Source organism: Arvicanthis niloticus, chromosome 7, assembly GCF_011762505.2.
Source record: "Arvicanthis niloticus isolate mArvNil1 chromosome 7, mArvNil1.pat.X, whole genome shotgun sequence".
Classification (NCBI taxonomy): domain Eukaryota; kingdom Metazoa; phylum Chordata; class Mammalia; order Rodentia; family Muridae; genus Arvicanthis; species Arvicanthis niloticus.
Genome location: NC_047664.1, coordinates 47,079,657 through 47,151,745, shown reverse-complemented (window position 1 = coordinate 47,151,745; position 72,089 = coordinate 47,079,657). Strand labels below are relative to the sequence as shown.

General features: G+C 38.2%; 1 protein-coding gene across 6 annotated transcripts; it reads right to left on the bottom strand.

Moving 5' to 3' along the window:
• Positions 1-17,855: 17,855 nt before the first annotated feature.
• On the bottom strand, positions 17,856-71,131 carry Cpeb2 (cytoplasmic polyadenylation element binding protein 2). Of its 6 annotated transcripts, none has more exons than XM_034508546.2 (12): positions 69,160-71,131; positions 66,725-67,015; positions 65,910-65,999; positions 60,034-60,124; positions 45,592-45,642; positions 38,452-38,475; positions 29,744-29,914; positions 28,677-28,766; positions 26,329-26,447; positions 26,072-26,186; positions 23,479-23,660; positions 17,856-21,871 (listed from the first exon to the last, which is right to left on the bottom strand). In XM_034508546.2, the coding sequence occupies exons 1-12, from the start codon at positions 70,783-70,785 to the stop codon at positions 21,644-21,646; spliced, it is 3,078 nt and encodes a 1,025-aa protein (XP_034364437.1). In that variant the 5' UTR covers positions 70,786-71,131; the 3' UTR covers positions 17,856-21,643. The 6 variants fall into 6 exon arrangements, with proteins under 6 accessions (XP_034364437.1, XP_034364438.1, XP_034364439.1 ...); XM_034508547.2 differs by having other exon boundaries at positions 66,734-67,015; XM_034508548.2 differs by lacking the exon at positions 38,452-38,475.
• Positions 71,132-72,089: the final 958 nt, after the last annotated feature.

Sequence of the window (72,089 nt, the reverse complement as noted above, 5' to 3'; positions counted from 1 at the left end):
ACGTTTGTATCTCTAGAACTCCAGAAGACTTGGGGTTTTCCTTGTTAGAGTCAACTGATGATCAAAGAGTGTCTTGTATATCTTGAACCTATGGAACAGAGGAAAATTTTCCCTTTTCCTTTTGTATTTCCCAGAGAATTGATTAGTAAAAGAAATTGGTAGGAAAGTTTTTTTTTTTTTAATTCTTCTCTCATTCATCTGATTGTAGTTTCCCCTCCCTCCATTCTTCACATCCCCCTCTCATCTTCCCTCTCCCCCAGATCCACTCATCCTCCATTTTCCTTCAGAAAAGAGCAGGACTCCCAGTGATATTAAGTGAACATAGCATAAGTAGTTACAATTAGTCTAAACACAAACCCACATACCACAGATGGGGAAGGGGAACACATAGGAAAAAAGGAAACCAAGAGCAGGCTAAAGAATCAGAGACACACCTACCTCCCACTGCTAGGAGTCACTAATCTAACAATAGCATATTGCAAAGGACCTAATGCAGGCCTGCACAGACTCTATGATTGCTATTTCAGTCTATGTAAGGAGCCGCAATATAATCTGCCACCCCAAGTTGGCGCTAGCCTTGTGTTTTCCCAGAAGCTAACAATTATCTGCACAGCTGCTAGGCAGAAAGGCGTGCCAAAGTCACTGAATGTTGGGTGGTGAGCGAACAGCCAATCAGAAGTGAATACGTCACTCTAGACTGTACTTAAGCCAGACCCCTTCCACAGCTCTCCCCTTCCGCGTCCTTCCGCATTTTTCCACGTGTGTGAGACAGATTAAAAAGCCTCGTTTTGCAGTAACTACCCGATCTCTGCGTCTCGTGCTTTCTCTCCCACGGATGCTAGGCTCGAGGGTGCGCGTTAGAAGTCTAACCTGTTTGCAAAATATGCTGGGGCAATGAGTTGTAGAACCATAGAAATAGCCAACCATTGATTGGTCTAATTTGAGCCCCACACCACAAAAGGGAGCCTATGCCCAGCACTGCCTGGAAAATCAGGAACCGGATAGTCCAGAGACTATGGATAGAAAAAAAAATAATGAAATGATTTTTAAAGATATTCTTCTATACTCATAGATCTGTGCCTAGTCCAATCATCATCAGAGAGGAAATGTATTTAAAGGGGCCAACAAGAAATATATAATGTGGACCAATTACTGTACATTGCCATATATATAGCACAAGAACTGCTAGTATCCCATAAATGAATGTGCATGCTTCGTTCTAGTAAAACTGAACTCACAAAAATAGGTGGCAAATGTGAGGATTTGGGTCCCCCAGGCCTCAGATTCCCAGTCTTTGATCAATTAACATCTTTTCTTACAAGCAGTTTAGATGCTGGGCATTGTATTGTATCTGTGGATTGTTTACAAACTTGGAGCAGCACACTCCATTTGTTTCATTCTTCCTACTCCAAGCATCATAGTCTTGGTTTGAATAGTGAGATAATCCCATAAGACAAGAGGTCACATAAGGAGCTGGAAGATGCTTTTAAGTGAGATTTGGTAAGGATGGTGGAATTGTCAGTTACAGATAAGAACTCTAGGTTGAAGCTTAGCAGTAGAACCCTAGTGTATCTGGAGTATAGGGAGCCCTGGGTTCCATTCCCTGCACCACAAATACAGAAACAAAGAAATGAATGAGAGCCTACTATTCGCTTCTCAAAAATAAACAGATGCAAAGAACTAATGGTGTTAAATCGAGAACAAATAAAATCAAACTTTATTAATAACTGAAATGCTAACGTGCACAAAGTCTTGAAGTCTTTGTGGTTAGCATGACACGGTACATTCCAAAATAGCTAACATTATCTCATAAATAGAACACCAGAAGTTATTGCATTGAATTTGAGGACAGTGCCAAGCTCCTTACATTAATTATTTAAGTGTACACATGTGCCAAAGTTCAATGCTGGACTTCCTGTGTCTCTATTCACTATGTTTGTTTTTTGTTTTGTTTGTTTTGTTTGAGATAGGCCTCTCTTGGAGCCTAGAGCTCAATGATTCTGCTAGTCTGACTGTTCAGTGAGCTCCTGGAATCTGTCTTCACATGCCCAGAACTGAGGTTATGGGATTATACCACTGGGTTTGGCCTTTCCTGTGGGTGATCAGAAACTGAGCCATGTATCTGTTTGTGGGTCCTAAATGATGTTAGCCCAAGCAATATTGCTGGATACCAGAGAATCAGCCTGGTTTTGTTTGTATTCCAAGGCACAAACACCATGTGATTTTCTGCATGTTCCTTAAACCACATAGCAATGCGCTAACTGAAGGCCAGCTTCTTGACAGCTTCAGAATGGGGCCTGATCATCAAAGAGACCAGCCACATGTTTAGCAGAGGGAGATTTTAACCTCAGTCTGAGCCTCGGGAGTGGCTGGAGAGTAAGGTAAGTTTTTAAATGATTTATTCAATCATACGTACTCAATGAAGCCCTGATGAAAATGCTAGGCATTGAAGCTTGAGGCTTGTTGCAAGGCTCAGGAAGAAGTTGCATCCTGACTCCATGGGGTAAAGGTTACCCAACAACTCTCCTAGAATCACATTGTGAGCTTCTTTGGCTCTTCCTGAGATGGATCATAACAAACAACAACAACAACAACAACAACAACAACCCCTGTAATAAATATAGGATTTTTCTGAATTCTAGAATTCATCCTAGAAATGATTGGACCAGAAAGGTTCCAGAAGACTTTTAGTTTTAATCAATTTATCTGAAGTGCTAGTGGCTGAGATAACTCACTTTTAGCTGGTGTCTAAACTGAGAAAAATGATGTGAAGTGAGACTGTACCCTTTAACTTGAAGGTCTGCATTAACACTGTTGATAAATACCAGAACTGATTAGTTGGTGTCAGACTACATATAAAATAACTTCCTCTGCATAAATAAGGTTTATTTGTCTTTTAAATAGGTTTACACTACAACATTAGTCTTTAGTTAATTGTTCACACTCTCTTACATTTTTTAATTAGAATTTTTACCAAACTGGACACTAAAACACATAACAACATTAATAGTATCTCATAGTTGGTTTCTAATAGTTTTTACAGTAATATATATTAAAAATAATACTAAGATCAATAACAACCAGGCAGCCCGACTTCAATTCAACTTAAAGTTTGCATATAAAAGCAGGGTGTTTGTCTGTTGGAAGGCTCTAGAATGCAGCCTAAACTTACTTTCTTTTTGTTGTTGTTATTATTATTACTGTTATTGTTGCTACTGTTGTTTGGGGTGCCAGTCCACCTCACCCCCAGGAGAAGAAACAACAGTAATTGAGACAAAACAAAACGTGGAATGTATGGAGCCAGACCTAATCTTTGGAGACACCTGTGCATTTCATTATATAAAATTAGCAACAGGTTATTTGTCATCCATCAGTGCCACCTCAATAAATAATAATAATAATAATAATAATAATAATAATAATAATAATAATAATAATAGTGGTACCATGCCATCATCAAAGAAATTCAGTGGGGGGGGGTGTTCCTGGGATCTTAAAATCAAACAGCATTTGTAGGAGTGAATAGCAGAAAATTATAAAAATGGGATAGAGTTTATGGAGAGCCTTGCAGGTGGCAGAAATAAGTATAGACAGTGAGGGATGCATAGGCACACACCCGGGGAAGCAGGCTCGGTGACATGGTGTTATGTAGGAGCCAGAAGCTGAGTCTCCACAGGCACAGGGAAGTGAGAGGAATGAAAGGGTTCCATTTGTGCTACTGCCTTGTCACTTAACTTGGTGGGAACTTGGTAAGTATGCAGCAGAATGTGACTGGCAGTATCAACATGAGCACTGCTGGGCACAAATCACCCGCTGGCAAAATATGAGCCAGAGAAGTTTCTGCATTTCTCAGAGTCTCTGTTATAGAATCCCCCAAATGGAAAGAAAGAGCCTCAAAGCATGAGAGACTAAGGCAGGTTGATGATTCCAGACAGTGGAATTTCTGTACACACACATAGGGCAGGAGGCAGGGGGCAATGCATGCTGTGTATTTGTATGTGCATGTGTTAAGAAGGGGGAATGTTAAAAAAAAAAAAAAGAAAATAATGGATTACGTATAACATGATGGCAAAGGGGGGATATTGGGTCACGAGAATCAGAAAGAGGCCTAGAGGGATGGAAAGGGGGCTGAAGGAAGAAGACACGTAAGAATTTTCATGAAGGATAGGGGTAAAGGAGGGAATATGAAGAGAGACAGGTAACATAAAGGTTCTTAACCTATGAGTTGCAGCACCCTTGGGGTCATATATCACATATTTTGCATATCAGATATTTAATCATGACTCATAACAGTAGCAAAATTAGTTTGGAAGTAGCAATGAAATAATTCTATGGTTGGGATCACCACAACATCCATCTGTATTAAAAGGTTGCAGTTTTAGGGAGGTTGAGATCCACTGCATTAAAAGCTATTTGGAAAGCTGTATGGAAACCCAAAATTGTAGAAGCTTCTATTATGGGAAAGAAATTTAAATAGAGTCATCATGTAATGGGGAAGACAATACTGAAACTAACTACATATCTCATGCCACCAAATAAAACTCAAGTGCCAAGAATTGGTCACATCTTATTGAATCATTGTTAAAACGATCCATGGACACTACCAAAACTTCATAGACTATTGTGAAGACTATTTTGTTACCTTCCATAGTCTGACAGTATGGTCCTATTAGACAAGATACCACTTACTTACGTAACCAAACATGATGAAATTGAGCTTGTGCCAAACTAGAAGCTTTACCCTTACAGGATAGCATCCATGATGATAGAAAGAACAATGTATACTGGCCAAAGAGAAAAGTAATCATCCATACCACCCAGCTAAAATTCCTGTGATTGACAACAGTGACTTGCCTGCAATATATACTGATATTATAACCAAAGGGTATAAGAATAACCAACAGCTTTAAAAGATAGATTTAGGGTCTATTCGGTAACATCAAACCTATACTTCACATGCTAAAATTACTGAAAATATAAGAGTAGGTCAGGGGCCTAAGGAATAACTTACTATGATTATTTTTCTAAAGAAGTATAAGCAATAAAATGACTCCTAAAGGCATATTGCTATACCTAGAGACCAACAAATTGCTCACCAGAAAAGCTTACCAGAAAAGCTCTTTTTGAAGTATCTGGTAATTATCATAGATACCCACAATTGAACAATGTATAGAGAGTGAGAAACTTTGGAGCATTCAACTCCAATGGACTGCCTTTATCAAACTCTAGCATTCAAGGCTTAGAGAGTTTCGCAGAAGACGGGTTAGACAGTTTCTAAGAGTCAGAGATGGTGGATGACCTTCAGACACAACAGAGATGACACACATGTAAACTAAAAGGCACAAAATTAGCACAAGCTCTAACCAGACAAAATCTCACAAAAAAAAATTAGACAAAGGAAGCCATTTTCAGTTGATACCTGCTGGAAAAGGGAAATTCTGTTTTTTTGCCCCACCCCCCCAACGCTATGACACTGGGTACATCAACTCCATTTCTAGATAGGCACCTTGCCAAGGAGGAATTGGCTAACATGAACTGGCTCCATGTTTTATTTGTGTACTTTTTTTGTGAGTTTTGTTTTATTGATGTTTTTTGCTTTGTTTTGATTTTCATTTTGGGATTTTGATTTTGACAGAGACAGAAAAAACATGTTGAGTGACTATAGGGGTAGGAAGTTTTGGGAGATACATTGTATGAAAAAAATAAAAAAAATTGAAAACATTAGGTTCTTCAAATAACACAAGGTCCAATGCCTTTAAAACACAGACATTTAAGTACTGATAAACTGTATAACCTAAGTTTATTAAATGATAATTTGAGACTATCTTAGAGTAGCAACTATTTTTACTCAACTGCCAATTTCCTCTGTATGGCTACCCATGTTTCAGACTTTGTCACCTCTCAGGGCTCATGTCTCAATCTCTTAATATCAGCTGCTGATTCTGTAAAAGCAATCAGCAGTTCCTTCCCTTGACCACAGATTAGGGAGGCATCATCACATCATGCCATTCTGGCCAAGGATATCTCTTGGATGGCATCCAGGGAAGGTTTTCCTACACAATCATTCTCATTCACATTCATATCATCTGAGGGAGGACTTGATCTCTGGAAACTGTAAAATTGTGATAGGATAACAGGATGTCACTGTCTAGGCTGAAGCAGGTATCTGCCTGGCTCTCTGAGAATGTACCTCAGAAAATGGGAGGTTGCAATGCCTTTGAAATGCCCTGATGCTCTTTATCCTATTCAAATCTTTGGAAGGAGTTTCAAAGTTTAAGAGTAAGAAGCCATTTTGAGTGTTAAAGCTTGTCTTTAACAACATCAACATGTTGGCAGCCAAAGTACATGGCATGAAACTGAAACTGAACCCCCAGACAGAGTTATTAATTTAACAGGCTGGCAAGCCAAGGATGGGTAAGATTCTGCACAGAGCCTTACCAACTTAAGACAGAAGTGAATTGCTTTTGATAATGCATATTCCATGATGGATAAGGAAGGTATTCTTGGCAGAATGACCTAAGACAGACTCAGTCTTTTTTATGAAATTAAAAAGGGGGAGATGTCAAGAGCTTTTGGAGCTGCTTGGCAGGAATATGACATTGGCCAAGGACAAGGAATTGGGCTTCAGGAAGGAATCTGACATTAGGCTAGAATAAAGAAGTAACTGCAGGCAGGAATCTAAATCTTAGGCTACAACAAAGAAGTAATTTCAGGCGGGAATTTAAATCTTAGGCTAGAAAAAAAAAAGTAATTTCAGGCAGGAATCTAAAAGTAGGCTTCAGGCATGAAAATGCCTTTGGGCTAGGACAGGGAAGTAGGCTCAGATATTTTGGTCATCCTGATAAGCCCTTAGAAACAATGATCACATGAGTGATCACAGGACTTTGTTTATTGCCTTGCTTGTTCTTTGACCATTTGTGTTTATTGCCTTGCTTGTTCTTTCACTATTTGCATCGATTGTATTGCTAGTCCCTCAACCTAGAACTGACCTTAATACTTGCATGCAATTAAAATGGTATAAAAGCAGATTAGGGGGTGGGGGGGGGGAAGAAATGCCCTGAAGCCTCTACAGTAACCACACAAAGGTCCTGCTTCAGAATGTCTTGTTAGCAATTCAGTCATGGCTCTGAGTTATATTTTATTGGTGGATATCCTCTGACTCAAATCAGAAGGTTATAGGACACAGCAGGGAACTTCTTACAACTTCTACAAGTGAGAAGCAGCTATATATTGTCACTTGTCCTTTTCCCAAGTTTCCTGTTCTGAATAAGAAAACCTATTATTTACAAACCCATCACAATAATCCTAAGGAGACAGTGCAAAGTAAAATCAACAAGGTCATGGAAAGGATTCTGCAATTCACCTAGCAAAAGCAATCGTATTTTCTGAAATACTCTGAAGAAAAGTTATGTAGCTATGAAGAGCATTATAAAATATTAAGCTACATAATGCTGCCAGAGAGATGTCATACATGTTCAAGCATCTATGACAACATAGCATCAAGGGAGAAGAATGACTAAATCCCATTGTCTGCTACCAACAGAAAGGATACAAATTAAAATATATAATGTTTTAATCATGAAATTAAATAATAATTTAATTCATAGTGCTGGTGAGCATATGTTTGATGGATGCTCTTATTTTGTGGGTGAAATGTAGGTTGGGTGGGCCATAAGAGACAATTGGACTTTTGTGAGTTTATATAAATATGTACTTTTTGATATTATTATTCTGCTTTTGACCAAATTCCCTATGGCAATAATTCCAAATATGTAAAATCTTTTATGTAGGTAGATAAATAATGGGAAAAATGAAAACAAATTAAGTTTGCCATATATAAGAGGATGTCAAGTCAGTTATGGCTACTTTGCTCTTCTCTAGTGCAAATATTTAAAAGGATGGATTGAAGAGTAAATTAGTCACGATGAATGTCTATAATTTAGTGTGAAATGATGATATGGAATCAGATACAGTATGATCACATCCTTGAAAAAATAGCAAATGGTGACAGTTAAGAAAATGTTAAAATTTCTGTCCGGTGGAATGCCAATGATGTTGAAGCTGAATAATGACCTATTTTCTATTCTAAAAGTTTCCAAATACAGCTATAGTATAGTGACTTTTTTTTTTAAATACTAAATTTTTGCTTAAGGATGTAAAAGGCTTCATGTCATATTACTCAAATTTTTATTTAGAATCAAAAAGGTCACCAACAAGCAAAGTGTTGTTAATAACAATTTTCTGGAGATAGGGAGGTGTCTCAGTGGGTAAAAGCTTTTGTTATACAAGCCTAATAACTGGCGTTTGATCCCCTAAATCCACCTAAAAACTAGGAGTTTCTAGAATTTACCTGTAATCACAGAACTCCTGCAGAGAAATGGGAGGCAGAGGCAGGAGAAACAGCTGGAAATTTATGTAGCGTACTTCAGAAACAAGAGACCCCATGTGCTCTAAGGCATATCTGAAGCCACAGAAGTCTTTTAGTTCAGAGAGCATGGGGACTGAAGTCTGATAGGCAAATTACTTTGGCCCAAATTTGACATTTACCAGTTTTTCAATCTTGGAAATGTTACCTGACCTGTTTGAAACTTCTCTGTACAATCAGACAGAGCTACCAACAGCAGTTGCCTTGTGGAGTTGCTTAATAGTCGCCTGGCATTTGATAGGGATTGTTTTCTCACAACTATCTTTTATACTCAAGAATCTACCTGTCTGTCACTACCTACTGTCAGAAATGGTTCCTTTTTATTCTTCTTTCCAGTATACTTTTGTCTCATAGACACATCCTGGTGTACATTGAGTAGCCTTGGGAAAGGAAAGAGCAACCCTGGCTATATTTCTCCTCCCTCCCTATTCCTTGTTTTTCTTCTGAGACTTGTTTCTCTGAGGGTCTTCTCTATCCAGAGTGAGCTACTGCTACCTTAGAAAACCATGTGCCAAATCCTGATAGGGTCTGTTTTGGCTTTACCATCAAAAAGCCAAACCAGAGGTTAATAGGTTTTTGCACCATTTTTCATGTTAACCTACATTTTTGGAGCATGGAGCACAGAAGAGCCATTTGGAAGCTAGTGTTCATCTGTCACTGTGTGGTGGAGATTCTTTTTGGTTGAGAAATCTCCTCTGTTAGTGATGCTACCTTTATTTAACAGACCCATTTATTGTATACTGAGTGCTGACATTCATGTGACTTCATGAAGGCAAGGGTTGTGACTCAGAATCAGAAGGTTCATTAAAGACTTCCATGTAAATTTCCACAGTGCTCCAACGCTCTCACCAGCACCACCACTAGATTGGTAGTCTTGTGTAGCCTTGATTGTGACTATTGCCTGTGCTAAAGTCAAATAACTTCACGTTGCTGTTGCTTGTAACTTGGACATCGATAAGACTTACCACCGTTTTTTCTACCAGACTTAATAGGCCAGAGAAGAATATGAGGAGGACCTGTGCAAGCATTTGTTTCTTTCTCAGAAGAGTATGTCATACTAACTAGTTCTCAGCAAGGAGGTTACAGATTCTGCAGATGATCTGGGTACTTATAGGTCCTTTCTCCACATTCCTCTATTCTCTATGACCAAAGAGGCAAGTATGAATTGTATTAACATTTCTTGCTGCCTTTTTCATGGTTCCATTGATGCCAGGGCATGTTTTAAACAAGAGCCTCCCCAAACAGAGCCCACCAAGAATAGTCTTTTGCCATTATCTATTATCCAGAAATAATGATAGGAAGTCTAGGCTTTTGGAGAAGAAAGTGGAGTTTTGGAGTTTGCCTTAGCACTTTATACCAGCAAGTGAAGGAAATATGTGATTAACCATTGCCTCCAGTCCTTGTTTGAAGGTTGCTTTAAGGGCCCTCGTATCCTGTATTCCTTAGAAGGAGGTTGAGTGAGCTGCCATGGGCATTGGAGAAGGTCTGTGGAGGGTAAGGGAGCAAAGAGAAGCAATCATGGATTGTGGCAATACTCTCAGCACTAAACAGACCTGCAGAGGATTGTCCACCGCGCTATGGCAAGTTAGAAGGACGATGAATGTCAGTGTCGAAGATGCTTATGCTATGTATGTGTTGATTCCCTTGGGTTCCTCCTTGCAAGGTCACTGAAGTTTATTTATATCACTCTGCCCGAGGCTACAGCTTGTATCTAGTGGCTTCTAAAACTGGGACTGGAGCCAACTAACTTCTGGCTCAGATAAGATGCACAGGTACCTAAATAAAACCTGGTCTGGACTGGCAAATTAAATACCACAGTGAAAAGCAACTGGACAGGCATCAGCCTCAGAAAATTAAGCATCCTAGGACTGAGAAATCATGGGACATTTCCACTTAGATAAATGTGAAGGGCAAAGCTATAGACAATGCAACCAAAACAATCACCAGAAAGGACTGTCTACAAATGACAGGAGCAGTGCACAAATGAATAGGTGTGCACAGCACACATAGTCTGAAGAGAATTTTAAGTGCCGTGTATTAGCATTTACAAACAAAAAGGGAGATGCAGTATACATAAGGAGAGAATAAGGAAAAAGAAGTTATAAACTGGAAACAAGCAAATACAAGCTAAGAACAGAAGCATTGTTAAGGGCAGTTGACTTTTAAGTCAAATATTTATTTTAAAGTCAATTTAAGAAATCATTGAGAAGGAAGTATTGAGGTCCCATGTGCCTTACTATGGTTTGGGTGTGGTTGTTTCCTCACTATACCATTGTGACTGAAAGTCTTGGTCTAAAGAGTGCCAGACTGGGAGAGGGTAGAAGGTTTAGGTCAGTGGTTCTCAATCTGTGGGTCGTGAACCTTCTGGAAGTCGCATATCAGATAATCTGTATATCGGGTATTTACATTACAATTTATAACAGTAGCAAAATTACAGTTATAAAATAGCAAAAAAATATAATTTTATGGTTGGGATCACCACACATGAGGAACTGTATTAAAGGGTCACAGCATTAGGACGGTTGAGAACCGCTGCTATTGGAGGGCTTTTGGTCAGGAATGGTGTGTGTATCTTGAGGAGATTTTGGGAACCCAGTCTCTCACTGTCTCTCTGCTCCAGATTGAGACATAACTACTTCTACACAGGCTCCTACAAGCCGGTGTATTCCTCTGATTTTTAATCTTTCAAGTTTCAAAGTCATGAGCTAAATAGACCCCTTCTCTTTATTAAGTTAGCCACTTTTAAAGATACTTTTGCTTGCTTTAGTGTAAAGCTGATGAGGGACGAAAATCGGTGCTGAGGTTGTTCCTGAGGATGCAGAGGGAGCTTTGGAATTGGTTAATGGGAGGAATCTGAGGTAGTTTTTATGTAGACTGTACAGTTATTTCTGGTTGGGGGATGGGAAGGTCAGATGCTGGTAAAGTGGACCATAAATAGCATGCTGAGGTCTCAGATAGAAGTGAAGATTTTATTGGGAGTTAACTGAGGACCCACCCTAATTGAACCATAACAAGAAATCCATGTACATTGTGTCCATTACCTATTACTCTATGGATGGCTGAAATAGTTTTTAATTTTATTTAAATTAAGATTAATTTATTTGGAGGAAATCATTTTAAAGCCACAGCTCATTCAGGATGTGGCATGAGTATTACTGGATGCTTTTATTCACCTTTGAATGATTGTTGGTAATAAGAAGGAACGTGGAATGGATTAAAGGATTTTTTTTACCACTTCCACCACAAGACTGAATAAGAACGCTAGGGTCTAAAAGGTAAGAGTGGTGTGGATCAAAGGCCAAATGCTTAGCAAGAGGACTAAGGGAAGCGGCCAATAGAATATCTCAGGATTCTGTGTGTGCAGCTTCCCCTTTTATCACAGACATATACATGGATGCATTTGGGTCTGGAGCCTGCCTGTAAAGAACTGTTTCAAAAAAGAGCCTCAGAATGCCTAATGTGCCCACAATTATCTCAGGATCTATTCTCCCATGATTTATTAGCAAAGCCCTCCATGGCCATAGTGGTGGGAGTAGGCCCCCGGGTAGACAAAGGTCATCTAAATCATCTAAATGATACTAGTTTTACAGGTATGCAGAACATAAGAGCTACTAGGTCATGGCAGCTTATATCAAGATTTCAGAGGAAAGCTTGGGAGGACAGATGGAGGCCTTCAAGGTCAGAACTCCCTCCAGGGAGTCCCTAGTACATTGTTCTGTAGAGAAGCCACAGGAGGAAAAACACAGTGATGATTCTAGGGTGGTAGAGGTACTAGTAACATACAATGGTACCAGGATAAAACTGCACATAGTGTGTGAAGTCAGCCTGGAAGAGTATGGTGTGATTAGGTGTGATCAGTAGAGCAACAGGAGGAAGTACTGCCCCAAACCTTGAGCACACATCTCCTGCCACACTGTGCCCAAGATGCTTGCATGGGTGGACATAAAGCTTTAGGATTTAACATTTGTCCTTCTGGGTTCTAGCCTGATTTGGCTGTGTGGATCCTGAGTGTTTGACTTATACAAAAAATGTGCAAAAGCATGTAGATGAGTAAATACAATTTTAAATTGTTTAAATTAAAAATATAAAAACCGCCGGGTGGTGGTGGCGCACGCCTTTAATCCCAGCACTTAGGAGGCAGAGGCAGGCGGATTTCTGAGTTCGAGGCCAGCCTGGTCTACAAAGTGAGTTCCAGGACAGCCAGGACTACACAGAGAAACCCTGTCTCAAAAAACAAAAAAACAAACAAAAAACCCCCAAAAAACAAAAACAAAACAAAACAAAACAAAAAAACCATTACTAATTTGGGATTTACATGCATACAATAAAACTGTAGTTAGGTGGGAGGGTGAGCAGTTGCCTCAGAAGAGAACAAGGATGTTTTTGCACACAAGACAGTGATGGCTATTCCTGGTTGTCAACTTGACTACATCTGGAATGAACTACAATCCAGAAATCAAGGGCAAACCTGTGATCCAGATCTTAAGGCTGGAAGACACAGGTTTCTGACCCAGATCTTGACACGGAAATCTTGAAGTATGGAGGCCATGAAAAGTTTAGGCCCAGGCAAGGTACTACACGCCTTTAATTCCAGGATACTTAGGCAAGCAGATTTCTGATTTCAAGGCCAGCCTGAGAGAAAGCAAGTTCCAGATCCAGAAATCTTGGTACACACCTTTAACCTGGGCCACATTATCTGCTGGAGGCCTACATGAGGATGGAAAAAGGAAGGTTTTCTTCTTCACCAGCTTGCATTTTGCCAGCACATCTGTTGGAACCTACTTCCTCATGATTCCAGCTTATACAGAAGACCAGGTGAAATAACTAGCCTAGTGGGGCTGAGAAACTACTAGATTTTTGGACTTTCCACTCACAGTTGCCCACTGTTGGGTTACTTGGACTACAGGTAAATCATAACAATAAATTCCCTTAATCTATAGAGACATTCCATAAGTTCTGTGACTCTAGAGAACCCTGACTAATATAAAGACCCTAAACGGTTTCCAGATACTATTTTATAAAAATTGTACTGAACTATGTATAAAATTTACTATCTTAATTTTAAGGTTTAGTTTGTGTTAATGTATCTGTCTCTGTATGAATATGAATATGCATGATGTGGAGGGAGTAAGGGATGGATGCCAGAGGAGGGAGTTGGATCGCCTGAGCTGTAGTTACATTGTCGTGAGCTGCCTGATGTGGGTAATGGAAATCCTACTCCAGTCCTCTGGAGGAGCAGCAAGGGCTTTGACTAGCTGAACCATCTCTCAAGCCTTTCATCCTAACTAAGTTTAAGTTTTATGGCTCTGTGAATACCACATATATTATACACATCCATAGTTTTATACATCTCTCATCCATATCCATCAACAGTTTTTATCCATCCCAAAGTCTGAACTAAACAGTAATTTACTCTGGAAAACTCCACTATGTTCTGTCTCTGCAATGTTTACTACTGTTGATACCTTGTGCTATGACATATTTTTGCTCTTGAGCAAAAATATTTTTCTTAGTGTAATTTCTTCAAAGTTCATTCATGTTGTAGAAGGTGTTAAAATGTCCTTTTGAGAGGAGTAATAGTCCTTGAATGTTTGTATCCCGAGTGGTTTGGTGATTATCCACTGACAGACAGGGGTGTCTTCCTTTTGTCTGTTGTGACTAGGCCACATTAGCATCATAAATCGGGACATAAGGAGGTGGCTGGATTCTTTTAGGAATCATCTGTTTCCTGACAAGTTTTAAAATACAGTTTGAACTGATGTTGAGTGATATCACACAATTATAAAAAAGGAGAAAGTCTTGAAGATCTGGAATTCAGTTGCCACGGGAAATCTGAGACCTGGGTTTGCAATTTTTATGGTAGTGTCTTTCTCTCTTGTCTTACTATTGGAGCAAGCATTTGCTTTTCTAATTTCCTTAAAATACACTTTATTAGTGAGACATAAAATGAATGGGTGAGTGAGTAGGTAGAAACACATTAGGTTATTCACATGCTGAACATCGTTTGTTTGTTTGTTGTTGAGTGTGTTCATGCCTGGTACATCTGAAATGAAAACATGCGTATTTTAGAAAGTCAGTAGTAGCTGAGGGGCTGGTAAACTAGCTCAGGTGACCACATAATCCTCATAATCTCTGTTTGACCTCAAGAACCCACATAAGCAGAAGTGCACTGTGAAAAGTGTACTCCCTAAAACTTCATCCACAACACACACACACACACACACACACACACACACACACACACACACACACAATCTTAAATTTGAAAATAAGGAACAAAGTAAGTTTGCAACTTTGCTATGAGGAAGTAAACTATGTAACAATGTAAAAGTGCTAGAACCTTAAAGTGGTCACCTAACTGGAATAGAAATTGTATTACCTAATGACACATTAGCCTGCCATCTTTATCCATGACTGCTACCTAGTACCATCTTCTATTTCCTGTACATATGTCTCTCTTCCACTGATACTGGATAGTCTTCTTCTTGGTAGAATTATTATTCATATACCTTTCTTTTAAAACATGTTTGTAAGTATGAGAAAGAGACAGAGAGACAGAGACAGAGAGAGATATGCAGGAGAGGGTGTTATTTTATCCCCTGGAGTTACAGTTTTGACCTACCTGACATGGGAACTTAGAACTAAACTCTGGTGCTCTGGAAGAGTTTTTCACTGCTAAGTCATCTTTCTAGTCTCATGTGATTCTTTTAGAAAAAGTTTTTTGTTTATTTGTTGTTGTTAAACTTCTCTCACTCCTCCCTTCTCCCTCTCTTTTTCTCTTTGTTACATGTTCACGTAGATGTGTTTATGTATGTTTGAAGGCAAGGGCCCAATCTCAAGTGTTTCCAGCTAATACTTTGGTAATATCTCCCAATGAACCCAGCCCTCAGATGGCATGAGTAGCCTTTCTGGCCAATAAGCTCCCGAGAGCCTTTCTATTTCCATTCACAGAAGTGCCCACAGTACCATGGTTACCGATGCCTGCCATCATGGCTGGCTTTCTGTGTGGGTGCTAAGGATTCAAGCTTATGTCTTGATGCTTATGTAGCAGGTCCTTTACCCACTGACCTATCTTGCCTGCCCCAAACTACGTTTTCTAAAATAATGCAGAAATTTAAAACATCTTTCATATGAAATTTTTAATGAAGTCAAGTTGATTCAGGAAAAAAATTATAGCTTTCCCCCCACAATCTTGTTTGCTAGCCTGTTTTATCTTCTGCAGTATATTGTGTTTGAACTGAACTGACTCTTCATCTAATCAGAGTTCTGAAGGGGCTTGGTGGCAAAGATTCTGTTTAGTCAGTGTCCAGTGCTTAGGCTGTATCCAAAATTTATTCTTTTGCAGCTGAGTGTGGTGGCCAATGCTTGTAATTGCAGCTCTCTGGAGGTTGACTTCTACGCCAGCCTGGTTAAGGGAATTGTTGCAAAAAGAGAGAGAGAGAGAGAGAGAGAGAGAGAGAGAGAGAGAGAGAGAGAGAGAGAGAGAGAGAGAGAGAGAGAGAGAGAAAACAAAGCCAACAAAAGTTATTTTTTTTTTTGTTAATTGAAAGAGGGCCTGGCAAGTTAAATGATGTATTAGCACCAGAGAAGCCAAGACAATGTAAAAAAAAAAAATTGTTTTTGCTCTAATTTAAAACATCAGAATACAGATGAGTGTCTTTGGATTTAGTAAAATTTCAAATAAAAAATTAATACCCTGTGCTAAGATAGAGCTGAGTTCAAGCCATCATTTCTCTGGGAGGCTATGGGTGATGGTGGTGATGATGTAGGGATCACTGTGTTGACTAACCCCATTTAGAGAGTTTTGATCATATAGAATATGGGAAAATTTATCTTTTTCTTCTTAAAATATTTTTAAAAGAAAATTTGTATGTATGGATATTTTGTATGCATATACATCTGGGCATCTACTACATGCCTACTGCCTTTGGCAGCCAGAAGAGGATGACGACCTCGTAACCACAGTTACAAATGATTGTGAGCTACCATGCTAGGGATGGAATTCCGGTCTTCCGGTAAGAAGAGCCCAGTGCTCATCACTGAGTCAGTTCTGCCGGTCCAAATTTTACTTTTTGAATATAGCACTATTTTTGAATATTTATCCATGTATTTTTGGATCATATTCACTCCCTCCCCTCCCCTCCAACTCACTGTGAATCTCCTTCCATTTCCCTCTCTCAACCGGCTGGCTTGATCTTCTGCCTGCAACTGCTTCTCCTATGAGTTTACAAGGACAATGGTCCTCTTCTGTGCAAAAGGCAGTTTCTCCTCACTCCTCTCAAACTCCCAGCTTCTACAGTCATGTTTGAAAATGTATTTTCATTTTTATCCATGTTTTGTGTATCTCTCTGTGTGTGTGTGTGTGTGTGTGTTCCACATGTGTTTAGGTGCCTGCAGAGTCAAGTAAACCCAGGATCCCCTAGAATGGTAGTTTCAGCAGGGAGTGAGCTGCCCAATATGGTAACTGGAAACCAAACTCAGGTTCTCTGAAACTACAGCCAAGTTCTCTAAACCACTTCTTAGTCCCTCTTTGAGTTTCACTGCTCCTTCTTCTGTGATAACCCTGAGCCTTGTTGGGAGGCATGGTGTAGATGCCTTGAAAATACAGACTTCTATTTTCAAATACCTATTATTCTCTCTAGGAGCCTATATGCTTACAACAAGCACAAATCTTTACTACGATGGGTTACTGCTCACACTTTCTAACAAAAAACTAATAATTCTTCCTTTCACATATCCCAGAATCATGGCTTCATATGTTGGCTTCATGATGGAACTTCAACTTTATGATAAGGGAACCAGGCCTCCGGTTGCTCATTCTGTGTCTCTTTCTTGTTCCTCCTCTACACAGAGCACTGAAGAATCCATGGGATGTGCAGAGAACAAGGAGAAAGCGACTACTGGGTGCTAGCACTGTGAATCTAAAGCACCACCACTAGACCTGTTTACCAGCCTGATTAACTTCATTTTTAAAGGTTTATTTGTATGTCAGCTTGTATGGGCACGTGTATGCCATTGGCCCAGTTCCGCTGAGCTCCAGGCAGTATTTTAGCTGTCCAGCATGGTGTTGGGAACCACAGTGGAGTCCCCTGAAGAGCATCAGTACTCTCAGCATCTGTACTATCTAGCAAGCCTTGTCTTACCTGTTTTTGGAGTAAAGCATCAAGTCAGATAAGGTAACACTTCAAGGGTGCTGCAAGAGATATCTAAGGTAGGGCTAGGTGCAGGGAGGGGCATGGATACAATGTGGCTTCCAGGCTGAAATCCTGAGGAATCCTGTACAGCTAGTTCCTGGAGCCGCTCCCACCTGTACACTAAACTGTGGAGTGGCTTGAGCTTTCTTAAGATACTGATGCCTCTGAGCAAACTACAATTTCACTGCTCCTGACAGTGTGAAGGGTGTGACGTGAAGAATAAGATTTCACAGGTATGCCAATAACTTAATAGTTTATTAGTCAGTCAACAATATTACAAATATTTAAAAATTACTTAATATAAATAGTTGGCAGCAAACTATTCCATTACAGAGTTAAATTACCAGTACAACAGACAGACTGGAGATTTAGACACCTGGAAGATAACAATAAAATAAACTAAATTATTTAACAAAAATTTTAAGCTGAAGGCGTTTTACCTAGTGTCCATAAAAGCATGGGTTCTCTTTTTATTTAGAAAAAAATAAAAAACGGCTTTAACACCCCATTAGGAATATAAAATAAAATCAACTGAAAATATTAATTTGCATATCAAAGAACCATTTATAGTTACAATCCAAACACTCCATAAACCACTTGTGCGATTCTATACAGAAACTGGGAATTAGAAACTAGTTGCTTTAATATTACAAAGATTTCAGCTCCAAAAATAATTCAACATAAAATAAACTTTAGCAATTAGTGTCATAAAATTATATATTTTCACATAAAAATACAAAATAATATTAATGACAAGAATATGAAAAATTATTCCAAGTATTTTACTACTATTAAAATAAAATAAAACCCAAAAAAACAAAATAGAAATATGCATGAAAAAAGTCTCTCCTTTTGTTAGCAAAACACTATCCAAAATAACTACAATCATTTACATCAGTACAAAGATTTCTGGGTTTAAAAAATAGTTGCAATGACAAAAGGGGCATCTTTTCTGACAGTAAAAAATGACACTGTGGATAAAGTCTGCAAAATATGCAATGAAAAAAATAAATTTGCATTAAAAAGGTTTACACTGTATCTTTATACAAACATTAGAAACAGTATTGCACATCACAACACAGAATCGAGGTTAGTCAGCCTTCCAAAATGTGTTATATTCAAGTTTTGTGGCATCTTTGAGGAGAGGCTCGTGCAGCCAGATGCAACAGGGATAAAATATCAAGTGTTTTCCATACACAAATATATAAATGCTAAATGTTTCCTTCTTAACAAAAAGTGTGGATTTTTAAAGTACTTTTTCCTCCACAGTCATTCATACTTTTGGGCAGCAATATGAACATTTAGGGAACACAAATGAAGAAGCTTTGAAAATACAAAAATACAATCAAAATTAATAATTTTCTACAAAAATAGTAAAATAAATATGATCTGTAAATTAAAAAAAACTCTAATACAGTGTTTAACAGTTAGAAAATAAGAATGTAGTACATAAAAGGAAAAATAATCCCCAAACAAACAGAAAATGAGACAAATCAGAGGTAGGGGAGAGGCAGGGAGGGACACAGTATAAGACCAATGAGCTTTGTCCTAACAGGAATGAAGGTGACAAGAACCAGCATTTCTGTCATGTTCACCCTGGTAGGAGGAGGTGTTTCTCTTACATTTCCCTTCATTTCAAATATTTACTTCCGTTTAAGAAGGGGAAATGATTTTCGGCATCTCCAATTATTTTATCATATAATTTATTTTAGAGTTCATTATTTAATACATGAAAAGGCTCTTCAGTTTTAAACATTAAGCAGAAATTATGAAAATAAAGTTTAAAAATCTGCGAAATTAAATATCTAAATAATTAACATTGCAAAACTACTGATTTCTTTTCTAAATTCCAAAAATTGAGGTATAGCAAAGGAGATGTCATCAGTCAAAAAAAGGGTGCCATAAAATAGCTGACTGTTGGAAAAATCTCTCACAGAGATATAAAAATAGTGCATAACAAATGTCAAAATGGATCAAGGTCTGGCAGGGCGAGGGTAGAAAAGAATGTTCCAGAGACTCTGGAGGGTCCTGGGGAGAAACAGCTGGGACACGGACAGATAACTTAGTAAAGAGTTCCTCTGAAAACAGCGTCAACGTCAACACTAAAAACTTGAGCCACAACCACAATAAAACAGCAGAGTTAGACATGAACCACGCATTTTTACAGTACAAAAAAGCATACCATCGACAACCAATGTTGAGATCAGCACTTTGCTCATGTGAAGGATTGTCCCAAGGGTTTGCTACACAGGCCACACCCTTGCAATTTTCTCTCTTTAGAGTCAAAAATCTTAGTTCTGCATTAAAAAAAATAAAACAACAACAATAACAACAACAACAGAAAACAACATTTACCATGTGGGGTGCTTTGCTTCGACTGCAGGGTAACTCCTACATTATTACCACAGCGGCTAGCTGCTGTTAGGATGCTCTAAAGAGGAAAACCACCACGAACGAACGATGTTCTAGGTCAGAACTGTGCATGTTTCCACGCAACTCCCTCAATAAGGATAAAAGAAAAAAAATGCAAGCAAAGTCATTACTGAAATTCCTTCATCAAAGTTTTAAAAAAGCAATTCTTAACCATTAAGAATAACAATGCTCCATGCAACAGTGACCCCAGTTTAGACAGAAGACCCCATATACATAGGTCAAACATGTAAGCAAATTTAAGCCAGATTTCACCATTGTCTTAAAGGTAAATTTTATGCAACTAGCCATCTGTTATATTTTCCCATCTCCATTTTGACTTCACTAAAGTTCTGTGTTCTTCTATAAAACCCTCTTTTAAAGTATGGGCTTTTTATGGGTCTCACATTCGGTGACTGGTTAGCAGTGTGCTGGCCATCTTTGGTTTTTAAAGGATGTTTTAACCATGAACTATCAAAGGGGCTAAAATCAACTTTCTTTAAAATTCCTGTGTTTTTCTTTTATTCAATCTTTTATCTATACTATATCACTGCACATGAATTAGAACCGCACATCACAAAATTGCACAGGGATTACAAATATTACATCCAGTCTGCATAAAATCGAATTCCACTACTGACCAGATCACAAAATGGCTGCACTCTCTAATCTAAAACTAATTTGCATATTGTACACATGTAGGACAACATTTTTAACTTGAAGTCACAATAATGCATGCAAGTTTGCTTTTTTGTAAAGAAACAAATTTTCTAATTTGTTCATGCTACCTAGATTCAAGAGAGCTTTTTGAACATCTGCAATACCTCACCTCGTTAGTTAATGTCCAAGTGCATGCATATGGTGGACACAGGTAAGTAAACATGCATTGTTTCACATTCTAAACTATGGCAGTTCCGGCCATATTGTGCTGCCTGCATTGCATCTGCAATGCAGTGTGTCTCTAACGTTTTCAATCCCGTATTAATAGGTGACATTTACACATAACACCTATATAGCAGCAAAGCTAATACAGCTTGTGATTAAAAATGTTTAAAAATAGCTAATAAATCAGATTATCTTGAGGTATTATTTCTTGCAAGTCAAAATGGAGAGCAACAAAATCAACCCTAATTTTTAGTTTATGTACACACTGAAAACAGCAACAATAAAAATAAGCATTTGTAGCAGACATATTCCATCTTCACTATTATTTTGCTACCTTTGGTAAAGTACTGGGGCAGATCTTGAAGTTAAAAACCCATGTTAAGAAATAAGTGCACGCTTCACCCACTATATAGCAGCAGACTGTGTTGCCCCTACGCAAAACATTCTCATATCTAATTTTAACTTTACATATAAAAATAACTTGGAGAAAATACAAAAAAACATTTTATTTTAACATGAAAATATCACAAAAATTAGTAAGCCTGAGATGTAGGGTTTTGGTGAAAAACAAGAGGCTTGTAGTGTTTTGGCTGCTGATAACGATGCATGTATCGAGAGCTGGGTGAGAAGCAGAAGAATGCACTTATTTCTTCTGCACGTCAGTGTCTTCAGCACAGTAAGCCACATGCACCCTTTCCTTTCTTGTTAGACGGAGGCCAGTTTGCTATACTTAGTTCCAGCGGAAGTGGATCTGACGTGGGCGATCAGCACCTTCCTTCACCAATGGCTTATGGAACTCGCGTCCTGCACGAGAGTGGATATTTGCCCAACAAAACTCACAGTAATACTGCAGGCAGGTGACATTGGCACAGAAAAAGGGGGCAAATTTCCCACCACAGCGCGCACCCTGGCACTCGTCACACATCTGGTCATCTAGCACATATGGCTTCACCTCCACCTAGAAACAGACAAGAAAAAAAATCTCAGGAGTCTGCTTCAGAAATACAGATTTGGAATGATTTTAACTGATCATAGTGTTCGAGAGAAAGAAGAGGCAGTAGGCAGTGTCTTGTGGAATCAACTTCCCCAGGAACGAGGCTAAATGCAAGCCAGTTTGCTCCTGTGCTGACGACATTGTGTATCAGGTTTCATGTTATAACTGGCTGGGAGCTTGAGGAGTTAAACACTCATTCATTTATTTACTTCAACACATTTCCTTCAGGGGTCGCTAAGTGCTAGTTTACTATATTGTCCAAAGACAAAAGTCCCTTTAAAGATTTAAGACATTCTTCTCTTACTTTTGTAATATCTTTGAAACATCTGTATGCTAGCATTAATACTTTTGAATTGTGAGCAAAACTCATAAGGGATTATCAGCTCACTATGAAAAACTAATTTCTTCTCATATTTTTCCTTTATTCTAGGATCATAAGCAGATGAAACTCAAGAGCCAGCCTAGGACTACAGCAGCCTCTACACTGCAGGTTATAGCTGCACCTTGCTTGCAATAACTGCTGCAAACAAGCCAGAACTGTGGCTAATGAGATTCAGGGCATGTCCAGACTTCTTCTTAAACTCTTAAGAAATAAAACCTCACTGTGAAGGATTGACTCAGCAAATGATGTCTGATTTGAGCTGGCTCTAGATAACAGACTCTCTTGACCTCCTTCCACATGTTTAAACGGAGAGTGATAGACTGTTGGGGTTGGGAGGGTTAAATTCCACATGGATGAAGAAAGACCTGGGATGCCCTGGGAAGCAGTGGCAGATGCTTTCAGCTGCAGCGCCTGTCTTGGAACTTTATGAACGAAACTCCTAGGCTATTGTCTCTGGCTGACTGTATGGTGTCAGTATTTTAGAACAGCTATGTACAATTCACAGATTTTAGCATGAAACAGGTACATAAATCATTAGCTTGTTCTCCTGTTTTAGATGGTAACCAGTGTTCAGTTTTTCAGCAGGACAGCCTTTCAGCTGTCATTCACAAGACTTCTCAAAGCTGCTACTCTGATGACCCAAATTTATGTTACTAATGGACTAATGTTTTCAATTTTAGGTTAAATGATTTACAAAAATATATACAGTGTCTGAATTTTAGTTTTTATAAATGAAAAATTTAGCTTTTAACTAGCACTTCCCAATTTCTTTAAGCACCTGTGCACACTTGAAGTCCTTAACCCAAAGACTAATTTGCACTCCGTCCCATGTTATAACTTTAGAAGGTGGCACAGAGAACTGTTTACCAGAGATTATAGTAGGCACCAGGCTTGGTTCCAAGCACTTTGTTTTGGGCACAAGCTTGTATAAAATGCCTCCACACCTAAGCAGGTAGTTGGGACTTACTGGCTGATAAAAAAAAAAAAAAAAAAAAAAAAAAAATTGACATGGCTTTACAATCACATCTATAATGCCTTTAAAGTTCACCAAGAAATTTGCATTTCACAGATATGCCAGTAAGAGACAAAGGGAGCTAAAAGTGTTTGGGCCATATTACTAACTCCTTATGGTGAAAGCACCTACTAAGTAACAAGTAAGACACAGATGACTTCCCAGTGTGTAACTTACACGTTTATCAATGTCACCATGCTGAAGCTGAACAAATCGAGCACTGATGGCAGCAATGTAGCTCTGCTGATTGGAGAAAGCAACTCGCCCAGCACCTTTTGGGTATTTTAGTTCTGGATCTGTATCGATTCCCGCATAACACACACCACCATACAGCCGGTCCATGATCATAGCAAGTTCCACTTCAAAAGGAAAGACGTTCACATTCAAGGTGAGAAGACAGTAAATTAACAACTGCAAATCAAGAGAATGCTAACACAAAGCAGCTGTTAGGAGAGAGCCTGAGAGCCAGAGCTTTGCACGTGCCAGCAGGCATTCTATCACTGAGTTATATCCTCAACCTTAAAAACCAAACCAAAACAATAAACCCCAAACCACCTGCTTACTGTGAAGTTAGACTCATTACCACCGTATGCACTGTCTTATAATCTGGCAAAGAAACAGTGTCATGTTCTTTTTTAAACCTCAGCTCTTTTTTCTGTGCATCTCTCATTCACTTTCTTTCTAGAAGGGCGCAGCTTTGCCTCCTCTCCCTTCTGCAGTGCAGCTTTTCTCTCACTCTCACTTCTACCTGCAGTTTCCTTTTCCTTAAGGATCGTCCTCTTCTACATGAAAACCCTGTCCTCTCTGACAGGCAATGCAGGTTGGAGGGACCCACTGCATGGTGAGGGAGGCCAGACCAGCTCAATCATTCTGGTGACCAATGGCAGAGACCTGTAGCCAGACTGGCCTCATATCTGCCTATTCAACCTTAATGATCAGATTAGCAGCCTATGACTCCACTTGAATTGTTCTTGTTAAGATCAACTTTCCCTCTGGATAAGTCCAGTGTTCAGTCTCCCTGCTGGCAGTCCTGATCATAGCTAATCTATTCCCTTGTCTGGAAATATTTTTCCATTCCTCTGATAATTCACTCCACTGATGACTTTTTAGTCTCACTATTCAATGTCAGAACACCTTAAGGCTCCATCTCTATACCTTTGTCTATACTCCAGAGTGGGTATCTCTATTCTATGATATGTATTTAAGTATCCCCTGTGTTTGTACCTTTAAGCTTCTGAATTTGTACAAATTTGTGGAATTTGAGTTCCACACTCATAAAAGCAACTGTCTACCAGACAACTTCTTGTGATCTCACAACACACAGCACATTACAAAGGACCACACATAAACACAATCTTCCTCTAGTTCATGAAACATGTTGCAATGAGTTTTTGGTGACTCAATTGTGAAAGAGACAGACAGGATCAAGTTTCATTATTTTTACCTCCAGCATACAGATCATCTCATGGAGCTGCTTTTCAGAACACAGTGAGAATCCAATCTGCTCACTTCCATCAGTCATTTGTGTTTAAAAGCTACTATCATGTTTCATTTGGTTTATGGAAAAAAGCTTATCTGCTTGTCTTTGATCCCTTCTCTCCCATTTATTTCCAAACCACTAGAAATAATTATTTTATAAAACACCATACTAGAACCACATGGTTTAACTGAAATTTCTACTTCAGACTTCTGAATGGGGCCATAAACTTATATTGAGAACCCAGACACCACCTTCTTTAACCTGCCCTCCTTTGCTGTTTCTCACAGCTACGTACAAGGTAAGCAACCACCCAGCAGCTTCAGACTGAAGATGGGATTCAGCCTTGTGTTTTCTGCCCAAGTATTCAAGTATTTGTTCACCTGGTTCCTTGCTGCCATACATGAGGCCCTTATCCGTATTTACTAAAAGCCTGTTTTCCCTCATAAATAATCATCTCGTGTGGGCTTTCAGAAATCTACGTGATTATGCATCTCTTTTGGTTAAAAACTCCTCTTGTTCTGAGGATAAATATGAACTAGTCCATTAGACTTGCATGATCTAACTTTTATTGATATTTTTAAACATATTTTAACATCTCTCCTATCATTCTCTGCATTCCCAGGTCAGACACTCTGCTTTATAGAGTCCCTCCATGAATATACTCTGCTCTGCACTCAAGACTTCCAGACATGCTCTTCCAAGGGTTTGGAACATTTGTCAGCAACACACTCCTCACCAATGGTCCTACTGCCAAACTCTAGAAATCATTTTTATCAGCTCATATATCTTTTAGATATCACACTATAGCATATTCTAAACATGAACATATATAAACATATATGTACACACACACACACACATATATATATATATATATATATATATATATATATATATATATTTCAATTGCCACATACATATATACTTCTATTCTCAGTCATCATTCTTTGCAGCAGCTAACAAATTCCTTAAGCATTTACATGTGTGACTAGATAATTTGTAAGTCCCTGACTTGAAGAGGCTGCTTTCAGAGACAGAAATCACTAGCCTTTCAGATGGTATGATACTATATAGAATACATATACAGTAAATTTACACATCTATAACTATATCCTACTGGATATCCTTCAGATTTTTGGTTCCTGGTTACTGAGAAACAGACCTTTATAATTCATTCATCTAAAATACTAATTTAGTTAATAATTCAAATGCAGAAAAATACATACTTCCATAGATTCCAAAGTCAAGAAAATAAGAATCCACTATTTCTGACTCAGAGATTCTACTTACCAGCCCTTAATGGCCTAGGAACACCTCCAACAAAAATTGTTTTTCGGGGATCCAAAGGCTGAGAACCATCCATGACGAAATCACTATCACTTAAATTCCAAGGACGAATTTGAACCTAGGGAGAAAATTACATTTGCTCTTACTTCTTTTATTGTTTAATTTTTAAAAATGCAGTCTTAAATTCTTAAACAATAATTTTAAAATCCTGTTTTGAAAGCCTGTCTTTACAGGACATGGGTCACGTGGTGTTTACTCACAGGTTTGTCTTTGATAGTAGGGCTGGAAACGCACAAGTAGAGCTTCCCATCCTCTTCAATGCAAGCGTCAATGAGCGCCTGGACTGAGCTCTCTTCTTGAAAGAGGAGGAATGCATAGCCTAGAATAACCGTGAAAAGTGATGTGCATGTCAAACAAGTGATTTTACCTCAACTTCAATACTGTTGAAACATAAATAAAACCCATCAAATAGGTTTGAATCATCTTATCTTCCACAGAAGAACACAATATCCCATGGAACATACACAAAGACTTGGGAAGTAGGGGAAGAGAGAAAGAGAGAGACGGAGAAAGACTGATGGCAGCCCTGACAGGGTCCTATGGCAGTCAGTGTACACTACCACAGTCAAGTCTAGTAAAACAATCCCTCTGATTCCAAGATACAATGGTGATTATGAGGTCAAGGTATACTCAGAACTCAAGGCTCTGAAGCAGTACAAAAGTGCAGCATTTGATAAAGTATTTGATTGCATTAAAAAACCATCAAGTCATTAAACATAGCTGCACCAAGAGAGACTGCCATAGATAAGACTATGCAAGATTAAAACTACACTTGAGTCATTTATAATTGGTAGAAAAACTATAAATATTCTTTAAAAAAAAGGACTAGTTTTTTTTAGGGAGTTAATTTCAATATAAACTAAGTTTCAAAGAAAAATTTCTGTAAATATTCTATAATAACCAACCTCTAGATCAATATGCTAAAATAACACTTTAAAGTAAAAATTTTTAAATTTTGTGATGTTTAATATTTTAGTATTACTTATTTTTAAAATGCCTTAAATTTTATATTTGAAGTTTTTAATATTTTGCCACTAGGAAAGATACAGCCATCATCATAATTAAATTATTATAAGTAAATACAAACACAAAACAAAACAAAAAGCATTAGGCAATATTCCAGGACAGAAGCTCATGACAAGGAAACACTACACAGAGAAGTACTAGAGCAGACCATAGAGCTTAGAAGAGGACGAGAAATACCAGAAGCAGCTAGAGAGATGTGAGATCTGGGTGCACTTTGGAGGTGGTACAACCAGATGAAGTGCTAACTCCACTGCACTGACTTTCCTAGTGGCTGCACTGGGTCTGCTCTGTCCCCAGCAGTGAATTAATAGGTGAAGAGGGATCTTCTTTCCCATATCACCACAAGCATTTGCGGTCTTTTGTTTTCTTAATTATCATTCTTATTAGGGTGAGATGGAATCTCAAAGTAGTTGTAATCCGCATTTCTCTGATGATTAAACTGTCAAATGCTTTTAAAATGATTTGCTGGCCATTTGTAGTTTTATTTGTAGGAATAAATCTATTTCTTTAGTTCCTATGTCCATTTTTTTGTTGGGTCATGTGCTTTCTTTCTTGTTGGTCTGTTATTTTGAGTTCTTTGGATAGTCCAGATATTAATCCATGTCACATGTATAGTTGTAAAGATTTTTCTCCCATTCAGTAGGCTGTGTCTTGGTTTGACTTCCTCCTTCAATGTACAGCTTTTACATTTCATTAGGGTGGGGGCCTGTCTCCAGGGCTCCTGGAGTCCCACTGAGGCAGGCCTTCCCACACTCCTGCTTGGAAGGTTTCGCTACTTCTCCTGGCAGTTTACTTTTTTATTAAGAGGGGAGTTTAAAAACAGTATTTGAGAGATGGGGTGGAGAGGGAAAACAAAACCAGTATTTGACAGTGAGTTAGAAATAACCCCCAGTTATTTCCCCAATGCTGTGTCAGACTATAACCCGAAGACTTGTGTGTGCCTAGTAATATTTAGGTACTTAAATGGTTTTATTTGTATAAAATATAAATGAGTCATTTTATGTGCATCTTGACTCATAGCATTGAAAATACTTTTCTGTAAGTTTGAATCCAAATTACTTATAAAATAATGCTTTAGGAAGAGAAATATTCAAGCATATATTCATTTTAACTCATTAGATCATTAGAAAATTATGAGGAAACTGTCAATCTTCTGATTCTTAAATGGCTTCAAGTAAACTGAAGTAGCTCTTAGAATCACTCTGCCTTGCTCAACTCAGGCTAATAGTCTCTCCAAAGTGTTAACTTTTTTAAAAGATCATTTTATTATTTGTGTGTATGTGGATGTCAGAGAACAACTTTTAGGAATCAGTTCTCTCCTTCTATCTTTATGTGGGATCTACGGTAGAACTCAGGCTTGTGTGAAAAGAGCCTTTACTGGATAAGTCATCTTCCAGGTCCATAAATCGCTAGCATTTATATAAAGGTACTTACAATCAATTCTAAAAGAAAGCCCCAAATAATTGATATTATTTCTTTTGCTCTCATTCAACCTAGCAAATATTAATAATATACCTCTTACCTTTTGGTGGAAAATAGGACTTGCTTTCTGCTTTATGAGGCCAATCTACTACCAAAGGTCCAAATCTTCGGAAGCTGGCAGTGATTTCATCTTAGGAGACAGAATGTGCATCACAAATTAGTTCCAAAGATTCATTCCAAGAAACTCCATATTTCTAAGTACTTGGAAATTTTAATGTCAAAAGCATCAAAAAGCTTAAGATTAAGTATAATGTCAACAGGAAATATATCCAGTGCTCTTATTAAAACATGTAAAATTTAGCCATTTTCATCTAAATAAATTCATTTTAAGCAGCACACTAGCTATACTAATGTATGCAATGTGAATCCTAACATTTCATAGTTCACCTGAATATTAACAGCTTTGTAGTATACCCAAATCATAACTAGCATTGGAATAAAACATGTTATTATCAAGTTAACTGAAACAGCTATTGGTGGTCACAAGTAAAACCATGTTTTTGTTGGGATAAGATATACTAAAACAAGGCTAGCTGTAATGTCAGTAAAACAGACCAAGGTTAACATAAGCCAGATAGTTTCACTTATATTCAGTACCATATGGTCAATTTCAATGACCTACTCTAATATATGTCACAATATGCAGAATACATTTGCAGAGATATAAACCATGCTGAAAATTATCTACAAATTTAGCAATATCTTCTCTGTAGGCTATTAATGAATTAGTAGATGTTCCATAACATTACAAAAATAGTTTACATATTTTTACACGTTTACCTCAAGTTACTTTTCTTTATTGTATATTTTTATACATTTACTATCATTTGTATAATACTAATCTATTTTATGTTGTTTCTACTTTATTGGATTTTATACTGTGTTTCTGTATCTTTAAGTAAACTGATATGACTAGAACACTGTGTCCTTTATTAAAACACTCATAGTAGCATTATATATATGATAAAAAAAAACCTACTAGACCTTAAAAAGTACTTATTCAATACCTTCATATTTCAACAGCTCAAAATTACATTTTACTCTGGTGGTTTTTTTTTTGTTGTTGTTGTTTGTTTTTTGTCTGATTTTAAAGCAGGATAAACTTACCTTCATCAATATCTGGAGGAAGCCCACCAACAAAAACTTTTCGAGAGAAGCGTTCTATTCGTTCTCCATTTTGATGAGCTGAATAACATGTTGGTGAGTTTAAAACACCAACTTGATCACTGTGACCATCATCCAACAAGCTATCATCTATTGGAAATAGGGAAGATCGACCTAAAATATAAGAACAAACATAAACTGAATCTCATATGTTAAAAAGTGATAATAAAGTCAAACATATCGATGTCAAACTTAAAGGGTTAGACACTAAGATGACACTGGCATAAAAATGAATGGAAATACAGACAGTACAGAGAGAAGTGATTTCAGTATGACTTAGAAATAAAGTCACCGAGCTATGGAAGTGGTTCGGGAGCAGATGCTTGCCTAATATAGATGGGGCCCCAAGTCCAATCCCCAGAAACAAATGGAAAAGAAGAGTCACATGACAATAACTACAGCACATAAGAAGGAATAAATCTACTAGCTCATTTCAAATTTTTATGGATTGCAGCAAGAAGCTAATGTATAAGAAGCACTTAGGTCTGAATGTACAACAAGATTCTTTAGAAACTGGTGGTAGAAAGGAAACATCGTTAAGTCAAACAGGTAAGAGGACACTGTGAAAGAAACAAAACAGAAAAACACCAAGAAAGCAAGATGCTACAGAAAGCTGCAAGCTGCACTTGTCTATAGTTTTGAAGCAAGTTATCACATGTGAAAAGTACAACCTTGTGAAGTAATGCTGATGTCCTGTATGCTCTCACAAGATAAAATGGAATGGCTCACAAGATAAAATGACCTGATAAAATATAGTACCCTTATCCTCAAGAAATATACACATACACAAGGTAAGATCTATACATTTAAGGATGACACATATCTGTAAGAAAGCCTCAAAATGCTTGACAGGAAGTAGAGTAGAGGAAAGCAATAGCACACTGAATACCAAGGAAAGTTCTTAAATCTACAAGGGTACTAGATAACACCTGGCTGGAACATGCAGAGCCAGAGTAAAAGAAAATCCCTTTGAAGATAAAAGAATTTATCCTTGAAAGAATACGTTTTACTTAGTAGGTGGGGGAAAAACAACACAACAAAACAAATAAGCAAACAACAACCACTACCAAATAACTACCTGGGTTCAAGAGCCCCCAGAAAAAATATAACTTTCTATGACCGAGAAAGACAAATGAGCAGCTGAGATTTAGGGAGGCTCAAAACTACAAGGAAGGCAGAAAAAGAGGGGATGGGAAATAAAAGAAAAACAACGGAAAGGAGAGAGACAAAGAGAGTCATATGTTGGCTAAATATAAAGGAGTAACTGTCAAACACAGGCACAAGGAGGGCATGTGTTAAACCACATGAAAAGTCTCAAGTACTGATTGCGTGCTCAGAAACAAATGCACAGAGAAGGTGGAAACAGAGTACAGAAAAGAGAGTGATCTTTTCAAGAAAACAGATTTCCAAGAAAAAAAATGTGCACTATAACTGATGAAAGTTCCAGAGAGCTCTGAAGAAGGCAGCTCCTCAGCAAGCACGGAAGGCATGGGACTGTCATCATGGAAAGGAGGAAGAAAGAGGGAGGAAGCAAAAACAGCACTAGCACAGAAGCAGCGGACAAAGGTCAGGAGGGAAGAAGGCGAAAAGAACCATCAAGCAAAATGAAATGATAATTTTGAGAAATAAAAACTGTGTTTGAGGTTATCTGCATATGTGATGGCAGCAGTCTTCACTAAGCTGTGTGGGTGTCACATGCAGTGATATGTGTACTGTCCATGTTTAGTACGATACAGACATCAAAGGAAGCCTCGTCTTCAGAAATGTATTATAGAAGGAGCAAAGTTAACGATGCAGACAAGCTGTTCTTTGAAGATTAAATGAAGGATATATTTTTAGAACAAAGCGACAAGCATACATTCTGTATAACATGCACCTTAATCTAGAAATACATAAAATATTAACATGTTACCATTTTGAAATAACCCATGGTGATGTGATATAAGTAAAGAAAATTAGGAACATGGCATCCTGTGAGGAACTGGCTGGGGAAGGAGGGATGAACTACATACCTGTGGCAATGAGCTAGCCAGTCTAAAATGGAGTCCACAGGAAAAATGCCACACCATGCTAAAGATTCTACAAAGTTGAGCATTGAATGAGACTAAAAAGTAGGCAGAATGAACCCCTGAGATAATACTATTCATCTGACAGCATCTGAGACCTACAGCAGACATCTCTTATTTTGCTGTAACATGCCTACTGACACACCAACAGCGCCAGTCTATTATGGAAAACTAGTTTCTTCTGGTCAAGAAGATGGAATCTCTGGCTTGTGTGGAGACCTAACTCTTCAAGCTATCCAAAACATAACCAGACTAGTCTAGTTGTGCTAGGCAATCACCTGGCCAAAGTCCACCCTCAGAAGGTACATTTACTACAATCCATGGTAAAGAGATTGGTGGAATAGTCACCCCTTTAATGAGATAATATACTTTTCCTTCCTAGAACCCTTGCCATCTAGCACAGTCCTTATGGGATGTCATCAACTTTGGCTGGGTCTATGCACCAGTCACAGAAAGGTCTAACTATGCCATTCTACTTCCTTTCCCTATGCTCACCAGACCCTAAGTATCTGACAGCATCTGAGACCTACAGCAGACATCTCTTATTTTGCTGTAACATGCCTACTGACACACCAACAGCGCCAGTTCATCTTTTCTGGCAAGTCAGGCTTCCTCACTCTTTCTCTATAGCTTCTCTCCCCACTAAATGCTTATTCATGGTGTACTTTACTAAACTTTGCATTAACTAAAAGGTCCTGACTATTTTCCTCCTCTTATCTGCTTCTCTTCCTCTGGGCAGCTGCTGAAATTAAGGCTTGTCTTCTCTGAGGGTTCTCTTTTAAACTCTAATAAAATTTGGTTTTGCTTGACTTTCAAATTTTTCTTGCCTTTTAATTCTTTAATCTGCAAAGTAAACAAACCTACTCACACACCCCTACATGCTACCCTGCCTGATTATTACCACCAGTTTACTTGATTTTATTTCTGTTACTATGAAAGCCACATAAAGTCTTCCACACTGGAACCCATCAGTAGAAGCAGTCTGAAGCAGTGTTCCTGGGCTGTGGCCACTCAAATTTAATTCCCACATAAGCTATCTTTTCTTCCTTTTTAGGTGAGAACTGTGTTTGTGGCTGATGGTATATATATATATATATATATATATATATATATATATATATATATATATATATGCACACACACACACACACACACACACACATATATATATGTTGGATGTAAGTGTGTAAAACTTATAGGTTCCAACAAAAGAAGCAAGATCCTACAGGAAACAGGAATTACTCAACAGATAACATCAATTAAAGTTGAATTTTAATTGTTCTGAAAGACATCCATTCTGAGTAACTATTAATTTAAATTTCTAAATTTCCTTTGCTAGCAGAAATAAGGGTCAAAAAGAAATAAATGTTTATATTTTCTTTGAGATGAATAGAAAAAAATTCTTCAACTTTAAATTATAGGTCAAATATCCCATCTTTTAGAGATGTCTGAACACTTGGGGCAGGAATGGCTCTTGTTTTGCTATTTCTTAGAATTTGGATTTTCAGATTAGAGGTACTCAACCTGTTTGTCTGCCCTTCCTTCCTTCCTTCCTTCCTTCCTTCCTTCCTTCCTTCCTTCCTTCCTTCCTTCCTTCCTCCCTCCCTCCCTCCCTCCCTCCCTCCCTTCCCTCTATCCTCTCTTCATCCTTTTTCCCCATCCTTCCTTTTTTCCTTTGATAAATCAATATCTATTAAATATATACCAATTAGTATTAGTTGTACACTAATTAATTGCCCAACTTATTTTATTTTATTGAAGAAATCTATATTTTAAAGAGAATAAGATGATTAGAGAAACAACTGCTTAAATTCAGGGAAATTAAAATGACTAATCCAAATGCTGGACTGAATTTAGACATACTAATAGTGCTAGTATTTTGCACACAATTTCATTTTCAAGTAATTTTATGCAAACTTAACGGACAATAAATACAATAAATAAAAGTCTAAATGACTTTCATTTTGATAAAAAAGGACATCACAAATATTTAGAATCTAAAGAGAAATAAGAGGTGACCTAAAGCGACTTAAGATTTTTATGAACTACAACATGATACATATACTTATGCAACAAACACACTGCAACAATACTAGCCAGTCAGTAACTGAGTACTGTGCTTACTGTAACCATACAACACAATGGCTTAAGAACATTTCCCATACTAGGCACACACACACCAGAATCTTCATTTTTAGAAAACAGTGACTATTGTATTTAAAAAAGTCAAAAAAAAAGAATGAATTTTAATACTCATCTGAAAGAGAAAGTAACAGAATATATAGATTGTTGATTAAAAAGATTAGTATATATAAAGATACTCCAAGTTCATCATTTTAATCATTAGGAAAATTAAGCTGGATGCATAATAATGTTGGTATTTTAGTAGGAAACTCTTAAGTCTCCTTGCAACAATTATAATTAAAGTTATACATTTCAAACTGATATTAAAAAGGATTAGAAAATACATGGGTTTTGTTGTTGTTCTATCTATAAGCTTGGCTGTTTCCCCTGCTCCTTCTTATGTACCTGTGTGGACAGTGTGGGTGCACACATATGTATGCATGCCCTGCCCCTTCTTATGTACCTGTGTGGACAGTGTGGGTGCACACATATGTATGCATGTCAGAGAAGCTGATGCTGACGCTGATGTTGGTGCTCTGCTAACATACTCAGGTACTGTTGCGCTAGACTTTTCAGATTTCGAACTTATTCTGGAACTTCAGAACAAACATTTCTCAGCATGATAATGTGAGGGTATGGGATAAGCTAATCATTTTATAGATTGACTCTAAGCAGGATTCTTCAATTTTTATGAATCATTCCATAATTTTATATATAGAATATTATTGTAAAATTTTAAAAATATGAAAGTACATATATTTAAAGTTAATGGGAATCTGAACATTCTTCCTATTTTCCAGGATGAAAGCCGTAAATAGCCTACAGATGCAAGGATTTGTATCAAGACAGTAGAGGTAGGTTCAGGCTTGGTTTCTCTTGAGTACCACCAGTTTGAACAAGGAGTTACTTATCTGGTATGTTCCTCCAAAGAAGGAAACGAGCTATTACTTAATGTACAACAATTTTTGAAGCTATTTTGCCTCAATAATAATTTCCCCCTTTTCTTACAAGATAAAAAGCCAAAGGAAATCAATTCTTGGATAGCAGTTTGCATCTTTGAAAACTTAATTACCAGGTACATTTTCCTTAAAATTAAATTTATTGGTATTTTATTTTCTTTAAAAATTCACATGGCAGGGTATAGTTTGTATAGCAGCCTCTTTGGAACTGTAAATTAAGTTTTACAAGCAGTACATTCTGTCCTAGAACTACTCAACTCTGCTATCATGTAGCCAGCCCCAAGGTGACCAAAGTGGGGAACAAACAAACAGTAGATAATGCCAGTGCAGCTACCAAAGCTAACGCTGTTCAGACACAGAAGCCGTGGTGTCCAGAAGCCATGGCCAGCTAGCCCTGTGTGGAGCTACTACACTGATAATTGTTTTTCATGCTTGAGAGATTCTGCCCTTTCTCTGGTGACTATTGTAATTAATTATCAAAGACGTGGAAGGTAGATAATCAATACACTCCACAAGATTATTGGAAAGAAAATCCTGGAAATGAATAAATAATATATTCTATATTAAACTGTTACTAACTCTTTGTATATAGTAGCATATAAATCTAAACAGCTACACATTGCATACACCAAACCTCATCAACTGAGCTTCCAAAACTGGCTCCCTCTAAAATTATTTCTCTTATCTTTTCATCCAAATGCAATATACCAACTTTTGGGTTAACTGCCCCCCTTAAATGCTTCCTTAGTACATTAATTAAAAATAAGTTCTTTATTTCTATTATTCAAATATTCCTATATGCATTTTTATTTTTTTCTAGAAAATAGCTGTTTATTCCTCTATCAGAAGTACAGATTGTGACATAGAAGTAGAAAATTCTGAGTAAGAGGGCTTAAATAATCCTACAGACCTCCTAGTACAGTCCTGACCCTATTTCAACCCAGAGCAGTATGTTCATTCTCAGAACAGGAAGGAAGAAACACTAAGGAAAACAACCACTACAAGGGAAAGGTAGTGGTGTTGACGCAAGGAGCTTCAGTGTGCCCTCTTCTCCTAGTGCTGCAGAGCTTCGATGGCTCCAGGCTCCTGACATTCAGAGAAAGCTATCTCACTACTTTTGGTATAATTACACTTTGATTATCCCTAAAGTATATTTCATAAATCAATACCTAGAGCCAGCTTGAGTTAAAGTTCTTGTTGACATTATTAAGGAACTGAAAATATATCAAAGACATTTATTTTGGCAGTGCTTTGGTTTAACTAGAGCCAAGTGGGAAGTCTTTAAAACAGAAAGTGCTGCTCTTTGCTGCACTGAAAGGTCAGGCAAAGGTGGGAAGGAAGAAAACACTTCTAAAATCCAGTGGTCAAGGGGGGGTCAGACTGCTTTCTGACATTTGAGGCTGCCCCACCCCCACAGCATCGGAGCAGACAGGACTTGGGTTGGGCCAGTTGCACCAACTCATTTTGACACATCTCTCATGAACAGAAGCTTTATTTTTTTCTAACAAAAAAGAATGACCAAAATGGACACACAACATTTCACTTGCCTATCAAATCTACAGCACTGGTTCATAACAGGGGTGGATAGAAAGGTTGGAGACAGCTAATGTATCAGCGTGAGGGGAAAATGAAGAGAAAGTAGGATAGCTAGGCTACCGTCTCTATTCCTTTCTCAACTGTCCTTCTGCTGTGCAGGTTTTCCTTATAAAATATTTCTTTTACTTACCAAGCCAAGGTACTTCCAAATTAAAATAGAATTTCACAGCAGCTAGTTTCAGTGGTAAACCTTTCATCTGACCATCCAAACTGGAAGTGCAGCAGTGGGTTTACGTACTCTCTAGAGGACAACAGCTCCATTACAGCCACCGTGTACAAACCCGAGGAAAAAGATGTCGCAGCTCCTGGTTGTTGAGGAGAAGCTGCCAGTTCAGGACAAGAAACTCTGTAGCCTTACACCTTGTGCTGAGGCAGCTCTGAAGTGGAGCACCTCTCTTTACAGCTCCCAAAGGGAGACATAGCTAGGAAGGTAGCAAGTCTCCATCTGAGCAGCAAGGAAGTAAGTGTCTATTTTCCTTCTCTGTATCATCGTCTGCAGTTACTGAGCTGAGCTATAATAAGAAAACCACTGAGTCTGATATCTTGCTCTTAAAAATATAGCACATTATATTTATATCAGAATATGCCCAACTGACTTAATACAAGTTACTAGAGATAAAAATTAAAAGGTGTCTGACATGAAAAGAATTCTGAACTGCTATATCATCTTAAAATCAACCCCCTCCTCAATCACAGATTGGTAAATATTTTCATGAGAGTCAAAGTTCCTCACTGTTAAGTGATCTAGAGCACAGATGTGAAAATAGGTGTGAATAGGTAACCCTCCCACTCTATTCCACCTCACTAATAGCAGCCTTTAGAAAATTACTCAGCCTCACTTTCTTCCAGTTTTTAGAAATCTAAAGAAACTCAAAGATTCGGTCAAGTCTTTGGAGAGTCAAGACTCCAGCAATGAATTTAAATTAAAATATGAATGGGAGCTACTGCTTAAGAACATAAAATACTAGCACTGGTTGCCAGTGGCAATAATGGGTTCTGCCTGGGTATTGGAGAATCACTTATCAACAGAGAGGACTCTACCACATAAGTGTCAAATACAACCAAGGGCACAGTTATTACTGTCTATCTTCCATGGTTTCAGGGAAATTCTGGAGGGTAGAGCAAACACTTGTGATTCAGTGTGTGAAATTGTATACTATCAGGTAGGCTCACTGCTCTACTCATGCTTCTTCTTATGCTTTGCTTCTTCTTACGCTACCTTCCCTTCCTTTCAACTTCTGTACATGGCAAAGGAAGAGGGGAGGATTCAGCCACAGAAGGTGTGTTCCTGCTTTTTCAGGGAGTTCAGTAGTAGCCCCAAACCACAAAGCCTTGTCCCTTGGTCCCAATAAGAATGCTCAAGGAAATCATGCTGTAAGGGAGGAGGTGGGAAGGGAGAGGGGTATGCAGGGGTAGAGAAAGGGGCTGAATAGGATATTGGCTTCACAGAATCAACAATAGAACATGGGTTCTGTCAATGATGACAGTAATCTACTTACATAGGTGTCATTTCCAACTGAGTCAAACAAAGACCAGGGTCATTGATAAGACAATTGGTTATAAGAGTAGAAAATCACATCACATGTCACTCTGGTTAATACTAAAAACTTATTTCTTAAGAAGATATACAACAGCCTTATTTTAGAAGATAGAGACATAATTTTTAATAAGAGTTAAAAATTTGGACAGTTTAAGAAGGATAGATTTTATTTAACAACCATTAGTATGAAAATACAACCTTAAGAGGTTAAGAGTTAAAATTTGAAAGTTGGTAAGTGCTCACAACATGTGATTCTTCTTTGTGCTTTCAGACATTGCATAAAAAAATCTGAGATCAGTAATTATGACATTGATCAACACAGGCCAATTAGAAACAGAAGAACTATAGCAAAGAGAAAGGAATTACCTCGTCTTCGCCCATAACTCCTTGCTGCATGTAAACAAAGGACAAATTGTAAAATGTTAGAACTAAAAATGAGCCCACATATACAAATATCCGTGATATGAAAAGCTATGTGGGCATTTAGAAAATGTTACTTTAAAGCCAATGATAACGTCAGCACTTAAACTTTGCATATTTTACTATTTACAAAGCACTTATACATACATATATATAGATATACATGTGATATGTGTCAGATATATTCTTTGTATGTATTTTATACATATGCCATCTGAGTCACTGTAAAATCGGAGAGAAACACCAATTTATTTGATATCACAAATACTTGTTTCACCTAATCATGATAGAAATATTTAACAATTTATAGTTAAACAGTTCTAAAATAGTTTTCTCAATGAAACAAACTTGAATTAAATTCCTATTTTTCTTCTTTTGATAAAATAATATGGTATATATTGTTCACCAGCTATGTAGAATCAGTTTTTGTTGCAGCCAATGCTGACAAGGTAGTACCAGAAAATATCGATGGTGAAGAAAGTTCACTGCTATTGAGTTATGAAATTAAATCCTGTAATCAAAGCTCAGTTCAGAGCCACTAAGGGAAACAGTTAAATACTGCAGCAAACGACATAAGTGACACTTTCTAGTCTTCTGACATATAAGAGCTGCTGACTATGTGTCTGCCTCTAGGTAAAAGGCATTCTAGTGCAAATTAAAATCACCACTCTCATAGAATGATAAGTGCAATATAAGGTAGAAAGGATCTGGCAGTTTCCATTGTTTCGAAGAATAATGTATGAATGTGATTTCTTCACAGAAAGTTAGCGGCATTGAGAAAATCTTTCCCTCATTCAGTCCACTAAATGAGTGGTTTGACCTGATAATTTATATGACATAAGCATTAAACAAAACAAAGTGAATGCTAGAAGACTAAGGTCTTAATTTATGTTTACAAATTAAGGAAGCAAGAATAATTTAATGTTGAATGAATCTCAATTCAAATTTATATTAGAAATGTATTCTCTCTAACGTATAAAACTTAAAGGTCAAAAGATGTATTTCAGATACTAAGAATGTTCTCTGTTATGTAAGGCTTAAAAATATATCTTGAACTATACGGTAAGGCTTCACTCTAAAGAAATGCTACTCTATGCTATCATGGCATTAGTTCTCCTACAATGATGAGTAGGGAAGAAACACATGTCATCTCGTAGTCATTTCAACTTCCCAGATATAAGTTTGTAAGTGTGAGGCTTCCACAGTCTTTTAAGCAGACTACTAGCATTATCCCTGTCATTACGGTACACAGTCGGTCTGTTCTTGAGCACCAAAAGACTCAAATTCTATTTACACTTTACTTGACACATGCGTTAGAGTGAGGGTAAAAGTAAACCAGACTTTTAGAATTTTGTTTAATTCTTCTAAGACTTAAAGAGGCTTTAAAAATAGTTTCACCTCAAGGGGAAACTAGCTGTAGAAACTCAGATTGATAAAAGTTACCGAAACAGAGCTATTAAGTGAATAAATAAAATTCCCTTAAGTCTTAACAGTTGCAATAAATCTTCAAGTCCCAAAACATTGCATAGCAACACCTCAGGAGTTAGGTCTCTTGCTTTTCCTAGGGGTGTCCCAATAATATTATGCGACTTAAATTTACTATGGAGAATTTCAACCATGGTTCAGGAGATCAAAGATTCATAAAACAAATGAAAACCATTTTTAACAAATTTGAAATTAACCATCAATTGTGTGAGGTTAGAACGTAGACAATAATTCCTTACCTAATAAGACACCACCAGCCCTGTTGATGTTCTTAACGGTTATACTTTTAGATGGGACTACTCAATACTAAAATAGTGAAAACATGTATAAATGTTTACAGCATCTTAAGTTTAATGCCATTCCTAATTGAGCATAATTACTTAGAAAATTTTCTTAACTATCTCATACCAGAAGAATTTCAGAAACCTGTAAAGAGTCATTGTACTTTTTTTTTTTTTTTTTTTTTTTTTTTTTTTTTTTTTTTTTTAGACAACTCTCAGAATCAAAGTCTCTACATTTCCAAAACTAGCAATGTGGCCAGTATGATATTCAGTGTGTAAAAGTACTTGCCATGCAAGCCAGAAGACTTGAGTTCACTCCCCAAAACCCAACCTGGAAGGAGAGAACAGACTCCTGACAGCCATCCTCTGACTTCCCAGGGGGGCATATTGTAGACACACAGCCACACCCGACACATAAATGCATGCTGCCAGGAGAGTAATAAGTAACATAGAAGTGTACAAATGGAGCTAAACTATGGGAAACATTTATGAAATAACCATTTTGGTACCACTCTACTACAAATGATGAGTCTAATGCATGTTTTTATTAAGGTTTCTATGTGGAGTTCTGGTGTCTGCTTCAATGCTAATTCTGAAGCAAAGTAGTCAGGAACCTCCACCAAAAAAGACAGCCATTAGATGAATATTATGTGTTTAAAAAGTTTTCTTTAAACAGTTTGAACTTTCAAATAGAAATATGATTTTAAGTAATTTATTCTTTAAAATATTTTATAAAGCATTTATAAAGAACTAACTTTAACTCTACACAGATTGCTGGTACTCTTTACGTATAAAGAAGGCTCTGAGGTAGTTTGAAGACTTTTATACAAAGGACTATAACATTTGGAGTAGGTTACTGATGCTGTAATTCAGGTTCTAACTAGACAACAATAAGGAAGCAGAACAGCTGTTTAGGGACTTTGTGTCTTAACTACTGGTTCTCAGCTCAGCATAACTAAACTACTTCAGCTAAAAGGTAGCATAGGAAGAAAAATAAAAAATCTGCTAGAAAAAGAGGTTAAAATTCTGTGGGTGAGAAGCTAAAGCAAGTATTATATCTCTAACATTAACAGGACAAAACTAAAAAGAAAAATACCCATGCTCCAATGGCAGTCCTTTTCACAATCCCGCAGCATCACCCACTGCATTCACTCTCCCTGCTGTGAGCAGCCTCCATATAAGGCTACCCATGTTTCCTCACTTCATAAATTGATACAGATTCAGGGCATCCACCTTTAAGAGTACAGCATCAGTAATGGGTTTGTTTTCTTGACCCAAGGACTCATCAAGCCAAGATGGCCTCAAACTCACTATGCTGCTGAGGATCAGCACACTCCTGGTCCTCCCGCTTCTACTTCCCAAGTGCTAGGATGACAGGTACGGACCTCCATGCATTGGGTACATTTCCTTAATTAAAAGATACCTATGATTCATTTCACCCCCAAAATAAGACAAGCTCTTCATCACATATATAGTGTATGTATGTATAATAAATGCAAATTTAAACTTCAAACTAGCTTACTAATACCAGGTCCCTCATCTCATACTTTAGTCTGTCTGTTCCCCTTTTGTGTAAATGTACTAATAATAAATATCTAATTTTCTTTGGGAAAGTGGAGGGAAATGCAATTCAATCCAAGTAGAGACAAATACTTGACATACATAACATTTTTCCTTATTACTGCAGAAAATACAGATTTCAGGCACTGCTGTTATTTTGTCCTGATATTACATATGTTAGGTTTATACACTCAAAAATATAAACATTCTGTCATTCTAAATAATTAAAACTAATGCTTTAAACAGTCTATATCTGCATATAATGTGACTTTATTAAAAGCTGATGAACACTAAATATAGATATATATAGTGACTTACAATAAGAGCAGTCTTTAACCATCAAGTCAACTTTATTTCAAACTTATCTGAGGAACTATGGTCTATTCAGAAACAAGAGCCTCTCTGTGGTTACATTTATATGGCTTTATTTTTTCTTTTGAGGCAAGGTCTCCCTATGCAGTTTTGCCTAGATAGATGAAAGATGCTATATACATGAGGCTAGTCTCCAACTGACATATCTGCTAGCTTCTGCTTCCTGGGTGCCACAATTAATGGCTCCAGGCTCCAGCATTTTAGATTTAAAAATATGAATCGATACAACTCCATGAGCTATGTGGGTACCATGCTTTATCTCATGCTAAGGGACATCTGAGTAGCAGCAGAGGCTCTCCTTAGTACAATGCTGTATTATCAGTGTTTTGATTAATTTTCTATTCCCCCAGATTTATTTAAAGCTTTGTCTGACCTTTCTAATTTTAGTATATCTAATTTGCATTATATCACTATTATTTATATTTGTATTATGTTTAATTAAAGAATTCAGGCCTGATGCACTGTAATCATTGTTTTTTGTCAGCTATATATTCTCAAAAATACTAGTTAATTTCAACAGCCATGCATTTATTGAATAATATAACTGTGTATCATTGAAATTTATCCCATCTATTCCATGGAATAAGGGTCCCACACTGCAGCAAACTTAAGGGACCCCAAGGTTTTCTTTACATACAACTTCTAATATAGCTTCTTGACTTTTCCTGCAATAATAAAACAAGCTTTCTGCTTATCATAGACAATATCCTTGCAAAACCTGAAAACACCAGTTATGTTGTCTCTTCATCACATGACATGCGAAGTAACCTCCCTGCGGCTCCTTGTCTGTTCTCAGGACTCGACTTTCACTTCTCCCCGATCTTTTGCACTGACTTCCATCATTAACTCTCCCCAGCTAATATGTACTCATAGAAGCTGTTCTAAATATATGCATGAATTCACTCAGTCCTCACAGCAGTCCTCCAAGGCAAGCAGCATGCTTTGCCTTAGATATTAAGGAATGAAGTCAAGGTCGAGTTAAGTATGCTGTTCCAGGTTGTACAGAAAGGTAAGCTGGTGTCAGAGTCTGTGATGCTATCCACACACGTCTACCAAACATAGTGATGCAAAATGAATCACTAAATACTTATATTTAAAGTAAATAGGGTTATCTATGCTTACAATAATAAGTAATGGCTAAGCAACTTAACCAACTGCTCTACATTTGAGTTAAATCTAGACAATAAGATGCTACACTTTCTTCACCAGTCAGTAATATTTAGTAACTATTTAATATAGAAAGAGCCTTGTGCTATTATCACTTAATCCCCTGGTTTCCTGGGAACATAATATGCTAAGAATATAGCTAAACTGCATTTGTTAAAGAATAATTTCCCCTTACCTCTGCAGTTACTTCCCTTTATTTGGTGACCTTCATTTCTCATTCTTTAAGACTTCCTCACCCCACAGATGTACCCAATTAAGTGACTCTTGTTTAACCTCTTAACTCTTCATTCCCAAGAAACAAACTGTCTCTTCTCCTGACCTGAATACATACTGATAGCCTAGAGTCATTACCTTCTTTTCCTTCCCTAGTCCCTTGCTAAAAAAGCTCAAAGTTTTCAGGTTGTCTTTCTTCACAGAGTAAGCATTATGGCCTCAAATGACAGACTACTAAGAGTGCTCATATTTAGAAAATAATAAAATAAAACAAGCATAGTTTCTATTAAATATAATTTGCCTGAAATAAAATATTCTTGTGTCTTCTTTATGAATAATAATAATTCAGTCAAGATTTACAGGACTTTAAGCAATTTGCAAAAGCAACTGATTAACAGTTTAGTGTAACAACAACAAAACAAAACAAAACCAAAAAATCAAAAACAAAACATAAGCTGCAAAACCTTTGTGCCTTTCCAATGTCCTTTCTTACGTGACAGGCATTCAGCTGTAATCATCTGGGTTACTCTCTAGGCAACAGCACAAGATTGATGTGAATAATGTAACTCAGACATCTTTGCAGGCTACCAGGCTACCTTGTTTCAAATGTATTCTGACACATGAAAATTAAAATTTTCAGTGACTTTTTCAGAAGTTAAAATAAAAATCATTTATTTCTATTTCCCACACAGAATATTTAAGGGAAGTGGATCTATATATAGTTTATTGTTACCAAAGCTTATCATATTTCACAAACTGAATGGGCAGAAAATTACCAGTAAGCCAGTTTGCTGTTTTAAATCCAGTTTCAATAGCACCACTTTAGTCACAGACTAAGGAACAAAGACTAGATCCTTAGAGAAGGAAAAGAGGAATAAACAGGTCCCTGAAGAATGTTTCAGGCGTCCTCTTTCTACAGAAGTCCCAGTACTTAGACTAGGTTACACCAGGCTGCTATGTGTTAGGAAACTCGGTACATCACAGTCAGACTGTGGACATCACTGCCTCCATGGCTGTACATTCCCCAGGCAGACAGCTGTCTGTTCTCCTGTCTGTCACTATCATCATCATCCACATGGTCTAACTTTGTAGAGGCCTCACTTTCAGATTTGCTTCCACAACTTCATTACATCTTATTTCAACAAAGCTTTAAATGAATAAGAGCCAAGCCAAAGTAATAATGTGGTTTGAAACAAATTTTACTTTTAGTTCTCCGTCCTCTTTGCCTTCCCTTACCTGCCTCTAATTCAAAATTACTCCTGAAAATCACTCCCCCAATTCCCACTCCCATGCTCATGTTTAAGCTACATCTGGTGACTATAAATATTAATATTTGTCCAATATAGAAAAAGAAATTTTAATCAAAGTTTTTCTTTTCTGACTGGTAAACTCTTAGCTTCCAGGTAGAATACATTAAATCAGTGTGATTACTACATTCATAAATTGACTAGTATATATTCCTTAAAACAGACACAAGGGCTTAACCTCAATACTAGGGTCTATGTATTTTGCAAACTTTTATCTCATATAATTCTTATAAGCTGTGAGATTCTATCTCTAGTTTATAGAGTGGGACATAGGAAACTAAAAACAAAGTCACTTGTCCTTGGTCATAGCTTGAAATAGAACCCCAACATTCAAACAGGGATTGCTCCTGAGGTTGGGATGGCTGAGTTATGTTACTATAAATAAACTTACCAATGACTATTCTTTTGGGGAGGAGGACAAACCACACAAATACCTAATTCCCATAGCCTTTCTTCATGTTTGTACAAGTTGAGACTTCATTCTATTGCCCAGAATTGTGTGTATGTGTTGGGTCACATGATGCTCACTCTAGCATCCTGCAGAGCTGGGACTACAAGTGAGCACTGGCATGCCTCACCACAGGTGTGTTTTATACGCTGACTAAACCATCTGTATAGGGGAATGTTCAGGGGGAATATGTATATAATCAGCTTCATTTGTATGAACCAAATGGAAACATAAAATCTTTGGTAAAACTTACCATTTAACATTAACAGATTGTCAGTTCCTGGATGTGGATAGCTCAAACGACCTTGAAAAAAAAAAACAGGAAAAGAATTTGAAGATTATGAAGCTCTTTGAAAGGCAAAAAGGGTGGGGGTAAGTAGGGTTAAGAAAAAAATATTAAGCACTGTATATTTTTTAAACTAAAAAGTTAATCTTTAACTTTGAAACCTGGAAACAAAAGGAGAAAGGTAATTGTAGTTCCCAAGCCATAGATCACAATGGGATTCGAGAGCAAATGAAAATATAACAGTGCTTATCTCTATCTGAATTTTAAAAGCAGCAAGGGTATCCTAGTCCTGAGCACATAATACAGGAGGTTTTAAAATGGACCCAAGCAGTTTGAAATTTTCCCTAGGTTTTTTCTTGTCAAAAATAAAGCTTCAAGGAAATGTATTTATATTTTGAAATCAATAACTACAATATGAAAAATGAGAATACTTTTTAATTCTTTATTTAATGTAATCTTATCCTGTCATATTTAAATAAAGAAATTCAAAAAAGACATCCTAGGGTAATACTTCATATAAGTATATCCCTCATTCAGAGTTTAAAAATTATTTATGAAGAAAAATCAAAAATTCTAAGGCTAGTAAGAACAGTAACAAAGTCACTCTTCTTGAAGACTGTATTTGTAAAATTTGGAGATGCTAAAGATGGTATCCTGAAAACATGCTGTAGCTCAGTTAGCATTTGCACAACAGAATATTTGATTGGCTAATGCCAACACCAAGGATGACCTTTATTGCAGCTTATTAATATGCATTTTTTCCTGGTGTCTGACTCTGCTGGTTTATTTTTAAGGCTACATTAAAATGTAGTACTAGGACTGCCTTCTAGCCCCTTTTGCATAGCTCTCTTTTAACAGGACAGTAATCCTACATGAGAGTCACTGCCGTCAGAAAGGAGAGCATAAGCTTTGGATTTTGAAAGAATTATTTAGAGTACTGTATCCACGCTTACGACCCTAGCCCAAAGCTCCGAAAAGACTTATTATATACAAATATACTCTACAAGCCAGAGATTGAAGTGAATTGATTACCTACTAATATGAGAATAACTGGCAGATAATCAAATTTTGATCATAAGTATATGTACACATGCACATATTAATGATGTAGATATTCACATATTAAAAAAATGTCTTGGCATTTGAATGGACTTAAAAAGGCACAGAAAACAAGTTCACCATAAAAAACTATTTGCAAATGAGTATATGCTTGTATTTATGTTCTAAAATATTAGAGATCACAATGTAATAACTCTTTACAATTAAATGAGCAAATACAGACTCAAATTATTCAATTATTTATCTTCTCCTACAGTGAAAATGGTAATATAAATTAATTAATATGTTAATTTTCACAGTTTTTTTTATTTATGAAATCAAAACCATTTGCACAAGGTACTTGCCAAAATGAAATCATGACCAACATCTGTAGGCTTATTATATGCAAGGAGTTTTTATAGTTATCAACTGCCAATTACTTAGTCCTGCTAACAAGCCCTTCTATTTCACACTATTTTCTTTCCATTTTAATATGAAAACACTTTATTACAAGAAAGACTAAGTCACCTGCCTGAGGTTTCATCATTGGTAGGAATATTTGATAAGATGGGAACTATCTGGCTTGATTCTCTTATTGACTGCCTGAGACTGATTTCCTATTAATAAGACAATATAGGAAAAAGCACGCATAGACCACTTAAGCTCCAGTTCAAAATAATACATAAAAGTATACTGCTTTGAAATAATCCCTTGCTATTAGTCTAAAAGACTGGTGGTACACAAACTGACTCTGGTGCTTACTAGCAACAATTTCTTTTATGAAAAGGGCCCAAAGCATAAAAACTATACCTCTCAGTTTTGCCACATGGTGTAAGATCTGGACAAAGAACAAAAGATAAAAGTGTGATGTATAATCTTTAGAAAATATCCTTTAAAAGGGAAAGACATTCTTTTGTTTTGTTTGCTGAGATGCAGACAGATGGCTAAATTACAGGAATCCTAGGCCAGGAGGCAGAAACAGGATGCTCCAGATAAAAGAAAAGTGAAAAGGAACTTAGACATCTGTTTTACCCATAACCAAGGTACTTCTAAAAGAAAGCATTTTAATTGGGGGCCAGTTCGTTATCATCATGGTGGGTAGCATAGAGAAATGGAAGCATGGTGCTGGAGAAGTATCTAAGAGCTACATCCTTTTTTTTTTTTTTTTTTTTCAATCAGCAGAGGTATATTGGTAAGAGTTGGCTAGCCAAGGTCAAAACTGTAAGAGCTACATCCTGATGACAGAACAGAGAAGTAGGTACCAGTGACACACCTCCTCCAAGGCCACACATGCTCCAACAAAGGCAGCATCTCTTCAGATTTCCCAGTCTACTAAGGGTTGATGAAGTACTCACATATATGAGTCTATGGGGGTCATTTCCATTGATCTGCTGTATTCTGTGTGCTCCACTCTACACAAGAACCTCCACCTCACTGAAATGATTTTAGTTTCCTGATAACCCACAGGATCTAAGCTTACAAAATCTTGAGGCAAGTCACCCCTTATAATTGCAAGCAAGCTTATAGAATGATCTTTTCACAGAGGGTTTACTACATCCATAAATAATGAATATTTGCTACTTCTAGGCAATCTCCTTTTAGCATTAACATGGGCCTGGTAGACTAGCTTAATGGGTAAAGTTACTTGAAGACCCGAGTTGACCCCTGTGACCAATTTGGTGGAGGGAAGGAACCAACTCCCACAAGTTATTCTCTGACTTCCAAATGTGTACTGAGCTATAGATACATGCCCACGCGCACACACACAAGCACATACACACAAGCAAATGCTTGCATAGGCACAAATGCACACATGCACACACACACACACACACACAGATAAATAAATGTAAAAGATTACAATATTAATGTAAAATATTTTTAAATGCATATTTTTAAATTTTACATGTCTACGAAAAGATAGACTTCCAGTATCTTTATTAGTCTACTACCATTTTAAATAATGATGCACGCACACACACACAGACACACACACACACACAGACACACACACACACACACACACACACACACACACACACACACACACACACACACACACACACATATGCATATATGCATGCCTTAGCTCATGTTGGCCATTTAAATGTATATTCAGCAAGTGGTTGTACTGACAACAAAACAAGCTACATCTTGCTTGGACAAAGTATCAGAATCCATTATAATAAGCAGCTGGCACCTCTTCCTCTAGAGGGATTATGCTGGCCTTTCTGCTGCTTCTCTCACGTATCAGGAATCCTCCCATTGGAAGGTATTTCTACTTCTGATTTCTGCCAAGGGTGGCATTCCTCAGCACAGTCAGATCTAAGTGCTAGGTAGCATCATATATCACCCCATTCCCAACAGCAGCTTCTTTCTTCCTCTATCACCATATCACATTTTAAAAAATGATCTAACAATTTTCCATGACTGCTCTCTTTAAAGCTAAAGGTTTACTAAGAGCAGGACTTCCATTTCTGTTATTGTCTTTCTAGCACCTACAACAGAATGATATATAATAAGCTCTCAAATATTTGTTGAATGAATATATCATTTTATTCTATGATGTGAAATACACATTTGACTAAAAGCAATTATCTAAAGACATGTTGATTCCAGAAACAAAGTTAATGGGAATAACAAAACATATCAGAGACTAAAAGTAGTACTTTTTAATCTTTGCCAAGGTAATTTTTTCACCGTCTTTAAAGCAATTTTCTTTAATGAAAGCTGGAGTATTATCTTATTATTGGTTTTCTCTCTATTTTCAGTTCTAATTAATCACGGTGCTCTTCTAAATAGCATCATGAATTCCCACACATCTCTACTCTGTGTGTCCAGGACATGCATGACCTCTCTGTCTAATGCACATGCTGTGTCTGCTATTCACCACTATCACTGTGTAGACATACAGCAAATCAGACCACCATAGTGTTATATCGTTTATCTAGAGTTTGATGCTATTTTTTTTTTTTTTAGCAGTTTCAGGTATCTTCCACTCTGGATAACGTTAATAACTTTAACTTTTTCCTCATTAATGATGAGAAATTGCTAAAGTTCAATGCCATGCACTTTGTCAACATTCTTTAAGAGAAAACTAAATGACACCACATACTATAGTCATAGAGATTCTAGGTTAGAGTTAATATTAGACCAATTAAATAGAAGGGCACAAACACACAGTGGTTAAAAGCACCAACTCACGGCCTACCAAGTTCTATTATTATTAGCGGTTGACACTTGGCAGTTATTAATAATAAGCTACTGTATCCAAACATAACATATGGCCAGTTACGTGCTAGTTGTTGAAACAAATGTGTTTGATATGTGGTCAATGTAGAGGTGTTTTAACACCCACACCTATGTTACCTGAAGATAACTAGAATTCCTTCTTATGAACTTTCAATAAAGCTCTGTTCTAACTGTTGGGTTTATTAATCCAATATTACTTCCACAATCTGTACTTCACCTTTACTTCTATGTCTACGTATCTTAGATAAAGTTCCAAAAATCCACTTTGAATGAATGTAGCCCTTACCAACCTTGAATAACTCCAACTTCTAATCAGTTCCAGTGTGCATGACAATAATTTCTAAACCCACTTCTCAAAACTTTATGCATGTCCCCTAAAGCCTTAGAAAGATCATAAAAATACAAAAAATGCAAAGAATAGACTCCAAGGGAACAAGGAAAACACTAACTTCTAGCTAATAAAAGCCAATGTGTGCTAAGTCAAGTGCTCATTCTTAAATCATAACGCCCTCCTCTACCTATGTGATGCTTTACGTCTTTGTCCTATCATCACTCTATACTATACAAACAACACTGAGGATCATGCATTGCAACGGTTACAAGCAGAGATGACTAAGAGAAAACAAGAAAGAAAACACTAAACTCAAGTCTTTAGTTACTTAGTAAGATAATAGGTTACAGTTATTAAATTAAAACTAATACAAAAATAATATTAAAATCAAATTGAGGTAATGGCTATAAACCTTCTACCATGAAAGCATTTGTGAAAATAATGCTGACAACTACCAAAAATAACAAAAATAATTTAAAAAAATCTACCATATCACCATCCCAGTTTTTGCTTTCAGTATAGCATTCAACGTGAGATACTCAACAGATATTTTTCCACCATGCTGGGGATGAGCTCATGACTTTGGGAGTGGTAGGCAATACTAGTCTCCTGAGCTATATGCCTAAGCCCTACACACTTTATGAAAACACTGAGGTAAATGTTTTGTGCAAATGTAAAGTAGGTTTGGCTGATATTTGGTAGATTAGGTATGGTAAATACAGTTAACTGACAATATATCAATATTGACTATAGATCAAAGTGTGTGTATATATGTATAAACATACATATACAGACACACACATACATATATATATAGTCATAAAATCAAACATATTTAGCATATCCTGTGGAAATACAGATTAAAAAACACATGAGATTTTCATTTAAAAGCTGTAAATATCTAAAATTCTAACTGCAATGATACTGCTATTATACATGCATGAATACCATATGTTAGGATTCTGAAAATTCTAAACAGATACTTGTGAAGAGTAGAATTATAATGGAAATGTTTACTTACACAAATAGTTACTGTGCCCCTATTTGCTTGGCATTTCCATAGATCTGAAGGTAAAGTAAAGCCAGATAATGGCCAGTGTTCCCATGACATACTCTCATTTCAAAGACATATAAAAACAAACTAAGAGCTTATTATAGTTGAAATAAATGAGATACTCTGAAGGAAATCTGAATCTCTAAGTCTGTCACACAATAACCTGACCTATGTAGGGACGCCCAAGCTTCCTCCATAAGGAAGTACAAGCTGACTAGGAACTCCAGCCTTCCAGTTAAACATGGAAGAACATGAACTTTTTATTTGCCTCTTTAGCTTTGTGAATCACCTAAAATGGCTCACCAGGGCAAAGATGAACAGAATGGATCACAAGAGAACCATAACAATTTTTTTAGAAACTGCAAGTTTTAGAAGTATAACTGACTCTATAAACCATAAATCACTAAAAACACAACCCCAAGTAACTCTGTGCATGGGAAAGGTCATTGGGAAGTAAGCAGACAAGTGGTGAGAATCTTTTCTAAGAAACTCTGGCTAATCCTGAAGGCAGAGGAGAAATCAGGAACACCAGTAAATGTCTTTTAAGTCACCAGACAGATACACAGCCATCTTTTCACAGAGGACTACAGAGCTTGACTTACACCCAGGTCTGCTCCCTAAATCACAATGGAAGGCCTAGGAACAGACATTATTGGTATCATGGGCTTATTGCAGCTCTGTGCATACACAGAGCTTCCTAGTCCCACTTTAGAATCTTACTTCAAAGTATGGATAGTAAATAGGCTCATTATTTTAGGACAGCTTCTATCATGAGAATAAAACAAGCAGAAAAAAAAAGATGTAGAGAAAGAAGAGATAAGACTATAAACTTAAAAATAGTCTCCACATTACAGAATATCTGCCAGGCAACTAAGATTAAATAAGGTTAAAAGGTGTATTAGCAAAGTTCTGAAAACTGTTATCTGAGAGAGTCATAAACCTGCAGTCACGTGGCATGAGAACATTTCCTCAAGTGCTCAGTGGCGAAGCAGTGATGTCATACAGCTCTGTATTCCATCCCAGTACCACATGAAGACACACAAATCAAAACAGTAGCAAATTATTTAAAAAAGAAACCAGCAGATCATGAGTGTACGAGGTTTATCATTGAAAGAATTTCAATCATGTTTATATTAAAAAATAGAAGTGTTGAAATTATAAATGAAATCAAGCCCTAGATTTCTAAGAAGACAACTATTTGTGGATCCAAACAAATATGTAACTCAAAACGTAAGCAAAATGGGGGAAAGCATATATGCAATATGTGACCTATTAATAAAGCATTATTGTGAAACTTCTGGTCTGCAGACATGAAAAATATTAGAGCTCAAAAGCTTAAAGAAAAGAGAAGTTAAGACAACCATGTAACAGGCTTTAGAATTACATCATACTTGACAGGAACCCAGGATAAAAGATTTAACAGTAATACTGTGACATCCCAAACTGAGAAAGTATAACTATTCTGCTCTGTCATCTTCTACAAAGAATATCAGTGTGTTTGTATATACGAAAGTTCAAAACTTATATCCTACTGGTGGGAAGGTACTGTAACACAGGCCCAGCAAAACAAGGTCTAGGTATCTTAAGACAAGGACATGAGGTAAGTTGCACCCTGTACCCTGTGCACTGTTTCCTGCCCCACAACTCCGCCAGCTTTCCTGGAGGTCTGCTGGCACCAGGGACACCAAAAGCCAAATGCAGATAGATTTAAAGCTCATGAATGAACTTTTTCCTGAAGCAGCAAGACCAACTGGCTGAATTCTCTGGTTTAATAAAGGCTCTAGAAGTAGAAATAATAAAAAAAAAGACAAGTGGACAATTTCTGTGGATCTATTGTGGCTTCCAGCTTGGTGTTTTTATGGATTCCAGGGTGTATGTACAAGTGGGTCTCAGATTCCTCTGCCTTCTCTTGGGCTCTTCTTCTTCTGTTTGTTTGTCTTGTCCAACTCCAATGTGTTAGAATTTTGTTTTATCAAATTATACTATGTTATATTTTATTATATTCCCTTAGGAACCTGTTTGTTTTTTAACGAGACAGAAAGGGGGTGATCTGGCTGGGTGGGGACATAGGGAGAAACTGGGAGAGTAAAAAGAGAGGAAGCCATAATCAGGATATAGTTTATGTGAGAAAGTAATCTATTTGCAATAAAAGAAAAAATTTAAAAAGTAGTCAAGATTACAGAAAAAAAAGAAGGTCATGGATCATAGGACATGGCTTCTCAGGATGAAGGAGGTCTCAGAGTTATTAAGGCTCGTAGTGACAACTACACAGGGCTATGGGGACACCCCCAGACATGCAATAAAATCATGTGCATGCTTACCTGATGTATTGGCATGTTTTCAAAAAAAGCTATATAGTTATACAGATGCATCTTGGGATATATCAGTGATAAATATTTATATTAAATATTTTATAATAACCATAAAAACAGCATAGTGGAAATGCTAATGATAGGTAAGTTACACGACATCAAAATATAATACTAAAGGTTTAAAAAATATAAAAACAACCAAACAAGGAATCCACTAAAAACTGCAAAAGTCTTCAAGCGGATGAAGGGCGAGGAGTGTAAGTTTCTGGCCATATCTGACTTTAACTGTTGTACATACACATCCTAATTTATAAACACTTACAAGCTTGGGAGAAAAGATGATGAAGATTGCAAATACCTTAAATTATACATAGAAAAGCAAGACTGAAAAAACTATACAGTAAAAGGGCCATTATTATTTACCTTGTATTACTACTGGTGGTATTAAAATTTATGTGTTTCTAGTTTCGCATTAATGAGTAAATTGCTTTCTGTGATGAGAAATATTTTAAGAGATTAAACATTATGCTTTTGAAGAAAAAATTCTAAGATACTACTTCTCATAAGAAGTCAAAATTTATAGACCAAATCGTCCCAAGTACTTCATTTTAGCATTATACATTATACATGAGATGTATGTTATAGATAAGAATTTATTAAATTGTCCATTTAAAGAGATATAAACTTCTATTTTAAATCACAAGAAAGATAGCCAGTGACTTTTAAAAGAATATTATATATCTGAATTGGCACAAATGCACTGTAATTTCTGTATGATAAGACTTTGGTTTTCAAAAATTAAGTTTTAGTGTTATAATTCACATATTCATTTAAATAGTCAAAGATGCCTAGAGGAAATAAGGACACCATACTCTCAAATATTGCTATTGACAGAGACAGCTACCTATAAAGAAATAAGACTTTAAAATCTCTACTTGTATTATACTTCAAGTAAGTTTTATGTGAGGAACTTTCACAGAGTTTTAACATTCCCCTTGTAGACTACAGATACTCTCACTGACAACAGAAGTCTAAACTCTTTTAAGTTGTACTTTCATAAGATAAACTCAATTCTGAGTAGCTATATGATAAAATATTAAGTTTCCACATATATTATGAGAATGATTATTTCAACATCATCATGCATTTAGAAAAATGTGTATCTGTTATATTTTTTCTTAAAAAAAGTCAATGGTCATAAGAAAAATTCAATGGAATAAATGAAAATATCATGTGCTCTTTCAAAACAAATGAATGCATTTTAAAAATCACAGCATTTAAAAGCATAAAGAACACATCTTTCCTTTTTCCTTTTATAGGTTTGGTTTTCAGCTTTTAGACAGGGATCCTTGTATAACCCAAAGGTGGCCTCAAATTCACAGGGACACTCCTGCCTCCGGTTCAGTTTTCCAAGAGGTAGGATTTACAGACCAGTCTCCTTTGTTTTTTGTTTTTCTAAAAAAAAAAAATCATTCTAGTATAGAACCTAAAATATTTGAAGCCAGAATTATTTCAGACATCGAATTTATTATTGAATTTTTAAATATCTAATATTTATAGTTATACAATGCATTCTTTTGACATGAGATATAAATCCAAATATGTAATTTATTATGATTTACATATACAGTCTAAAGATAATTTTGTACAATATTTTTATTGTTAACTGTGTTTTGATGTGACATATGAGGAAACGTAAAATTTTCTACATAGAACATCAAGTTTTATATTTTGCAATATTTTGGATTTTGGATTTTTAATCTATGTATCTGATTTTAGTCCACATTCTTTTGGTAATTACAAAAATTTTGGCACCAAGAATCATAGGTGACTGCAGGAAACCACAGTCAATTTTGAGGTTGTATTCCTCTGTCAGAGAGAATAAGGTAGGGCTTTGTAGCAGAAATCCATAAAACTGTTTTACAAGTTTATCATTGATATATATCAATTTATTTTGCTTTACAGTTTTTCATAATTATTTTTGCCCCTGTTCTCCTATACTAGAGTTTCTACAAATTTGTTTTTAATAAAATACACAAATTGTGGGGAGTAGACCTGACATAACCTCGAGAACCTCTGTCCACTCAAAAGTTGCCAAGTTTCCAGAATATAATTTCTCACACCAGAGGCTTCAAATTTATCTAGATTTTTGTGCCTTTGCACTTTACTCAATTTCATAAAATCAATGGGAAAGAAACAGAGGGCAAACCGGGAAGAGAGCAAGAATCTGGTATTCCACTAACAGTTGGGGTCATACCACTCAGGGGTAGGTTCCCTGAAGTCAGCAGGGCTTCTTGCTTCCAGAGTCATAAAAACGGGAGTTTATCAGTGAGTAATAAAGATGATACTAGGTAATAAAATCCCAGGTCTTTTAAATCCTTTAAAAAGCATGTACTTTAAAATATTTGTTGGCAGAAAATCACATTCTGATTTCTTGTTTCGGAATTTTCTTGAACTACTCAGGGAACAGTGGGACCATCATTATGACTGGCTGAGATAGATCATCTCAAGAACTGTTACACAAACTGTATTTCTCCCTGTAGTCTTTAAGTCAATTTTTATAAGCTGAAATTCAATTTTTTGTTCTTATAGTTTGAGGGAGAGCACTGTGTTTGCTTGCACAGCAAGGTCCTTTTTTTTTTTTTTTCCCCCAAATTGTTGGGGGCAGGAGGAGGGTTTAACAATGATCTGCCTTGTTCTTTTGTTTAAAGGGGAATGAACTGACTCACACAAACATAAAAAGATCACAGACTATTTTAAGTAACTATGCAAATATAAAACAGTAAAATGATGAAACTCTACTTGGCAAGCATGATTTTCTTTAGGCTCTTAAAATTCCACACTTTTTCTTCCTCTGGGAAGAAAGCACTTTGCCTAGAATCAAGACCGTCATTAGAAGTAATGTGTCAGCAGAGAGATCACACTGTAGATAAATAACACAGTTGGGTCAGAGCATTCAGGCTGAGGAAAGCACATCACAGTGTGTTAGTGTTTCTGATCCCCAGTAAAGGACAGCACATGCCTGACAACACTGAGTGAGCCAATAGTGTCATGTGGCCCTCAACGACAAGCTGAGACCAGTCTTTCAGTTCTTCAAAAGTTACAATCTCATATATGCTTTTTCATGCAATGACACTTCCTCCCAATAAAATTCTTCATTGTTCTAGCTCTGTATCAGAATTTCCTTTATTTCACATACAAATTAGGAATAATTTTTCACTTTCCATCTCTCTACACATCTTAACTTTTCCTTCATGGTATTTCCCACTTCTATAGATTTATGTATATATTTATAGTTTGGTATACAGTCTCTATCTTTCCCCAGAAGGCTATACTTTGCCCACGGATAGAGAACTTGCCTTTCTTCAGAGTGTGCATCCTCACAGTACAGTCGACAAAGGATAAAGTTGGCACAGTCAGTCCCATATCTGGCTGCCACCATTTACTATCTATCTCCAACAAGATGAGAGAGCTTTCCATTTGCTATACCAGACCATACAAACCTCCGTCTTAACTTTTTAAGTGGTTCTGGAAAAGGGAAGTAGTGAGAGCAGAAAATTTTTGATGACAGTGGGCTGAGAGGTTGCTTCTGTGAGTGTAGTCACTTAGTTCTTAGCGAGATCCGTACTTTTCACATTCTATATACTGACTCAACTATTTGCTCCCTGCTCATAACCACTTTGGATAGTTTATGTTTCCTTCAAACTTATGAATGGAAGTAAATGAGAATTTGTAGTTTTGTCTCTGACTCCTCAAGAACTCAGCCTCCACAATGGTTCCCACCAGTCCTTGCCCCTTCCTATTTATGTGTCTTGAGCCACATCTGGTTGGTTGCTAGGGTATCATGGAAATGATGGTATGAGACATCTGAGGCTAGGCTCTAGGACACAGACATTTACACTGATTTGTGTACTCACTCTGGGCAGCAAGGGGTTGGGGATAGGATGAGGGAGGTAGCACCAGCAGCCACGCTGTAACAAGGATAAAGCAGGGCTGTGGAGAGGTCCATATGGCAAGAAACTGAGGTTTGTTTCTGTCAGTAGCTTTACACTAACTTTCTAATCACACAGAAAGGAATCCTTCAGCCTAACTGAGGGTTCAGACTGTAGGACCAACCAACCTCTTGACTGCTAGCTACCTCATGAGACCCTTAGCCAAAAAATAATCAAGTTGATCCCCAATTTTAACATTAAGAAATCATGTAAGGTAAGTGAATATTGTTAATGTTTTAAGTTAATTCTGAGTTGTTTTGTGGCATTAGACAAGTAATACAAATTCTTGTTCCAACAGAAAGAGAACAAGGAGCTCGTTTCAAAATCTGCACTCTCCATATCCTGTCTATTGGTGATCCCTTGAGGAAGACAAAACAGATAATGGTTTCAGGAGAGATTTTATGAGAAACACATTTGCAGTCTGTCTGTGTCCTAAGCAGGGGAAATGATTTTTGGAGATAAAAAGACAAGAGAAGACAGGGCAATGCCCTGAATATGAGGAAAGGAAAGATGGGGAAACAATAATCACATTGGTTACCCTGGCTGGTTATTCTGTTTGCCATCACTTTGCTTAGACAGTGTAGAGGTCCAGCATTCCTGTCCCCATACAAATGTAGTCATCCCAATGTGTGGAGAAAGAAAAAAAAAAAAAAAAAAAAAAAAAAACAGGAACCAGTAGAAAGAGCAAACAGGTGAAAGAAGAAAATTTCAAGTAGCCATGTTCAGCTAATGGTGTTGACAGCTACACAATGGCAGTGCAGACAGCCTTATTTCTATATATTATGCAGAGATGTTTTCCCAAAGCTTCCTTTCCCTTTTTTGACATAATGCATATGAAAAATAAAATATCCCAGTGAGAAACAGAAACTGGCTAACATAAAAATGCATAAAACTAGAAAAGGGATTATAATCTTTCTTTTTCGGAGTCTAAGATGATTTTTCTAACAAATTATATGAATTCCTTGTAATTTCCACATCATTACTCTCAGCACCATCCTGTTGCTGCATCCCCCTTCTGGTCCTTACTAAGATGCCTAGGCTAGAGAAACAGATGATGAGTAGTTTGGCAATGAATGTTTTCTCTAGTGTTTTCCAGAAGCCTTGTCAAAAAAGACCAGGAGAAATAAAGAAGCTTTTCCTCATCCATGGTAAGAGTGAACTATCTTGGCTTTGTGCTATGAGTTTTCCTTTCTAGAGAAAACAGAATTTTAATGAAGAAATTCTTAATTGTAAGCTGTTAATTATTGTATTCTTTCTTGTATGTGTGTGTTTACTTCTGAGATAGTCTTGCTTCCTAGCTCAGGCTGGCACTCAACTGGTGATCGTCCAGCCTTAGCCTCTTGAATGCTAGTGATACAGTCATGTGCCACCACACCCAGGGCAAATTCTATTCTGAAACAGAAGATCTAAGGTAAACAATACTCACTGAGAAAGAGAACAAGACCTCATAGAGAAAGCCTAAAAACATATGGGAGGCAAAGATCAACAACAAAACCCATGAGAAAACAACGAAAAAATCCAAAGCATAACCTTGTTAGTTTGAGGAACTGCCCGTAGTGTAAATCAACAACAGCACAGTCCTTAAAGTGAAAGGATTAGAAAGACAAAGGACTGAGTAAGATCTTAGACAGCTGATGGCTGTTATCAACTTACTTGGCAACAACATGTTGTTGTAGGGCAAACATTTCTAAGAAAATTACCTTTCTAGGATTAAAACTGCAGATTTAAAAATATTCATGATTCTGAGTCAATGAGAAGTTCTGAACTAGAACCAACAGTTAGTACACTTGTGAATTCACAATACACTAACTGCAGGCTATTTACTGATTTGTCACCTTGACATAAGCTAGAGTCATTTGGCAAGAGAGAATCAATTGAGAAAATGCCTCCATAAATTTGCTGATTGATTGATTGATTGATTGACTGACTGACTGACTGACTGACTGGGAGGACCTAGTCCATTATTGATAGTGTCATCCTTGGGCAGGAAGTCCTGGATTGAATAACAAAGGAAGCTAAGCAAACAATGAGAAGCAAATCAGCAGCAGACGGTGTTACTCCAAGGTCTCTGCTTCTGTTCCTGCCACTGGGTCCTTGTCTTGAGTTCCTGACTCTCCTTGTGATGGACTAAAAGTTCTAAGATGAAATAAACCCTTTCCTCCCCAAACTGTTTTGATTATGGTATTTTATCATAGCAATAGAAACCCTAGCTAAAACATAGACAATTAATACCTCTCTTATCTCAGGATGATACAATTACAAGATTTTCACCATTAATATAACAGACAACAAGAGACAGGAAATGACATATATGGAGTAAGAATGTTAATGAAATTTCATTTATCAGTTATTTTATATATAAGTGCTAATTTTCCATAAGCAGACAAACCAATATATGATATAAAATTGATGCTATAAAATGCTACCTACCCTTGAGAGGATCATGCTCTGCTCTCATGATATCAATAAGGGAATTTTCCAGAGAGTGCATATTCAAGCTATCATACATTCTACTTCGATCCTGGAAGACAGAAAAATAAAAGATATAAGATCTATGTAATTTTAAATAAAGTTAAAAAACATTAGATAACAATCTTTCTCACATAAAACAAAACAATTTATTAATACATTAATATCTAACTTGTATCCCAAGAAAATACTGATATTTAAGAATCTTGTTAACTATAGTATCTCTTATTGAGGGAAATATTTTTAACACATTCGCCTCTAAAATATACAAAAATTAATGTAATTTAATTGGCAGTATTAACTGAATGCAGTGAAATAATCTCTGATTATTTTTACAAATATTACACATAAAAACAATTTCAGTTGTTTCATGTTTTTCTCATATATTTAGGAAGGCAGATATAAGCACTTGGAAAATAATTATATTGGAGAATTTAACAATTGCACCACACTTTAAACATCTATCAGATACTTAAAACCTGACTTAGTCATACAAATTGTAAAACAATGAATGCATAAACATCCTATACACCAAATTCAAATGCAGGACAGTGATATCAGAAAAATGATGAATGCCTAGCAAATTTACATTCAAATCTCCCTCTCTAAAGTGCTTTCACGGCTTACAATTCTCTCTCTCCCAACTCTACAGCAAAAGGCAGGCAGGCAAAAGCGGGGAGAAGGAAGGCACTCCAGGCTCCCATTCCCACTTCCCCAACTCTGAGAACTGCCTTCTGAGTTATCAGTAGCCTTGTTTGTTCAAAGCACAATCCCTTTGCTTGTTTGTTTGTTTGCTTGCTTGCTAGAAGTCACTGAATTCTTTGGTGCCTATATATTTAATATTATATTTTGTTCAATACATACTCAATAAACATGCAATGAAATATGTCAGAAACTAAACGAGTTATGGCCTATACCCTCCAAAGAGTCTGGAAGTCTTTTCCCAAAATAAGTCAATGCTATCCTCACAACTGGATGTTATACGAATTAATGTACAAATTCATGTACACATGGAAGAAGCAGGATAGACCACCCTAAACTCTAAAAATGATACAGCACTGGTTAAACTGGATCCACAGTTCAAGTGATACTGTTAAGTCTCTAGGATTATATGCATCCTTAGGTAGATTTACATATATTATTTTCTTCAAAAAAAGGTTTATAGCTTTCATCATTTTCCAAAGAGACTAACAATCCAGAAAACATTTAGAACTAGGTCTTTAGTGAGCTGAAGAGAAGCGTAAGGTTTGTTTATTTGTTTCCCTTTGATGTTTAATTAGGGCTGTATGCTTTTTATAGCTAGGGAGCCAGAATCAGCACTGTAGACTAAACAAAGTGCTATCAAGGAATTAGGAAGGGTGAGTAGTAACATTGAATGGTGCAAAGATGCTAGAGAGGAGGTTCCTGTTCTAACTTTGTCACCAACCACCACCCAATAAGTGACCTTCAACTGAAAAGTCCTAAACACACAACACCCCATCTGTAGTGCTCATCACTATGTTCTACCAAGTGAACTTGGTAAGGGGGACAAAGAGTCAGTGAAATACAGCACTGCTTTCCAAAATTGAACATGCGTCATAACTATATGAAAGGTGGTTAATACACACTGGTGCACACATTTCCTGGGTCTTATTCAGCAGTTTTAGGTGAATCTACTGGCCAGACTACATTATAAACAGCATTAAGCTCTGTGATCTTCTGCGCCATAGAACCTCTTTATACTCTGGCTCCATCTTCTAGAAAATAACCATGTCATACTAACTGGTGCCTATAGGTCACTTAAAATCTTAGAAAAGATCAAAAGTATTATAACAATAAATGACATAAAATGGAAGAGAGAAGAAGATGACCTTTGTGTAAACAAGACCAACATAGTTACTAATGTCTCCATTTCCACTGACTCCGTTTCTACTCTACGTGTGTACAAGGAATGTGTTTATGTGTCTGGATTCTCCCACTAAACTTCTGAAGTAATTAAAGCCAGGGTCCTTCTAATCACACATCTAGCTCTCACATGTCTGTAAAGACTTCTTTATCTCTGCCATAAACTCTGTATAAAGTATGTACATTGAGCTGTTTGAGTGTAAAGACTATTAAAATGGTAACTATAAAGGAATAAATTCAATCCTCTCCCGAATCTGCTAATTGATTAAACTGGGGCAAGTATCAAATACCAAAATAGCCTGGCTAGCAACTGAATTTCTAGCCACTGAATGGATACATGTTATAGTTGAGAACTAGTTTTTCAAGACAACAGTTTAAAACAAATCACATTTAATGCTTTATATTTGACTATAAGAAAAAATGTGTTCTAAGAAAAGGATACTTGGAAAATATTCATCTAGATTATCATCAGTTTAAAACTACAAGGAAGACTTAAGACAATTTAGAAATAAAGGATGCACACAGCAATCCTGACATACTAACAAATACAGAAAATCATGGCAATGTGTCTTATAGTTATCATTGCATGGCTATTTGAAAGTTACTAAGACATTTCAGAAAAATCAGACTCTGAGGGAAAGTTCATATAGAACCTATTCTACAATATGAAAACTATCTGGTAATAAATTAAGTGGAGTTTTACAGAAATAAGACAATAGAGCCCCACATAGTAAAAAACAGAATAACTGAAAACCACATCATTGCTTCTTAAAGTCTACTGTTTATTTTACTATCATTCTTTAGCCATACATTAGCCACAAGCTTGTATGGGGATAAATAGGCAGGTAGATTATATTTTTAAAATAGTTAAAGAACTGAAATTAAGAAAGTAAATACCCTGGGTAAAGACGCACTGCTCAAACACAGTTAAGAAAGAACATTCTTCTTCACTGTTGGCCATGTTTGAGCTTAAGCCTCCCTGTGTTCCTGAAGTTCAGGGTCCCTGAAGCAAGGACACTGTATCACGACATGCTGGCCTTGCTCTCCTACCACACACTGATTCTCAGGGAACCCACAAAAAGAAGCTAGTGACATATTTTCCTAAAACAAGATTTGCAAAATGTAATTCATTATTTTATATCAGTTTGGATGTTTGATTAGTAGAAAATATCTCCAGTTAATTCAAGGTAGTTTCCAGAATAAACAGCAAATATCCAACAGTGAAAATATTGAAAACTGCCCAGAAAGTTGCAGACCAACATACATTGATAAGTTTCTCAGGACGTACTTCAGAACTGATACATATAAAAAGTAAGCAATAAACAACCTTAGCTAAAAGGAAATTGACTTAAAACGTATTAGTATTCACAAACATACTTATAAAAAATCTCACTGGAAATTCTATTTTGAAAAAATCAATAAGTAACAGTTTTAAGCATGATTTCTTACTAAATGCTAAAAGTGGTCTCCTCGAATGAATTTTGGTCACATCCAATATAGTTTCAGTTCAGACAGAGGCAGGGGCATCTCAAAGCTGAGATCAGCTTGAGCTATTAAGTAGCATCTTAGTCAAAAAAAAAAAAAAAAAAAAAAAAAAAAGAAAAAGAAAAAGAAAGAAAGAAAAAAACAAAAAAGAGAACTTAGCTTAAGAAAAATCAGTAGAAGTATCTAGTAAGGGGACAGGCAGGCAGCTCAGTTGGTAAGGTGCTTGCTTCCCAAGCATGAGGTACGATCCCAAAACCCATGCAAAATACGTCATGGTGGAGACTTCTTGTAATCCCCAAGCTGGGTGGGTACAGAAAGGAGGATGCCTAGGACTCACTAGCCAGTCAACCTTGCCTAATTGGTCACCAATTCCAAGGGATGCCACCTCTTCATCCTCATGTCCATATGCCCGCACACCTGTACACACACATGCATACACAGATGCACTAAAAAACTGATACTAATTTTTAAAGTCAAGAATGTACAAAATTTACATGTGCTTTAAAAATATTTTTAATTGGAAGTTTTACCATAAAAATATTAAAAACAAAAATATCAACCCATAAAATTTTACTTGAAACAAATGACATAGATTAACCTGTGAAAATAGTTTTTCCATTTACTAAATTCAATTACATGTTCAGACCTTGTTGCAGGTCATGGCTGAAGTATCCTGAATTAAGATATTAGGTCTGTAATTAATTATAGTGTAGACCTGATTCATTTCAGACTAAAGAAAATAAGTTAAATGGTTTAAAAAAATGTGCTTGTTAACAAAAAGTGTATGATCACAAAAATAAAAACCGGCGAAGCTATTAAAGTAATGAAGCATTCTAAATATTTTAATCTTTCTGAATACTGAGGAGTTACTCCACATTTTATGCTACCATTTCCAGTTTGCCTAGGTTTCTGTTGTGTTTTTAAGAACTCCAAATACCACACGCTCTTATAGAAAGAAACAGAACAGAATGTATAATAATGACTCATTACTTAAAGAAGACAATAAGTTTATGTATACTTGCATTGTCTTAAGTTAAGGCTTTAGTCTTGCAAGCCCCAAATATAATTTGAAAAAACAATACAGGCTGGGAGGGGGAGGGGGTGTCAGGAGAACTGGGAGACCAGGGAGGAAAAGAAATGGCGAAACAGATCAGAGACCATCTAAGGGTTGGCCTACAAAGGTTTTGCCCAGAATAATTCAAGGTACTCCTCATAGACAAGGCTATGACCTAGAGATAAAAGCCCATAACCAGTGGTAAAGAATACAGGTAAGAAGATGATCCAGGTTTTGGATTGCCTTGCCTTCCAGTTCAGTTCAATTTGCACCACGTATTTTCATCCAGCACTGACCTCACCATCGCACCGTAGTAGCGCTTCTGTACAAATAGTAACTGCTCAGCAGTTTACCTTCAAGTGCCGAAACGGGGGGCCTACCTAAAATCCCAGGTTATTTATTCTATATTATAATAAGTGAACTGGGACTGAGTGAAAGAGAAGCAGAAGCAGACAAGTGGCAAGTTTACATTAACAAGATAAGGAGCTGAGAACTACAAGACTATTATTTTTATGCTGAGCTCCTGGCAGGACAACGTTGATAAATAGGCAGGGCTGGCCTACAGCAGCAGCAGCAGCTTACAACTGATTAATCAAGTTAGTGCTAGTCCTTTAGATTGAAAGGCTAGCTATAAAATGTCTTGTTATTAATCTGCCTATACAGTCTTCATAAAAATCAGTTCATGTTGCTAAATTACTTGAAGAGCTTTAGCTATGGATTACATAGCTCCACTCACTTAGCTTACAAAATCTCAAATGAAGGTCAAACTTGGGATCTATAAGAAAAGATTCTCCTATGTAGGAACTGAGGTTTCTATGTTGTCCTTTAACAATCTGCATCACCTGGTACCAGTTACATTTATATTCAGTCTGCAGAAAGATAGCATTTTTAAATCACAAAGATGTTGAAGATAATTTGTAGGATAAAAGCAATAATAAAATGTAGAATAAAAATACTATAAGGTTTTTTATAAAGGTGAAAAAACTAAATTATAAAGGAGCTATTCAGAGATATAGTGCAAAACAAATGCATCAAACTTCATGACAAGCATTTACTGGAAGATTTCTTAAAACATGAATAAACATATGAGATGGTATTTTAATTGCAGATAATTCTGAAAGAAAGACAGTATCTGTTTAGTTTGACTGATGTTTAAAGTCAGGTGCTCTTGGATATATAATTAACTCATTGCAATACACAAATTTGTTATGATCTCAAAATATGACAAATCTTTTAAATTTGATAATAAATGTATTGAAGAATTTAAATCGAATGATATTGAGAAACTAAATTGCCTTAATAATCTCTGACACATGCTTAAATGGCGTAAGTGACGCAATTGATTATTCCTATTCATAATGTAAATACTAAACTCCTAGCCACGATCCTGAGAAACACACACTGTGCAGCCTACCTGGTCTATTCTGGATGTTCCGGCTGCAGTGCACCAACTATCTTGGAGTGAATCTGAGCCCCAAGCTGGCAACTGCAAACTAGATCTCACCTTCAATAGCATAGAAGTTTGCATCAGAAATGAGCAGTTCTCTTCCCCATCCCACCCAAGAAAAAAAAATAGAAACAAAAAACAATCAAACTATCTTAAATTTTTGTTTCATCCTCTAATAGTTTTGCGAAAAATTGAATCTTATTTGCAAGAATCACAAAATATTAACAGGCCTGAAAAAATGATTTCAATTAATAGTATTAGGCCATTATTAGTTGGAAAAAAATCACATACACACATGTCTATATTTATAGTCACTGAACCAGTGGGGTAATTTAAATTAGATTCAGAACTTTAATATTATTGTGCCACAATCACAGCTGTATTAAGAATACTCTAACATGTACACAGCTGACCACAGAAAAACCTATGCATAACTGCAGTTACAATTTTTTACCTTAGCTATATAATCAGAAAGACAAATTTTGTTTGTCAATTAAGCAATAACTAACAAGTATTTTTAAGGAACTGCCAGTTAAAGGCTTCAATCTGTATGAAAGAAACATAGTTTTTTAAATGTTTGGAAGCTTATTTCCATTCATTGTGTATTTACAGAGAAATTCTTTGTTTTCTCTGTGTATTTTTACCCTTTATAATTAAATGATATGCTTAAAAATTAGAATGTTAATTTTGTTAATCTTCCCATTCAACGACTGATGCCTCCAACCACCCCCTCCCCTTCCTATTTTGATAGACAAACATTAGAAATTCGGATATTGACATACCATTCTTACCTGTAAGGGTAAGAGTGTGTTACTATTGTTGTCTGTCCTGAACACATTATCTTCAATCCAAGATTTTGGAGTCAGTGATGGAGTAGAGCGAGTGAATTTCGGTGGTGCTATAACATTACCCGAAAACGGTTTCTTCAGTGGCGATATCTGATTCATAGTCCCTGGAATTCCCATGTTCCCACTTCTGCGGTGATCTCTGCCATGCACTGCTCCCCAGGACATGCTAGCAGTGCCCCAGCCACTGCTCTGATGGTTGCTCCAAGGAGATTGTTTCAGAAGAGGCTGAGGAAAACACATCTATTTAAATTACAGGCCTTAGAGAGTGTATAATTCAAGTTTTAGAACTACGAATTTAATGAGACCGTAAAGAAAGAAACACAAAAGCCAAGAGAATATTTCTTAGGGGGCTTACAAAAAGAAGTCTTCCAATCTTGCTATTCGAGATCCTGTTTACTTAGTGTTAGGGAAGTTTTCACCCTGCTATCTACTATAAGCGATGTCTCATGATAGTTACTAAAAATACACTTTAAAGCTGAAGTTAGCTTTGAAGATCCTTAAAGCAACAAATATTCTACTAGTTAACTTAGTATTAGTTAAATGGTCTTAATGATCTCAGCTATGGGACCAAAATTTCAGATCTTAGGCTTCCTAAACAGCTTGGGCTTCTCTGGGAAAACAAAGCAAAACCAAAAAACAGTGGTAACATTAAGAATGAATTGAAGATGCCTTTAAGGGACAGGTCAGTACAGGGGGTGGGGGGTGGAACCTCATTTTCCTAAATTGTTAATTTAACTTTTAAGGTATTTTATTCCAGTTTTATTTTTCTTTCACTTAATTATCCTTGAACTGGTAAGCAATTATCTGATGCTACCCATAGGTGGATCCACTGAGATATACAATAAACAACCACAGGCTTTGCTTATTTTTAGTAATCTTAAGGCAAGTCTCTGTTAAGTTCATTGGCATCCAAAAGCAAATTATATTCCAATCTAGAGCCGATGGCAAGAAAAGTTAAGTCATCAAAGCATGGAACATTCACAATACCTTTTAAAAACGGAACTGGGAATTGCCAATATTTCTACTGTCAATAAGCTACGATTAAATTTTTCTGGGAAGATTCAGACATTGGAAATATAGATCATGACTTTCCTAAAACCCAGTAAACATGGTAATCATAAAGTTAAACGTATCCTCTAAGGAAAATTTAAAACCTTGACATCCAGTACCTCTGGATGCTATTACAGGGTTTTAAACACTAATTTAGTCACGCACAAACATAGCCTCCTGCTTCCACATAGTTGAAAAGCGCAGCCCAGGAGCCAAGGCACAATTACTCCGTGCACTCGGGCCTTATTTTGCTTACTAAATGACTCACAGTTCAAAGTTCTTTTCCAGTGACCTAAAATTCCATATGAAAGCCGTGTGACCAAAGTAAGACCCATTTCTTTTTGTTTATTGGCGCATACTGCGGTTAAATATCACAGTAGTATGTCCTGCTAATGTTCTATTTTGACTTTGGGAATTCAAAATTACCTAACAATTTCAATGGCAAACTTGTAGTTAAAAAAAAAAAAAAATTAGAGCCTGACACACGAAAGAGTTGTTCATATAAACCAAGGGAAATGGTGTCTTCCTTCATAAGTTGCTATTTCCCCATTCTTGGGGCACAGACGACAGTCCAACAAAACTGTTAACTTGGGTTAATTTCGATAAACTGTTAACTGTTACTTTGGTTAATTTAATCAGCATCCATTCTTGAAGACTTTGGTCAACAGAAAAGTTATGAGAAGAACCAGTTAAGGTCAAATTTTGGTTCCATGCCAGTCCATCTTGACATTGGACTTCAAATGATCACCATAATAAATCTCCAATAAACGACAACGAAACTCTCAACCTCTGCGAACTCAGCGGCCACCCAAAATCTGCCCTGGGCGTTGTTGGGGTGGTGGGCAATAACAAAACATCCTGAGTCAGAAAGGGCACAGACTAGCCAAGAGCCTGCTTGGTGTCATTTCACGATACCACATATCCCCTTGATTCCCGTACACACCCATGTGGGGACATCTAGGAGGAAACACATTAAAACCTAGATTCAAGGGTGCCTCGGGCCTTCAAACCTTCAAGATGGGACCAAACATTAAAAAGATCAAAAGTCGAGAGCACTCCATCCCGCGGCAGCCAGCCGCGCGCTCGCTGACAGTTCCTGCCGGCTTGTGACAGCCCGCGGGTGCGGCTGCAGGTGCCTCCTCGGCTTCCCTAGCCCAGTGCAGAACAAACTCCAGAAGCGAACTGCCCCGAGGAAGGACCGGCCCCAGCCGGTCACTCTCCGCCCGCCCTCCCTCCCGAGACCGCTGCCCCGACTCCCGGTCCGCCGCCCTGCCCCGAGCAGGGCGTCCGACTCCTGTCCCCACCGCCTCCCGCCGTACCTGGTGGTGGTTGTACGAGTTCCTCTGCTGCAGGAAGGCGGCCGCGGCCGCCTGGTGCTGCTGCTGCAGCTGCGGGCTGACGGGTGACCTCCGGCTCTGCGGCTGCTGCGGCGCCGCTGGCGGCGGCTGCTGTTGAGGTAAATTCATGGCGGGCGGCGCGGGCACCGCGGGCGCGGAGAACGGGCCGCCGAAGCCGCCGCCGCCGCCGCCACCGCCGGCCGGCACGCTGAGCCCCGCGCAGCCGTGCGGCGACACCGGCGAGAAGCTCGGGAAGAAGGCCGGATTCATGGACGACGGCAGCCCGGGGTAGAAGCCGTTCTCCGAGTCCGGGCTGGGCGGCGGCATGGCGCTCAGAGAGCCGCCCGCGCCGCCGCCGCTGCCCGGGGTGGCAGCCGAGGAACCCGGGGGTTGTGGCTGCGGCGGCTGCTGGGACGGCTGCGGCTGCTGGGGTGGCTGCTGCTGGGGCGCCGGCGGAGGCTGGGGCGGCGGCGGCGACGCGGTCTGCACGGACCAGGGGGTGCCGAAGCCGGGCAGCGGTGGCGGAGACGCGGAGCCGCCTCCCCCTCCGCCTCCGGGGGGTCCCCCGCCCCCGCCGCCGCCCGGGTGCGGCAGGTCCGGGCTCTGCAGGCTGCTGAAGGCGCTGGTGCCGAGCGCCGCGCCGGGCAGAAGGGTGCTGGGGCTGTTGAGCAGAGGGTGGTTGGGCGACTCCATGGAGCCCGGCGCGGGGTTCACCGGCGGCGTCGAGGGGGGCAAGCCCGCATTGGGGGGCTCGGCGGCGCTGCCCTCGCCCGCGGCCGGGGTCTGGCGAGGGCTTCCCGCGCCTCCGTGGCGGCGCCGCGGAGCTGCGGGCGGCGAGGGCGGGAGCTGCGGGAGCTGGGGCAGGTCGGCCGGGCGCTGCCGCGGGGCGAAGTCCTGCGGCGGGAGGTGCTGCGTGTGCGGGAGGCTGAACGGCTGCGGGCGCTGGGCGAGCGGCGCCGACTGCAGGAGCGGCCCGGGTGGTGGCGGCGGCGTTGGCGGCGGCGGGCTGAAGCGGCCGGGGCAGTGGAGCGGCGGCGGCGGCGGCTTCGCGTCCGGAGGGTGGGGACGGTGTGGCGGACTCAACTCTTTCCTCTTCTGGCTGCTCAGCTGCTGCTGCTGCCGCTTACTGAAGTCCTGCGGGGAGGAGGTGCGGCAGCAGCAGCAGGAGGAGGCGGAGGAGGAGGAGGGGTGGTGCAGACTCGGTTTGAAGTCCTGGGAGGGGAGGAGGTGGGTCACACCCGCGTTCGTGCTGCCGCCGGGGTGGTGGCTGGGGAGCTGCTCTGCGGCCGCCGCCCCCGAGAGCGGCCTCGCCGGCTGCTGTGTCAGCCCGAGCAGCAGCTCATCCTGCACGGCCTGCTGATGCGCCACGAGCGGGGAGGAAGAGGAAGCTGCGGCTGAGCTGGCCGCGCCGCCGCCCGAGGGGATGGCGAAGGGGGAGGCGGCCTCGGAGAAGCCGGTGACAGGCAACGGCGGCGGCGACAGCGGGCCGAAGGGCGTGGCGGGCGACCCGGCGGCGAAGGGCCGGTAGGCGCTGCCGCCGGGCGAGGATCTGGGGCTGCCGCTGCGCAGCAGGGCAGTGTGCAGCACCCCGAACCCGAAGTCCCGCATTTATCAGGCCGGCGGCCGCGGCAGGAGACGCACCCCGTCCCCTGCCCCGCCTAGAAAGCCCCGGGAGCCGTGGCGGCGCGGCCGTGGTGGAAGGATGGGGTCAATGGGAAGGGGGACACTGTGACTGAGCCGGGGCACCGACTTGGGCCCCGCCGCCCCTCACGGAGGCCACCGCCGCCTCCCGGAACCGGCTCCGGCACCACCGCCGCTGCCTCGGCCGCCGCCGCCCTCGCCGCTTAAGAACCCCGGAACGTGCGTCAGCAGCCACCTCACAATCGCACCGCCCCTTGTCGCGCGCCCCGGCACGCGCGAGCGCGCCGCCGCCGGCCTCGCCCCGCCCGCCCCTCATTAGCATGCGTTGTGGATGGACCCTGCGAGGCAGCGGGCGCGCGCCGCGCGCCCCTCAGCCCAAGACCTTGTATGGAGCCGAAAGGGGGAAAGAAAAAAAAAAAAAAAAAAAAGCCGGTTGAAGTTGGGGAGACGGCTCATGGGTCTCGAGCACCGTGCGCGTGCGCACGAAGGCGAGCACGCGCGGGCGTTGCGGACGGTTCCTGGGCAACCGCCCCTCCTGTCCGGGTCGCACGCGCCCCCTCCTCAGGCCCCGCCCTTTCCCAGCCCCTGGGATCACGTGAGTTGCGGCTGTCCCAGACCTGCTCCCAGGACCTGGACGCTAAGCTGCAGGAATCCTGAAAGGTCCCATGCTGGCTCCGTGTTCCTGTGCGAGCCGCGCGTGCTTGTCACCCACCCTTGCCCCCGCGGGAAGGCGTTTTCTTTTTTTTACTTTGTTTTTCAGAGTAAAACGTGAAACACCGGCGCGTTTTGTAGCAAACATTTTCACTTGAGCAACGGGAACAGAGCCTGGGAGTTGACAGGGCTCTCTGCGCGGTTATTCGCACAGGCGTGCACTGAGTAGGTTCTGAGACCAGCTCCTCCTAGCCCGGCTGCTGCAAGCCCTGGTTGCGCTGTCACCAGGACCGGGGCGTGCCTGGCTCCTTCTCTACAAGTTCTTTCTTACGTCCCCCCCCTCACCCCCCCAGACTCTAATCGGAACATTTCCGAAGCTTTATTAATTTTCGAGGGAGAAAGATTTCTCACATCAGGGGGGAAAGGAGGTTGTGACTCAGCAGCGGACTTGTTGAGGCTTGCAAAATGGTAGGGAAAAGGCTTTCTGCGTAGAGCTCTGAGGAGCGCTGGAAGGGGACTTAATCCCGTGTAATTCCTTCCCACAAGGAACATTTTACACAGAGAAAAGCATACTTGACTGTGTAGTTCAATAATAACTGATCCACACGACGTAATAAAGT

Coding starts and splice junctions, on each gene's coding strand:
- Cpeb2 (XM_034508546.2), bottom strand. CDS start 70,785: ATGCGGGACTTCGGGTTCGGGGTGCTGCACACTGCCCTGCTGCGCAGC. Junction 66,000..66,724: donor TACCCTTACAGGTAAGAATG/GTATGTCAATAT, acceptor ATGCTATTGAAG/GTGAGATCTAGTTTGCAGTT. Junction 26,187..26,328: donor CTACTATCAAAGACAAACCT/GTGAGTAAACAC, acceptor TTTTCTCCCTAG/GTTCAAATTCGTCCTTGGAA.